Raw genomic sequence first — 69093 nt, 5'->3', positions numbered from 1 at the left:
ACGCAGGAACCCTTAGGAGCCCCCGGGATGAGGAATCTTGGAGGTGGGGGGGTGGGGGGGGAACCTACTGGCCCAGAATGAAGTCTGCGCTCTGGGACTCCCTCTAGCGGGCAGGTCATCTTCTTGCTACACTAGGGAGCATCCTGGCAATTTACCTTGGCAAACATCCCAGAGAGGAGAACCCTGTGGGACAGGGAGGGGCTAGATTGGCACTCTCTTATAGGGGCGGGACAAACATCTAACCTGCTGAGGAAAACCAGGTATCCACAGTACCAGGAGAAGCAAAACTAGGCATCTGCGGGTACCATGAGCGGCCGAGTCGGGGACCTGAGCTGCCAGCAACAGGAGGCGCTGGCCAAGGTGAGGAGCTTCTCGTGTGGGGAGGCTTGGGGAGGGGCCGAGCATCCCTGGCTGGAGCCCCTATTATACAGACAGGAAAAGGGAGCCTGGAGAGCGCCTGCAAGCAGTTGCTAAAGCGACTGTGTTCAGGACACAGATCAGGAGCCCCTCTCCTGGTAAATCCAGCTTTCCACTCCTGCCAGCTCCTGGCCATGGAGCCCTGGCCTTTGTTCCCTGGTTGTGGGGAGAAGGGGGTGGGTTGCGCTACCATCCAGCTTTTTGGCAGAGTTAGGCAGACATAGTCTCAGATCCTCTGTCAAGATTGCACCATTTCTGCGGAGATTGCAACTTTTGTTTGGTTTCTCTTTGTGGCTTTCTGACTCCTCAGGGTCCAAGCTTTCTCCCTATTGTCAATATTTTTATTAAAGGGGAATGAAGGCGTTTTGGGTGATATTAAGACAGTCCCGAAGGCCACATCTAGGAGTGTCACCGCCGTGAGGAAGGGGGATCATATCCAGGTCTTAGGTGCCACAGCATTAATTTGGTTTGCAGGGACTGGAAATTGTGACTCAGGCTGTGGGACAGGGCTAAGTCACAGCCCTGGCTCGCACTTTGGGCCTGTGAAAGGGCAGATTCCAACTTGTGGAGAATGATTTGTTTTGAGGCTCCTATCTTAGGGAAGATCTGAAGGTCCTCCAGGGAAGAATGAGGGACCCTGGTAAAGAAGGGGATCCTTGAGTGAATTCTTAGTGAAGGAGAAAAGGGTCCCAGGTGAACAATGGGGTCCCAGAGTGAATTCCCAGGAGATTCCAGAAGCAGAGGGCCTCCAAATGAAGGAGGGGTCCTCAGGTAAAGGAAAAAGGGTCTCTGGGGAACCCTCTCCTCCCCACTGGCAATGGCCTCAGAGAAGCCCCAGACAGTAGGCTCCTAAGAGGGACTGGACACCTGGCTTTTGCGGGGTGAATTATGATGGAGATGCCTGTGGGCCAAAGAGTTTAAACAACATAAAGAGAATTTATTCTTATTTTTACCATTACTTAAAGGAAATGAATGCTATTTTTTAAATTAGGGAAAAAGAGAAAAGTAGGAAGAAGCAGGAAAGGCCATCTAGGGTCCCAGAGGTCAAGACAGCCATGTCTGGGAACATTTCCTTCCAGCTCTTTCCTAAGCCTAGTCTTGACCACCTGGGGTTGCACTGCCAGATGCTACTTTCTCCACATGACATCATCATAAGTTTTTTCTCCAAGTTGCTCCAGACACTTCCTGGTACCTGCTTAGTGGCTTTCTTTCTTAGTTGCTTGAGCAGCCTTGAGATAGGAAGATACGGACTCCTCCTAGCCTTGCAGCTTTCTCACTCTGTCACTCTGTCCCTAGGGAAGAGTTTAGTAATCTGGAGGAGACGAGGAGTACAGAATTACTGTTTCTTGGGTAGTACTGGCCCTCTTCCCCCTCAAAAAATTCCTCAGGAACCCAGAGGCTACAGCTGTTCATTGCGCAAGAAGCTTCATTCCAGATGCCTGTCCCAAGTGGAGATTATTATAGAAGATGCCGTTGCTCACGTTGTTAATACTGGAGATATTTGAACTGATTATTCATTTTTAATTATGTGAGCAATACGTGAACACATCTTTATTTTAAATATCATCCATGAAGCTAAAGCTGGTTTGGTGGGTGGCCATCAAGGCAGCTTCCTATGGCTCTGCTGTCATCTGCATTCTAATTGCAAATTCTCAGTCACAGGTTTTCCTGCATACCCAGTACTCTAGGCCTCACCTTCAGCTCTCTTCATCCCCATGGAAGTGGGGTCTCCTCTTTTTGTCAGACTTGAGCCTCAGTTCCAAACTCAAACTTCCAGAGGCTTCCGCAAACTCTGCCAGTAGAAAAAAGCACCCCCAATGGGTTGGCCGCCCTCTTTTCCCTGTCCTGACCGTGCCCAGATAAGGCAGCCCTGGCTTCTCTTTCAGTCCCTCCCTGCTGACCTTTGCCTTGGGTTGTTTCCACAAAGACTCAACAGTCCAGGGCTCTGGGCAGTCTGTGTTTGCTGAGCGCCCACGTTTATGTGGCACCTGCTGCAAGCTAGTGCTTTGCCTGCACAAACTCATTTTTATCATTATTATTATATGATATGTCTTTGTTATATAAAACTCTAGTTTATCATTATTCCCACTTCACAGATGAAGAAACTGAGGCTCAAGCGCTTAAGTAACTCTCTTACAAATCTGGGCCCTCAAGATGCAGTATTGGGGTAATGTTCCCAAAATGCTCTGGTTGGCCTGCATCAAATTCACCAGAGATCTTTGCAAAAATAGTGATGCCAGGGCCCCACATCAGATCTATAGAATGAGGGTTTTGTTGGGCAGAGATCCTCTAAAGTTTGAGAAAGGAGCTCTTTCTGCCATGGTGGGCTGGAGGGGTGCCCCATCTCCAGGAGACAATGGCCCTGGCAGCTGCTGCTAACTACACAGTCTCTGCCTACAGGTCCCTGGACAGGGCTGATGGGCTGGCTGAGGGTGGGAAGGGTCAAGGATGGGGTTGGGGACTCGGGAGTTCTGGGAGTTCCTCTGATAATCGTATCCCCACCCCACCCCCAGTTCCGAGACAACCTCCAAGACCTGCTGCCCACCATGCCCAAAGCTGATGACTACTTCCTCCTGCGCTGGCTGCGAGGTGAGGCCGGTGGCATCGGCGGATCCCAGGAGAGGGTGTGGGAGGCTTTGGGGTACAGTTCACAGGGTGGTAAAGAACAGGGCTCTGGAATCAGCCTGCTTTGGGCTGGAATCTAAGCTCCCCTTCAAATTGGTATGGTACAAAAACTTAGCGGAGCCTCAGTTTCTTCATTTACAAAGTGGGGATGGGCCAACTCCCCCCAGGCTATTGTGAGTGTTAAATTAGAGGGTGTAGTGCCTGGCATCAGGTGGGTACAGGGTCAAGGTGAAGTTAGAGTCAACACCTGGGGAGCTCTCAGGATGACAGGCCTGGCCAGACCCTGACTCAGATATGGCTGAATGTGGACTTCAGGACCTGCTTTTGGATCTATCTCCAGTTCCTCGAAGATAAGGCTATGTCATCCCCATAGAGAATCTAGCACCAAGTCGGTGCCAGTGAACACTTCAAGTGGATGTAATTAAAGGTAGAGAAGGAGTGTCTTCTAGGAATTGCTGCAACAGTGTAAAATTGTTATAATAACAGAAACCAACCTAGGGCTTAAGGAAAAATTCATTTCAACTCAGCACATCCCATGGAATGGATTTTGAACTTGATAATCAAGGCAGAGTTGGTGGCCTTGGTGGTTTTTTTCTGGAGGTGGTTCATGATCAGGGCAGAAGAAGCCTAATAGCATCTCAGGCCCCTTCCACTTGAAAATCCCTGACCCTGGCTCTTATTGAAGGCCCATCACTGCACAAATTCCTCAGTGAACCGATAGTCTCGGAGGGCAACGGTCATGGCATTTCTAAAATAGAGCATCACGTTTTCATTTAAGTGCATTTATTTCTTCAAAATAAATAATAACAACAATGGCTACCACTTATTAAAAACTTACCGTGAGTCTACAGCCATGCCATCCTGAAGGTGTCCCCATTTTGTCTGATCTCGGAAGCTAAGGGTCGGGCCAGGTTAGTACTTGGATGGTTGGACTGCTTAGGAATACCAGGTTCTGTAGATGTTAAAAGAAAAATAAAAAAAGGAACTTACTGTGAGCCAGATAATGTGCCAAGCACTTAACATACTTTGTCTCATGTCATCCTTTGACTAATTCTGAAAAAAATGTTATTCTCATTTAACAGATTTAAAAACTAAGGCTCAAAGAAGGAAAGTGACTTACTCAAGGTTGCACAGCAAGTAAAAAGACAAAACTAGAATTCAAGCCCAAGTCTGCCTGACTCCAAAGCCCATGCTCCTCAATACCCTAACGCCGAGGGCTCTCTGCTCCCAGGGGGATGCCAAATATCACAATTTAGAGCAGCCTCGAAAACTAAGAGTTTGAAAAGGCCTAGAAACTGAAATCAAGAGCCCTCCAAAGTCATCTAGAGAATTAAAGATTATTGCATTTTACCAAACTTCCAGACACACAATGTATTCTTGAGTGTGTCAAGAAAAGTCTTGGGGAACCCCACTATTTCCTCATGAGCTTTCAAAGAATAGCTAGATCTCATTCTAGATCTGGCCTCAAGCCTCTTCTTAACCTCTACTCTTCTTACAGCTCAGAACTTTGACCTGAAAATATCTGAAAACATGCTCCGGAAGGTGAGGCCCATTCTCTTGAGTGTCCTGCCTCTCATGCACTGTACCCCAGGGATTAGTGACAAAAGGTGGGGACACTAGCTCTATCCCCTTGTCATGTTTCTTCTTCCGTCTTCTTTGGATCACTTTCTGCACCAGACCCGAATCCCCCACAATCCTCCTCCTGGCATCCCCATCCCTAGTTCTATGTCATTAGAGCCTGGGGATGCTCTGGCAGGATCTTGGTGGCTGTGGGCAGAGGCACCTGGCCTGATGCCCCCAAATGCCTTTGAGACAGGGAGTCTTCAGGTCCTGCTATGTCTCTACAGCACATGGAGTTCCGGAAACAACAGGACCTGGACAACATCCTCACATGGCAGCCCTCAGAGGTGAGCCCCATGCAGCATCCTCCAGGCCATCTGATACCCAGCCCCCCATCTCACTTTCCCACTCCAGCCATGTCCAGGCATCTGATGGAGGAGGGACATGACCTGATGGGCTGGTTTGAACCATAACCTCACCCCAGGTGATCCAGCTGTATGACACGGGTTGTCTCTGTGGCTATGACTATGAAGGCTGCCCGGTGTGGTTCGACTTGACTGGGACCCTTGACCCCAAAGGTCTCCTCCTGTCAGCCTCCAAGCAGGAGCTGATCCGGAGCCGCCTCAAGGTCTGCGAGCTGCTTTCACAGGAGTGTGAGCTGCAGAGTCAGAAGGTGAGTGACTGGGAAGTTGGGGGGCTTTGGTTGGGGAGTGTTAGGGGTGGGGGTGTGGGGAAGAGGGGCCTGTTGGGCCCAGTCTGTCTAAAGGACGGCACTAGGACAAGGGTAGGGAGTCATCTTTCCCCTGTTTCTTTGCAGCCCTCAGCACTCCAGGCTCTGGTGGGACGTGGTTTCTCCTATAGTCTCCTATCCACAAGCATCTGAGATGTGCATGGCACTCTTTGCTGGTGTGAGCCAAGGGTCACTAAAGGCCTTTCCCTTCTCCTCTGACCTTGAGTGAGATGCTGACCTTGGGTGCAGTGAATGCTTTAGTTCTTTTCCTTGGGAACCTTGGGAACAGTAGATGGTCAGCTTTGCTTATGAAAAAGGCCTCCCTGATTGTAAATTGCATAATCACCAGATGGGAGAGCCATCACTTTGGGTAACTCTAAGAGCAGTGACCCTGGAAACTGGGCACATCCTTTGTGGGTCCCTAGAAGCTACTATGGTATTGCAAAAAAAAAAAAAAAAAAAAAAGACCCTTCCCAGGTCCTGTGGGACATGAGTCTTCTAAGCCAAGAAGGACCCACTCCCGCCTTTGAAGATCTTCTCCTCACCCCTGACTCTGTTTCCTGTACCCAACAGAGTGAATCTAATGCCTTGTTGGTTTCTTGAGACTAAGTATCTAATGAGCCTAAAGAGAAGACCCCTAGAGGAAGCTGTTATGTCACTGTGGGATGATTTGGCGAATGGATTACTTCTTATGATGTGGACAGGGCTTATGTCCCCAGCATCTGGCACAGTGCTGGACAAAAAGGACCTCCACAGAGATTTGTGACAGGCATGAAAGAATTATAATGCGCTGTATTTAGTGCCTGATTTGAATAGACATGTGTCTCTCAAACAAGATGGCTGATGTTATAGGATCAAAGCAGTGTCTTCCACATAATGGACATTCTCAGTTGGAGCCAATGATTATGGTGATGATGAAACTACTAACAATATCGACTAATATTTACCAGGGACCAGCTATGGGCCAGACACTGGGCTCATTGAGTCCTCACAGCAATTCTAAAAGAGCCTGGAATTATCCCAATTTTACAAAAAGAAAAAAAAAAAAAAGGAAGGATCAAAGGTGTTAAAAACCCACCCAAGGCCACACAGCCTGCTAGCAGTGTAGCTCTGCCTTGCACACAGCTGTGGGACTGCAGATACTGGCTGACGTAGTATACTATTGTACATAAAGATGCCCACTGAACAACCAACCATGTCTTTTATTCCATGGTTAGCTAGCTCTAGGCACTAGCGTTGAACAAATAGTGTGATAAAGGCCACTGTGCTGGGACTCAAATGTGGCATCTTGTCAGACCTTAGACGGGTCCATATGTTTCAAAAATACTGTGGGAAGCCAGGGGTGGGGGTAGCAGGAAGGTGGAGTGGTGCCCAGGTCTCTTTCTAGCCAGGATCTCCTAGCTGGACCTGTTGTCTGACTTGTTCTGTCCTGTGTAGCTGGGTAGGAAGATTGAGACGATGCTGATGGTGTTTGACTTGGAGGGGCTGAGCCTGAAACACCTGTGGAAGCCAGCTGTGGAGGTCTACCAGCAGGTAAGGCAAGCAGCTAGCTCGAGGCCAATAGGGAGCCACTGCCCACACCAAATTCTGGTCCATGGAGGGGGATGCCTCCCAGGATCCCCATAGAGCAGATGATGAAGCTGGCCTGGGGTCTCTCCTCCAAAGAGAAAGAGGAGCAAGCATATCCCAGAGGCCAAAGTACATGTTCATGGGAAGGCCAGAGAGTAGGGGGAGTGGAAAGTTCATCTCAGCAACCTCAGGGGCCACCAAATCCAGGCAAGGATGTGGGAGCATGGCCTCCACCAGACTCTTCTTAACTCCACAGTATTTTGCCATCATGGAAGCAAATTATCCTGAAACGGTGAAGAATTTAATTGTCATTCGAGGTGAGGATGACTGAGGAGAATGAGTGGAGAATGCTGGGGGGGACAGTGTGTAAGCCATTGAGTTCAGGGCTCCTCAAACCATCTTTTGTGAAGAATGGTTTTTTGGTTCATTTGTTTTTAGCTCAGTCCTTCACAGACTGATATTTTTGGAATATACAAAAGCAGGTACAGCCATGTCACATAGATCATAAGTGTCTAAATCCTTACTATTATTTTCATTATTTATCTAGGTGTAAACTGGTAACAGAGAGTCCATGGACCACACAGGTTGGTGGGCACACTTTGAGTGAGAATGGACCATGTCTGTGATAAACATACAGTGAGGGGTCGCTGCATGTGCTTCCGGTCAGATGATCTGGCTTCCAATCTAGCTAGCTTTGTGACTCTGAGCAAGTCTATTGAACCTCACTGGGCCTCAGTTTTCCCAGTCTGTAAAATGGAGATGCAATGGCATCTTTCTCATAAGATAGCTGTGAGGTTAAATGAGACAGTTGTGGAGAAGGCGGAGTACAGAGCCTGGCCTACAGTAAGCTCCCAGGAAGCATGAGCAATTCAGATGGGACATGAGGGCTAATGCAGATGCCCCACCTACTTGCATCCAAGAAGATTCCAAGGCAACCTGGGAAAACCTTGAGAGTGGAAAGGAAGAGACACAATCAGGGAATCAACACTGCTGAAGCTCTATAGCTGAGCAAGGGAGGCAACTATATATTGAGAGCCAGTCACACAGCGTTTAATCTCCATTTGATAGTTAACAATATTAAGACTCAAAGAGGATGAGTAACAAGCTGAAGGTCACACCACCAGGAAGTGACAGAATCTAGATCTGTCTAACTTCTGTCTAGCCCATGTCTTTGGGTATGACTTTATATATCCAAGTCCTCTCTGGTCCAGTTTCCCAAGGGAGTTTTATGTGTTTCAGCCCCTAAGCTGTTCCCAGTGGTCTTCAACTTGGTCAAGTCATTCATTAGTGAGCAAACTCGAAGGAAGATAGTGATTCTAGGAGGTAAGTGACTTGGCCTGCTGTCTGTGCCCATCTCCCCATCTGCCTAGGAAGAGGAGGTCAGTGCTAAAGGCCCAGTTTTTCCTTGGCTCATCCTCTTTACCCAGGCACCGACTTTGGCCTGAACTGTGTTGGCCTTTGCATACTCAGGCAAGGCTTTGGACCCTGGACGCCCCCTGAGTGACCATGTAAAGCTCTTGGGTGCTCTCAGGAGTAAGTGCCCAGGGGAGTAAGCCAAGAACATATCAGTTCCCCTCCCAGGGCTTGGCCCCCTGTGCTCTCTGTCAGGCCTCCCTGAGCCCCCACAGAGCCCTCCTCTTCTCCCTACAGCCAACTGGAAGCAGGAGCTGCTAAAGTTTATCAGCCCCGACCAGCTGCCCATGGAGTTTGGGGGGACCATGACTGATCCTGATGGCAACCCTAAGTGCCTGACCAAGGTATAGGGTGCCCAGAGGTCAGGGAGGGAGGAGCTGTGGCCATAGTCTCACTCACCCACCCTCACCCACAGATCAAGTATGGAGGCGAGGTGCCCAAGAGCTACTACGTGCCCAACCAGGTGAAGGTACAGTATGAGCACACGGTGACTATAGGTCGTGGCTCCTCCCTGCAGCTGGAGAATGAGATCCTGTTTCCAGGCTGCGTGCTCAGGTAGGGACAGTGACCACTCACACCTGGGCACAGGTGGGAGGGGCCTGGAGAGCCCAAGCAGGTGGCTATCAGTAGGGCTCCGTTCCCTGCAGGTGGCAGTTCGCATCAGATAGGGCAGACATCAGCTTTGGGGTTTTTCTGAAGACCAAGAAGGGAAAGCAGCAGCAAGTAGGGGAGATGACGGCGGTGCTGCCCAGCCAGCGATACAATGCCCACCTGGTGCCTGAGGATGGGAGCCTCACCTGCCTCAAAGCAGGCGTCTGTAAGAGCTATAGGGTTCACTGGAGTTGTTTTCTTCCTCTTGGCAGAGTAGTGAGCTGATATGTGCGTTGCCATTCTGGCTTCTCTCTTCGCCCTCTACTTCCAGCTCTCAGGGAGGGTATGGGGGTCTATGCAAGCTTCTAGATCCCATGGGCGCCACAGGAATTGGCTTGGAGTGTTGGATCTGATGAGTGGCCAAAGGTGTGGGTACAAGGGCAGAGACTTATTGTGAAGAGCGGGAGTCACGGCCCAGGAGTGTGGACTCAGCTCCCGAGAAGCCCCTATACTGGGCTGGACAGGCTAAGGGACAGGTGGAAAACAGCCATGGGCTTAGCTTCAAGGTGCATGGACCTGACCAGGTGCATGGACCACCCTACTCTGGGCATCCCAAAGAAACGATTCTTCCAGGTGTTTATACTTCTTTCCCAGGCTGCCCAGACCAGATACAGTTTGGTCGGTTTTATGAGAAAGAGCACTTCTGGAAAATACTGTGAACCACCCACCTCTATGAGGAATGAGCTGGGAGAAGGGACACTCAAGCTTGATTTCCTCTGGAGAAGAAGAGCAAGTTATACTAGCACTTTAGTTAATACAATTAATGAGAAGAGTAGAGACAAACTGGATGACTCATCATGTCCCAGAGTCCATGTGGGACCTTGGCATTGAAGGATATGCCTTCTACGAAAAACATGGTGGTAAAGTGGATTATGGAGCTCAGCCCTCTCCTTTCAGCCCTTTCCTGCAGAAAACAGGCCTCTACTCTGAGTCGGAGGATCAGGATAAGGGATTCCCTGCCCTTCCCTTCCCTTGTTCTGTAACCAGTGGGAAGTCATATCAATCTCTCTAAGACTCAGTTTTCTCATTCATACAATGGGGATGATAGTACCTTCTATGGGGTTTCTTTGAGGATTCAGGGAGCTGTGAGTGCTGATGTAATGCCTGGCACCTAGAAGGGGCTGATGATGCTGCTGATTATTATTATTCCTTTAGTGAACACATGCATCATCCAAAGAGATGGCCATGAAGAATGGGCTGAGGGCTGGGCAGTGGCTCATCCTCCAGCCTCAACCACACTCCTGGGAGGCCCATTTCCAAGGGTACCAGGTATGCAGGTGGGCCAGACTCAGGTTGCCTGATTATCTCTCTGTCCTTGCAGATGTCTTGTACTTTGACAACACCTACAGCCTGATACACACCAAGAAGGTCAGCTACACAGTGGAGGTGTTGCTTCCTGACAAGGCCTCCGAGGAGAAGATTCAGAGTCTCGAGGCGACAAGACCGTCTTCAACTCAATGAAAACCCTGGCTGCTTCTGTGCTTGTGCTTTCCAAGCCCCTGAGCAGCCCATTCCCAGTTCCTTGCCATACCAGGGTGGTGTTGGAGGTGACCACAAAGAGCACTCACCCTGCATTGTTACTGGCACAGTGGCCAAGCAGTAAGAAGACACCCAGTGCACAAGCCACCCTGAAGATTTAGATGAGCATCTTCCTCCCTGTTCAAAGAGAATAAGAATGAGAATCCTGAGGATAAACCAGCATTCACTGAGGAAGGGTCCTGCCTGCAGAAGCTGCCCTGTATCCCTCCTGACAAAGTCCACCTGTCCCAGCACACATCCACTCCTGGCATCCTGGTTTAGGAGTATGTGCATGAGCCCTAGGCCTTGCAGGGAGCACAACTTCAGGGAGGCCATATTCTCTGCAAGTAGCTAGAGTGAAATGGAGCAGAGCACCCTGGTGTGTGGAGAGTGGAGCTTCCATCCCAGGATGCTCATCCTAGTCTCTGACTTTCCTCTTGGAGAAACATCCAGCTTTTCCTCCATCTTTGCGTCTCCTCAAGAGAACAGCTGAAAGTCGGCTGCCAACACCTGCCCCAACCATGCGACCCAGCAACTGGCCAGTGATAGCTCCTATTTCTTGAAACCTGGCTCTCCTTGTGGCCACAGCCCACAGTTAGGACGGCCACCTGCTCTGCTGGGTGACCTGCACTCAGCAGAGCAGAGCTTGCCTTGGAATTAGCCAAGTCAGCCACCAAGCTGGGTGTGGCTCTACAGGTTGATTTTAGGTGGCAATGAAGCCACTGAAGGGGTCTTGGGAGTCCAGGCTGTGCTATCCTGCCCCCTCCCCATCCTGCCCTTTGCCCTCTGGCTGGGCCAGGCCGTTATCTCTGAAGACCTAACTCTGCTGTGGCTTGGCCCTCAGCTCTGGATCCCTGCCCATGAGCTCCTTGTTCGTCCTTTGGTACTGTTGTCCCACAGGGCAAAGGAATGCTGTCTACCCAGTTGACGTTCCCAGGAATGAGTGGTCCAATGTCCCTATAAAAGGAATTCTCCCGAAAAGCATTAGTATCCTGGCTGCCAAGGTCCTTTCCCGGAGACTGGAAGCCTCAGCAGACATCACCTTCTAGGTGCTTTGCAAGCAAGAAGCCAGCCTCTGGCTCCTTCCCCACCCCCGCCCCCCACCTTGGATCCTGTGATTTAATTTTCTCCAGTTCATAGGAGGTTTCTTAGTTTCCCAGGGCCTATTTTGGGCAAGAAAACGATAAGACTTGGGAAAGTGGGTGTCTTCAAGTGAGCTTTGTGAAGTCCTTGGGGCCCCTAGCCCCTCCATCTGTGGCAGCTGTATCATTCATGGTTTAGTATACAGAGTATTAACAGGGGCTCTGATGCTATAAAAAGTAAACTAACTAAATGAAACAAAATGCCAAAGCCAGTGCCGTGAGGCCCACCTGGTCCGCAAGTGTGTTTGAGTAGTTTGGCAAGGAAAAAAAATAACTACTATGCCAGCATCAAGAAGACAGCCAGGGGCTATCAGGCAAAATTCACTGGACATCCCCTGTCTGAGGGCTGCTCCTGCATTCCAGATGTGTCAGGCTTTCCCACCACCCCTGTGACACTGCATGGTCACCTTTCATACAGTTTCCCTAGATGCAGCCCTCTGAGGCCCTGTAGCATCTCAGAGCCTTCTTCCCACTGCCCTTGGCAGGCTCTGGGGGGCATGGCCAACTGGGAAGATCCTATGCCAGGTTTTGCTGGGCCCACCTGCTGTCATGACAGAGGATCACATTGCCTCACTTCTGCCTTCATACCCTCAGCTAAGAACAAGGGATTCATGGACTTGAACCCTGACCCTGGTCTTTCTAATCATCCACAGCTGATTTTCCACCATCAGCACAGCCTTGTCTGGTTTCCTTGCAGATAGAAAGGGTCTCCCAAAGCTCTGATCACAGAGAATTTATACAAATATGGCTGTAACAAGTGGTCAGGTATGGATGGGCACCAGCGACTCTGAATCCCAGAGTACACCTTGTGTTAAGCAGTAAAGGTAGCAGTCACCTGTGATAGTGTAAACAGAATATCCTACCTGGCAAGGTGGGCAGGGACATTTTGGGAGCTGGACAAGGGGCATGTCTTCAACAACTGCCATCCTTGACTCTTAACACTGTCACTTAAAAAAATAAAATAAAAAGGAAGTAGCCCAGAGAGGGGCTGGCTTGCCTGAAATTTATTTGTTTGTTCAATATTTATTGAGTATGTCTGTTCAGCACCAGACATGGCAGGCCCTGGGGACACCAGAGGCCCTGGTCTGGCTGGACTCTTCTAGCAGGAAAGTTGCCTCTATAGAGAGAGGTAGAAGTGACTCTGACGATCCATTATTGAGTGGGAATGTCATTGCCATATATGCTTGGCAGGGCAGGAGCCAAATTTTGGGGACCATCCAGCAAAGAAACCTGATGAAGATTCATATGTTCTTTGCCCAAGGAAGGGACCCCTGAAAGAAGAACTGATGCATATGTGGGGTGAGTAGGTGTGAGCAAGCCTTTCAGACTGAGGAATGGGGTGAGAGTGGCTGTAGGGTGTTTGAGGCTGGTGGAAAAAGCCAGGAGGGCTCTTGAGCAACATTGGTAACTGCTAACTGGTATTTGCTATTTCCTTGTGAACAACTATGTACACTTGGTTGTTAATAAAACCGTTTTATAATGCAGGTTATGAAACAGTCTGTTGTTTATCAGGAAAGAATGGCAAAATCTTGGCAGGTATCCACAGATCAAAATTCTTGCTCAAAATGAGATGCTTAGAAATATCCAGTCCACCTGTTCAGCGGAATGGATCTTGGGCCTGCACTTCCTGGCCCATCTCCTCACCGGAAAGACTCCCGATCTTCCATGGGAGGCAGGGTAGGGTGATGGGGAAACCTATATGGGTGTTTTGAGGGCAGTTGAAAAGATTTCCCTGACCCCCAAATCTCCACACCAGTCTAGCTCACCTTCCAAAATCCCAGGACAGAGGGGAACACCACTGTGGGACAGTCCCAGCTGCCCAGAGCAGATCTTCACCAGGGCTTCATGGCACAGCACTCCACAGTTTGCATATCCCTTTTACATGCAACTTTGAAGCAGACAGGGATTATAGCCCCATATTTCAGGCCAGGAAACCAAGGCTCATGAGGGAGAGTGCCTTGGCCAAAGGCTCAGTGTCCAGTGGCAGAGGTGGAGGCAACACCCAGGTTACTACCAGCAATGTGCCTACCCTGCCTCTCAAGGAAAGAAGGCAAGTGGGCCCTGCCAGGGAAGGCCAGCCTGGGGCGTGGGGCTCACAGTGGGTTAGAGCAAGGTGCTGGGTTCCTAGGGTCCCAGAGTCTGGAGAAAGTTGCTCAGACATCTGTGCCTCTCAGTGGGATGTGACGGTGCCAGCTCGACTGCACATCTACTATGTGCCAAGCCTAAGCTGAAGCAGGAAGCATCATTCCATTCATAGATAAGGAGAGTGAGGTTCATTCACCTCAGGAAGTAACTTGTCACATCACATAACAAAGAGAAGGGTCTCAGAAATGAACCAGGGTCCCTCTATCCAGACAGCATGAGAGCTTAATGAGCACACTCAGTGGGCTTATTTCACATTTGGTGACTTCAGAGATGAGACAGAAAGGTGGCCCCTGTGTCGGGCCTGAGCTAAACAGCTCTCAGGTGACCTTCATCTTCAGCCACCAGGGAGCACTATTGGCCCAGCCATGCCCCTGTCCTCATGGAAACATAAACAAGGTCCCTCTGCATCCAGCCCCAGAAAGGCAGCTTTGTAGGTAGGTTGAGGCCCTGATAGGCCAAGTTCACCAGGTCCAGGCTATTTTGGGGCCGTCTGGTGTAGCAGAAAGAGGTGATTCAACTGGGATTCAGATCCAGGTTCTGCAGTTTACGAGCTTGCTTTCTAAATACCTCTGTACCCCATCTACCTCCCTGTGGCCACTGCCCCATCAGGGCCTCCGCCCTGGATTGTTAGAAAGGAGTCCGTGAGTCTCACGGTGCTCATTCTGACCCACTCCCGCCCTGACTCCACAGGGTAGCCAGAGAAATCTTTCTGAAATGAAAATCTGATCATGTCACTCCTTGCATAAGCTCTTCACTGGCTCCCCATTTCCCCCTGAGAAAGGTTAATCTCACTGGTGGCTTATAAGGTGCTCTGTGACCTGGCCACAATACCCCCATTCCAGCTTCACCCAACGACCTGAATTCACCAATTCATCAAACTCTTTCTTGCCTCCCTACCTTTGCTCATGCCATAACCCCACCCTAAGATTCTCTCCCCAGTCTTGTTCTGTGTACCCTTAAGGACCCTGGAGTCCTCTTCTAGGAGGCTTTCCCTAGGCCCCTTTCCCATCCAGCTCCCAGCAGAGTGAGAGTCCCTTCTGTAAGCTCTCAGAGCACAAACACCAGTGCTTACCACACAACGAGTCTTCATCTGCCTGTGTCTGTCTCCTACTCACTCCCAACCACCAGTCCAGGCTTCACTCTCAAGACGCTCAATAAAACCTTGCAGAAAATAATAGATACCATTTACTGAGCACTTACGCAGACCTGCTGCCCCTCCTAGAGTATCTTGTTGTATCTTCACGACACTGTGGACAAAAACAGGGTCACATACTAAACCTGACAAGCTCAGGGGAAACCTGCACGGTGGGCCTTATAAACTCAGAGACCAAAAGTAACCACATCAGATGGTCTGAACATAAACATTCCTAACGAAAAGCTAGTCAAGGCAGTAGTCACAGTAGTCACAGTAGTCACAGTAGTCACAGTAGTCACGTCTTAGGCCTGTAACTTCCTTGATGAAGGTCAATCTTTACCTTAAATGAGCCTGTCAATTGTCTTTCTGCATCTAAGATAACATACCTTTGAAATGTCAGGATAATCTCCTTTCTCAGACCCTTCAAGACACAACCTCCACACCAGAGCAGGAGACGACAGAAATCTTCATTGTAGTCTTGTTCCCCAAATACCATCTCTATGTGCTGTAAATTTTAATTTTGAACTATCCTGTACCCACCAATGTAAAAGAACTATGTGTCTCTTCAATTTACTTTTTATTCAATCTCAGAGATGTCCCCCCAACCCCACATCACTTTGCTTTCTCCCACCCCCTTAACTAACACCAGTGGATTTCACATAACCCTCTTAACATCTCCTCCTTTGATTCTAATGTATAAAATAAGATGCAAAATTGCCATTCTCTGGAGCATTTTCTCAATCTGTTGAGATTTTGCTTCCTGGCAATTGTCAGTTCGGCTCAAATAAAATCATAAAAATTCTCTACAGGTTTGGATGTTTCTTACATTGACAACAGCTTTGTGAAATAAATATAGTCATCCCTGTTTTATAGGGAAGGAAAGTTAGGCTCAGAGATAGTCATTTGCTCAGCCAGGGTTGGAATTCAGGGTGTCTGAATCCAGAGCTATGTGCCTCCTTAAAAAAAAAAAAAAAAAACTAAATATAAGAGCTAAAACCATTAAACTCTCAAAAGAAAACTTAGAGGTAAATCTTCGAGACGTTGGATTTGGCAATATTTTCCTAGATATGATACCAAAAGCACAAGCAACAGAAGAAAAAGTAGGCAAGATAGTCTTCATCAAAATTTAGAACTTTCCCCATCAAAGGACACTAAAGAAAGTGAAAAGATAGCCCACAGAATGGAAGAAAATGTTTGCAAATTATATATCTGATAAGGGATTAATATCCAGAATATATAAAGAATTTTTAGAAGTCAACAATAAAAAGCCAAAGAACCCAATTTCAAAATAAAGATATTTTAAAAAATTGAATAGACATTTCTCCAGAGAAGATGTACAAATGGCCAATAAGCACCTGAAAAGGTGTCTGACATCTTTAGTTATTAGAGAAATACAATTCAAAACCACAATGAGATACCACTGGACACCCACAAGGTTGGCTATAGTAATTTAAAAAAGGAAATGTAAAATAAATGTTGGTGACAATGTGAAGAAATTAGAATCCTCACGCATTGCTAGGGAGAATGTAAAATGGTATGGCCACTTTGGAAAACAATTTCTCAGTTCTTCAAAAGGATAAAAATAAAATGACTATATGATCTAGCAGTTCCACTCCTAAGGATATACACAAGAGAATTGAAAACATACATTTCTGCAAAAACTTGTACAAAAAATGTGTATCACAGCATTATTTATAGTAGCCAAAAAGTGGAAACACCCCAAATGTCTATCAACTGATGAATGGATAAAGAAAATGTGATATATTCATATAAGAGAATATTATTCGGCCATAAAAAGGAACGAAGTTCTGATACGTGCTACCACATGGATGGACCTCAAAAACATTATGCTGAGTGAAAGAAGCCAGATACAAAAGATTACACCCATATGATTCTCTTCATAAGAAATATCCAGAATAGGGAACTCTAAATCGAGATAGAAAGTAGATTAGTAGTTGCTGGAGACAACTTAGATGGTGGTGGTGGATGCACAACATTTGATTATACTAAAATCATTGAGTTGTACACTTTAAGAATGGTGAACTTATGGTATGTGAATTATATCACACAAAAAAATTTTAATGAAAAAAGAGAACTGAAACTGCCCAAGGGTAAAAGATAGAACACTGACTGTCCCAGGGTGCTACCCAGAGCACCACTGGGACTCTGGCGAATCACCCCTCCAATTCCCTTTCCATCTCCCCTCTTTAGGCAACACCCACCTCACCTTACTGTGGTCTGAACACCCCCTACACACACACACCCTTGCTTTTCTCAGCAAAGTTCCTGTACCCTCTGGGCCCCTATCTAGGGGCCAGCAGACAGGAATGTGCCTGACGTTGGGGCCGTAGGGGTAACCTTTTCACATTTCCTAGTAAACACCTAGAAGGAGCGGTTCCAAGATGTGGCGTGGCGTGGCATGTTTCACCCCTTGCCGTTGTTTGCTTATGCGGTTGTCACCATGGTCCCCTGAAAGCTTGCAAACTAGGAACTAAACACACTCTGGGGACTTACTTGGAGATGTGTACTGTGGGTGGGCATGGGGGTTCTCCTTTGCCAGAGCTTCTGTTTCAGGGGAGGGAAATTAATTCTGTTGGCCTCAAGATAATTTGCAGCCCTAGGGGACACATAATGATGACTTAGACCATTTATTGAACACTTATTATGTTCCAGGCACAATGTTAAGCCCTTTGAGAGAAGGCAAGGCTAGGCTATGGGTCCAGAGTCAGATTTGGGTTCAAATCCTGGCTCCCCATTTACTGGCTATGTGACCTCAGAAAAGTTTTTTAATCTCTCTGACTTTCCATTTCTTTAACTATAAAATAGGGATACACTTACCTGTTTCCAGACGGGGTTGATAATGGTTTACCGCTCTCAGCACAGAGGAAATGCTCAACAAATGGAAGACTGTGACCTCCATGTGGGCAGAGACCTAATCCATCTCGTTTACTGTCGTATCCCTAGCATTCCCTTCCCCATGCTTTTCACGTTCCCGCCTCCACCCCTTTGCCCACGCCATCCCCTCCACTTGGGATGCCCTGTCCTCTAATCTGATCTCCACTATCAGCATCTTCCCTTCCTTCAAGATTTGGCTCGAATGCCACCTGCGTCCTCTTGGGGTGACTTCCATGCCTGGGTCCCCTCCCTGATTAGAGTGGAAGCTCCTGTACATGAGACCAGAATAGCCTAACAACAGAACAGTTCATTGTATGGGCTTAACTCTGGATAAGTTGCTTAACTTCTCCATATCTCAGTTTGCTTGTCTATAAAATGGACTTCATAATGGTACCTACCCCCAGGGGTGTTCTGAGGTTTAAACGAGGTAATGCACTTAAAATGGGGCCTGGCATATAATAAGCCTTCAGTAAATGCGGTAGACCTGTGCTGTCCAATATGGTAGCCACAAACTATATGGGGCAATTTAAGTCAAATTAGTCAAAATTCAATTCAATTAAAACTGCAGTTCCTTAGTCTCACTAGCCTTATTTCACACATGATTAGTGGCTACCAAATTCGTCCAATAAGACAATTTCGATATAGAACATTTGCATCATCACAGAAAGTTCTATTGAATGGGGCTGCAGTTGATGATGATCTATGCACGCAGTAGGTACTCTGTGCCTATTTGTGGTCTGGGTCATGAAAAGCACTTGGGGTGTCTCTGAAAGATCACAGCTCTTGGGAAGACCCTTATACCCTCCTCCTGGCCCTCCCTGCTCAGCCTTTGATGTCCTCAGAAGTAACTGGGTGCCTCATATTAGAAGGATTAAGGAGAGAAAGGAGACTGGTGAGAAATAGGCAGGATTAGGGGCTAATGAGAAGGCAGTAGGGGAACCCAATCTCCGCAAGCTGCCGGCCTGGCAGGAAGAGGGTGTGGACAGTAGCCCAGGGTTTGCAGAAAGAGGCCGGAATGTGAAGTGGGGCGGGACTCAGGTGTGGAGTGTTATCTAACTGCTCTTGGGTGCGTGCAGAGGGCACCTCAGACAGAGAGAAATGGCCCCTGCTTCTCCTGGGCCCAACTCTGTCATGAGCCCAGAGCAAGGAAGGCTTCTGGCACTAATTGACATCAGGTGGCCTAAAGAGGCCCTGAGATAGCCCAGAGGTGGGGACCTAAGATGCCCTATGGATAGGGGACCTTGGGAGAGCCCTGGGCAGAGTGGCTTGGGCTAGCCCAGCTGTGAGGGTCGAGGCTAGCCTGGTGTAGTTTCAGCCCATGCACAACCCTCAAGGCCTGGAAGATTTGGCCACACGGACGTGCTGTGGTCTGAAGCTCATTCACTCTCGATGTCTTTATAGACAGTGGCTAACAATGTGGCTCCTGCCCTCTTGGCGCTTCTGACAGCTGGAGGGGAATAATCCCTTAGATGTACAAGACCCTTGACACATTGTATCTCATTAGATCTTGCCTTCCAACCACATAAGGGCAAGTGTTGACTGCTCCATTCCATAAATGAAGCAGGTGACACTCTGAGATGCCATCTTAATCGGGAGGCCTTATCGGAGAGTGAGGAGAAGGACCAGGCCTTGTAGGTACATCTAATGATGGAACCACAGGCAGCATGACAGAAATCAAAGAACAGGGGAAACTTCTGGCCTTTTCTCATCACCTTGCATAGTTGGTGGATGCCCCTCACTGATCAGGTGTTTAAAATCCCAAGAAACATCCTCAGCAATGACCAGAGAGGGCTGCAGGGTGTGGTGTGCTCAGCCTCTTCCCGTGTTGAAGGTGCAGGGCCAGCACTGCACAATAAAATTTGAAAGACAGCAGGAAAAGTCGCACTGGCCCTGTGGGAAAAAGAAACCTTCAGCAGGGACACTGGAATTGCATTTTTCTGCCCCAGCATGTCTCTTCTTGAATGCAAACACTTGTTGCAAAAGAATATGAGCCTCCTGCCTAAACAAAGTGAATGTTTACTAGACTGACCAAGTCCCTGACTCCTACCGGTCAGAGCTGGGTAGGGCCGTAGGTGTGGCATCTCTTTATTAGTGAGATGGGGAAACTGAGGCTCAGAGAGAAAGGGTGCCTGCAGGAAGCAGTCTTCACTCCCCCTAAAATCTCCCCTTCTCCGAGGCAGTGGCCTCTGGAGGCCTGGGAACACTGAAGGGGGTTCTATAGGCAGTCGGCCTGGGCCTCCACACCATGGGAGTCCAGCCTCACCCCCTCCCAACCTCCTCCACCTGCCTAGGAACCTCTGGCACTTTGTCCCATGCCCGCTTGCCCCAGACCTGTCCCAGAGCCAAATATGGGACAAACACTTAATCCCAATTATGTAATGAGCAATTCAACAGTTGGCCAAGGAGGAGGTGCCTCGAGCCACACCCAGGAGTGGGGCAAAAGGCCCTGCTGGGTCAGGGCCACAGGCAGGCTTGGCCTCTGTCTGCAGTAGCCCCCAGTCCTCCGCCTCACCCAGCACCATGAGCGGCCGAGTTGGAGACCTGAGCCCCAAGCAGGCAGAGACCCTGGCCAAGGTGAGAGGCCCTTTCCCTGCAGCCCCAAAGGAAAGGGCTGAGGGACGGAGGGGGTGGCAGTGGCAGCAACCTTGCCCCACTCTGTTGTTCATAGTGTCCGCGACATATCTCTTTACTGTCACATCTCCCAAGGTCAGGTCTCACAGTGACATCAGGCCTATCCAGGGAAGCAGTTGAGGGAATCACATCACTTCCAGTTAATAGTGTGGGTGCCAGATCAAGCCTGACTTCTTCTCATTCAGCAGTCAAACCTAAGAGCTTTTTCTGGCAGGTGCCCTCTCGCCCCAGTCCCAGGCCCCTTTGGTGGGAGCCAAGGATGCTGATGGTCTGCCCTCTGGCTCTGTCCCATCTCCCTCCCCAGGACTCTGAAAGGTGACTTGTCTGTAAGAGTCAGGGAGACAGAGTAGAGTGTGTCATCCCTATGGTCAACGGAGAAGAGGACACATGATCCTTAACCATGTTTTTGTAGAAAATAGAATGAAAAAAGGTAGAAGCCTTGGTGGGCTAACTAAGGAAAGATGGAAAGAGCTAAGACTATAGCACTGACATCACCCACTTATCCTCGGTTTCACTTTCAAGCTTTCGGGTACCTGCATCAACTGCGTTCTGAAAATATAAAATTAAAAATTCCAGAAATAAACAATTCACAAGTATTAAATTGCATGCCGTCCTGAGTAGCATCATGAAATCTCCCGCCTTCTTGATCTTTCTTAGCTGGGGCATGAATCATCCCTTTGTCCAGTGTATCCACATTGTATATGCTACTTGTTTGTTAGTCACTTAATAACCGTCTCGGTTATCACATCGATTATCAGAGAGAGAAAGAGAGAGGCCGCATTCACATAACTTTTGTTACAGTATATTATTATACTTGTTCTACTGTATTATTATTGTTGTTGATCTCTTACTGTGCCTAATTTATAAATTCAACTTTATCATAGGTATTATGTATAGGAGAAAACATAGTATAAATAGAGTTCAGTACAATCCATGGTTTCAGGTATCCACTGGGGGTCTTGGAAGGTATCCCCTGCAGATAAGGGGGGAATACCATACATCTATACTCCAACCCACTTATTCACCCACCCCTTTATTTTTATTTCCATGCATTCTCCCACCCTGACCCACCTATCTATTCATTCCTCCTTCTATTCATTCACCCATAAATCCCTCCTTCCTTCTATTCCCCCACCTGTCTCTCCTCTCTGTCTACCTGTTCATTTATTTCCCCTTCCTTTTTTTCCATTCACCCACCCACTTATCCATCCATTCTTCTTTCTATCCATTTATTCATCCATCTATTCTTTCTTCCATTCACCTACCCATTCATCCACCCACCCTTCCAATGACCTATTTCTCCTTCTACTCATCTGCTTGCCCATCCTTCCATCATTGTGGGCCAGATGCATGTGAAAGAGAAGGAATGAGGAAAACAATCACCGAGTCTGGAAACCAAGACAGTGTGAACAACACTTTAACCAGCATCTCTCTTCTTAGTTCCGAGAAAATGTCCAGGACGTGTTGCCCGCCCTCCCCAACCCCGATGACTATTTCCTTCTGCGCTGGCTCCGAGGTGAGGGCAGAGTTGAGGGAGCTCGGCCTGAGGGGACAATGAGAAGGGCCCGGTCCCAACTACTCCAGAATTTCATCTGGCTCTCAGGATCCAATCACACCATCTTGCTTCACACATTCAGGTCTAGGAGCGGGGCAGTCAGGGAAGAAAAGTCCCACCCTGGGGCCCTCCTTAGCTCCCACTGCTCTGGGACCAGGACCAGGACAAGGTGACTGGAAGGCAGCCTCTTTCCCGCCTCACTTCTTCCTTCCATCTTCCCACAGCTCGGAACTTTGACCTGCAGAAATCAGAGGCCATGCTCCGCAAGGTGAGACCCGTCCCTACTGGAGATTAGGGGAGGGGCTTTGTGGGGACAATCTATGCCTTGAGCCCCTGCTCCATCGCCTCCCAAAGAGTGCTAGGAGCTCAATGGGGCCTCACTATTCATCTCCCTTTCAGTACATGGAGTTCCGGAAGACCATGGATATTGACCACATCTTTGACTGGCAGCCCCCAGAGGTGAGCCAACCCCCCACCCTGCCCCAGTCTTTCACAGACATACCACCCAAGCAGCCTCTAGGTCACTGGAGACCATGGGTGAAAGGCAGCCAGTGGAACCCCCTAAGTCTGCATGTACCTTTCCCGTAATAATTTTGAGCATTTCCTGGGGGCTTATGAGGTCCAGGCCTGGGTTAAGACTTTACCTTCATGAGCTTATTTAATCATCACGACCCTATGAGGTGGGTACTATTCTCATTTTACAGATGAAGACACCGAGGCCCAGCAAAGGTTACCCAAAGTCCCACAGCCCCAAGGTGGGGCTGGGATTTGAGTTCAGGCCTGTCTGTCCCCTAAACACGGGCCCTATACCACCATACTGAGCCTGTGTCTCTGTGCCCTCACCCCTAGGGCCTTGCACAAAGCATCCTGCCTGGGTGGAAAGGAAACTTAGCCTACCAAGGCATTGAGGAGGATAGTCCCACCACTGGTGTCCTAGTAAGCAATGGTCGTAGCCTCGTTTGTAGAGCATGAGCTCTGGGCTAAGCACGATTTGCCAACATGATCTTGGGGACTTTCCCCAACAGTCCTGTGAGGAAAGAATTATCCAAACCATTTTACAGAAGAAGAGATGGAATGGGGCTCAGAGAGATGGTGTCACTTGCTCAAGGATGCACAGCAGGGAAGTGGTAGTATCTGCATTTGAATCAGGTCTGTTGTCCTTCAGAATCCATGTTTTCTGTCATTAAGCCTAACTCCTCTCCATGGAAAGGGACTTAGGAGACATCGAGGGCAGAACTAGGGCACTCAGAGACCTCAGGCCAGAACTGACTGAGGCTTGGCTTTGCTGTGTACCTGCTGTGAACAAGGCCCTCCCCTGAAAGCTCCTCAGTTTTCTCACCTGGACAATAGTGCCACCCTCCATAGGAGGGACAATGCTTTACCACAGTATGTGTAGGCTGAGGCCACCCTAGCCAGCCTGATCTGGGGGTCTCTGGGGAGGTGCATCATGCCATGTTCCATTTATCTTTCCATGCATAGGTGATCCAGAAGTACATGCCTGGGGGCCTGTGTGGCTATGACCGTGATGGCTGCCCTGTGTGGTATGACATCATTGGGCCTCTCGATCCCAAGGGCCTGCTTTTCTCAGTCACAAAGCAAGACCTGCTCAAGACCAAGATGAGGGACTGCGAGCGCATCCTGCATGAGTGTGACCTGCAGACGGAGCGGGTGAGGCCCAGGCTGAGTGTGTGTGTGTGGGGCAGGGAGCAGGTGACTGGGGCAGGCGAGGCCACCCTCTACTGTTACGGTCAGAGGGCTCTGAGATCAAACACCGGCTCTGCCACTTCCCAGCTGTGCAGACTTGGAAAGTCACTTCACCTCTCTGAGCCTGTTTCTTCACCTACAAAACAGGGATAATAAATAACGGTTGCAAAAGTTAGATGAAATAGTGCAAGTATATGGCCTAGCACACAGGGCCTAATATATTTCTCAACAATGCTAGTTATTGTTATTCCTATTGAGTCTTTGCCCAGCTGTTCCTTCTTTCTGGATAAACCTATCCATAGCACACACACCTACCTTCCATCTATCTCCTATTTCTGCTTCAGGTCTCAAATTTAGATGTCACCTTCTCTGAGGCCCCTATCTGGGTTAATATGTGTTCCCACAGCTCCTGTACTATGAAGGTCTTGAGGACAAGAAGTATGGATCGTTGAGAATTTTGTTATAATGTCAGTACCTGGCACAAAATAGGTGCTCGATAAATATCAGTTGGACGAATAGAGGGATGAATGAATGAATGAATGAATGAATGAATGAATGGCAGTATGAATAGATGGATGGGTAAATGGATGGGTCAATTAATGGATAGGTGGTTGGATGGATGGATGGATGGATGGATGAACAGATGGATGGATGGATGATATATGGATAATAGATGATGAATGGATGGTGGATGGGTGGTGTGTTCACTGTTTTGTCCACTCAGTCCTCTGAGGACAGAGTAGGGGGCTTTAAGAAGCCCTTAGGGGTCATGTGCTGAGTCATCATGGCTTAAGTTCTGAGCCTACGCCCTTATCCTTGCTCTCATCCTCACAGCTGGGGAGGAAGATTGAAACCATTGTGATGATATTTGACTGCGAAGGCCTAGGATTGAAACACTTCTGGAAACCGCTGGTGGAAGTGTACCAGGAGGTGAGGAGAAAGCCCCAGAGCACCCCCTGCTTGTTTTAACAACAGTTTGGCATGCTGTGACCTAGCTGCTCACTCACAGACAAGATTTGGTACAAGGTGATGGCCTTCCTGGACCCTGTCACTGTGACTCAGGACCCAAAGATATGTTTCCTACAAGATCCCATAAAACAGGACTTAGGGACAACATATGTTGAGACCATAGGGATCAGCTTCCACTGAACCTTTCCCAGGGTCATTCCTAACTCTATGACTTGAACAAGTTATTGGGATACAAATAGTCTGCATTTGAAAGGGATATAGAGATACTTTAGTGAGTTGATATGTAAAATGCATACACAGTTCATGACAAATAATGAACATTTAATAAACAGAAGTCATTATTATTACTATACTATCATTACTATAATACTTACTCTAAAAATGATTATTATGTAATTATTATTAGGGTGAGATTGCAATAGTCTGAGGTGAGAAGGTCCCCTCCAGGGGACAGTGGAGGTGATGGAAGGAAGGGAAACCCTCCACAGACCTCTGAATGCTCTAAAAGGAAGACTGTAAAGGCGATGGGGGTAAGAGAAGATGAGGTGTGGGCTCTAATGGAGTATTTCTTGGTTCCACAGTTCTTTGGCCTCCTTGAAGAGAATTATCCTGAGACCCTGAAGTTTATGCTCATTGTGAAAGGTGTGCAGCAAGTGACTTCACTTTCTTTTGCCTCCGTTTCTTCATCTGTGACCTGGGGATAATAGTGCCTTCTTCCCTGGGCTATAGTGAGGCAGATTGGTTGCTTGACTGTATGCAAATCTCTTAGAGTGTCAGGAAAAGTAAGTGCTTCATAAATGATAACTTCTATGGTTGGCCTTACTACAAGAGGAGGCAGCTCCAACTCCAGCTCTTCCAGGAATCTCCCGGCACTTCTCCTGCCACATTGATCTCTCCCTCCCCAAATTGCCTCTGGCACTGGCGACTGGTGCAGCCCAGACTGGTCTTTTCTGTCTACTGCCTTCTGAGGGACCACCAATTATCTTGTATGTGTTCATCCTATTTTCCTCGTTGAGTTGTCCACTCCTTGAAACCAGGGCCTCTGATTCTCCACTTCTGTTATATTCCTCACAGGCTTGGGGTTTGGTGGATGTTCAATGAGTATTTGGATGGTTGTTGTTTGAGTGGGTGGGTAGGTGGATGAAGGGATGGATGTATGTTTGATGGTTAGCTGGTTGATTGGTTGATTAGTTGTTTAGTTGGCTGTCTAGTTGACTAGCCAATTGATGCCAGGCTAGTTGACTGGCTGGTGGTTGGTTAGATAGTTGATTGGTTGGGTGGGTGGTTGCTTGGTTGACTGATTGAGTGACTAGTTGGCATTTTGGTTGGGTGAGTAGGTAAGTTGGCAGATTGGTTAGTTGGCTGGCTGGTTTGTTGTTTGGCTAGATCTAGTATGGTTGGCTGTTGATTGTTTGAAAAGCTGACTGATTGGTTGTTTGAATGGTTGGCTGGGTGGAGAGAGCAGTTAGTTGGGCAGTTAGCTGATTATATAGTTAGCTGATTGGTTTACTGATTGCCTGATTTGTTGATTAATTGTTTTACTATTTGGTAGGTTGGCTGATTGGTTGGTTGGCTGTTTGGTGGGCTGGTTAGAAGATGAATTAATTGACTATTTGTTGACTGTTTGGTTAGTAGATTAGATTTGAGTGAATGGCTGTTTTGTTGGTTTCTTGTTAGTTGGTTGACCAGTTGGTTGGATAGTTTGTCAGGTGCAGGGCACTGAAATTGTTAAGGTAATTTATGATTCCTCCATATCATTGGCTATGACTGTTATGGAAAGAGTGGCCCAATGGAATTATTTTCTCTCCATTATTGTTGTTTATATCTCTCCAGCCACTAAACTGTTCCCTGTGGGCTACAACCTCATGAAGCCATTCCTGAGTGAGGATACTCGTAGAAAAATTATGGTGCTGGGAAGTAAGTGATTCTAATTCCATCCCCCGACCTCTGTAGATGGGTTTTGGAGTAAGGCTGGTTCATCACTCCGTCCAGAGATCCTCATATCACCTAGACTCAGAGGTTCCTCCTCAAAAGTGAGGTGGATCTTACATTGTATAATCTATGCAGTTTCCTCTGCCTTATTCCCTGCCTTTGGTGGCTAAGTCTTCCACATTTTCCTCCTTATTGGTTTCAGTTGGTTGCTAGTCAACCTCTGGGCAATGAACCTCAGTTTCCTTTCAACACTCATCATCTCAGTGCTTCTAAAGGCAATTTGGGCTGAGGAGGATGAGGAAGAAGAGCAGCAAAAAGAGACATGATTCAGAGAAGGGAGGCTCAAAAAGAAGGGACTGGATAAGTAAATAATGGATCCATTTGGTGAATTATTGGGCAGCCATGAAAAACGATTTCATATCATGAGAAATGTCATTAGTTTTTACTTTTTAAAGTAGATTATAAAGAGGTGTGAACAATAGGATCTTATTTTTGTGAAAACAAAAATAAAAAACAACTACAACAAAATGTTAATTTGTGGAGACAAGAAATTTGGTAGTTTTTAATTTTTGGTCTTTTCTATATTTTCTAAATTTTATGATAACATGTATTACTTTTATAAGTAGAAAATGTTGTTATTATTTTAAATGACAGAGAAAGAGAAAGAAATAGAGAAGAGAAATAGTTTCTTAAACTCAAACCAATGACCCTGAGCTTGGAAAATAACTTCTCACAAGCAGAATGGTCATATCCTCAAATCAGGGGATCTGAGAATCTGGGGCTGAGGGAGGAATAGCTTACAAATCCCTGCTTTTTCTCCCTTCCTGATACTTGAGTCTCTGCCTCTGCCCAATACCACTGGGACAGGGATCTGGGTGAATCACAAGGTAGCCCCCCAAATCTTGGAGTAGTATGTGTAGCTACTACATTCCAGATCCAAATCCAGACCTCTTACCCAGTTGGTGGCACACAGGGCTCTGTGTATTTGGCCCTGATGTACCAGACATTGTAGTCTTCACCTTCATCCCTGTGGTGGCAAAGAGTCTCCCATGGTCATATTGGGGTGAGGGAGATAGCCTGGGTTGGTCACAGGACTCTATGGTGACACCACAGGACTAAAAACTCTAAGAGCTTTGCATAAGCACAAAGAATAGTAACAAACATGATGATTGTGGTTATTAAACAGTGGAGTGGGGAGATGTTTTCCAAAGACCCGAGGCTGTCTCTCCCTCACCAAGATGCCTGACCACTTAAACACTGTGTGGCCCCTAACAAGTTCCCTGACCCCACTGGGCTTTAGAGTCACCTAGAGATGACTAGACAACTCTTATCTTCGCTACTCATGACTGAGAGATCCTCCCTCCAACACCCATCAGCCAGAGGGAAACATGTTTCCATAGCAACGTGATGCTTAAAGACACTTCCTATAGCCTGAGGCATGGGAAGCTGGAGAATTAGCCTTGGTAACCTAGCTTCTATATGGTTTCTCCTCAAGCTCATATCCTCCTGGCGGGAATGGGGGAATGACAAGTCCTCTCCATGCCCAATAACCACCCTTCAACCCCTCTGCTCCCAGGCAACTGGAAAGAAGATTTGCTGAAACTCATCAGTCCTGAGGAACTGCCTGCCCAGTTTGGGGGGACCCTGACTGACCCAGATGGGAATCCCAAATGTTTAACTAAGGTACAAAGGGCCCCAGGACAGGGGAGGGAAGTGGAGTAGAGCTGGGTTCCTTTCTCACCCATCCATTCCACAAATGTCTATGGAGAGACCCCTGTGAGCTAAGTGTTGAGTAAAACAGCCACAGCCCTGCCCTCACAGAGCCCTCAACAGCTGTGCAGGCAAACAAGAAATGAGAAAAATTTTGACCCAGAGGGATGAGCTGGAAAAGGAAGTTCCCAGAGGAGACTCTGACCCAGCTTGGAGAGTCAGGGAAGACTTCCTGAGGGGTAGGGGAAGACAAAATGAGTAGGATACTTCCAGGAGATGGTGAAAGTGTCTCAGGTAGGAGAAACAGCATGAAATGGCATGAACAACACAGTACCCAGAATAGGAGAGCAAGCCCATTCTGTCCTGTGTCTGCAGATCAACTATGGTGGAGAGATCCCCAAGTCCATGTATGTGCGGGACCAGGTGAAGACTAAGTATGAGCACTCGGTGCAAATCAGCCGTGGCTCCTCACACCAAGTGGAGTACGAGATTCTGTTCCCAGGCTGTGTCCTCAGGTAAGGACAGGCCACTGACACCTATCTGGGCCCTAGTCTCTCAGGGACCCATCAGACAGAGCAATAATCTGTCCCCTTCCCCCCATCCACACACAGGTGGCAGTTTTCATCTGATGGTTCAGACATTGGCTTCGGGGTTTTCCTGAAGACCAAGATGGGGGAGCGGCAGCGAGCAGGGGATATGACAGAGGTGCTACCCACCCAGCGCTACAATGCCCACATGGTGCCAGAGGATGGGAGCCTCACCTGTGCAGAAGTTGGTGTCTGTAAGTCTGTCCCAGCTGGGCCCCAGCTCCAGAGGGCTAAAGTCATCTGTCCCATGGTTTAGGGGAGGAAACAGAAGGGAAGTGACCCCCCAGGGACACAAGACCTAGGTTAGTGCCATTCATTCACACAACCACTCATTTGGTTCACATCCATGGGTACCTATTGTGCATTAAGAGCCAGAGACCCTGAAGGGGTCGAAAGCCCTTGGGCCACAGGACATAGGCAAGGGACAAGAAGGCAGATGTAACTCTCCCCAGGAGGAAACTTAGGAAACTCTGAGAAGTAAATCAGCTTGTCCAGAGCCACATATTTGAGTGTGGTGCCAAGGTCCCACCTCAGCCTTGTAGTAGCTGTGTAGCCCTCGGCGAAATCTTACCAATCTGGGCTTTTGGTTTGCTTACCTGTGAAACAGAGATTAAAACCCCTGCCTCTCAGAGTGTCTGTGAAGAGACAGAAAGCATGTGCAGGCCTGGCTCAGCACCCCACTTCATCTAAGGGGGCTCAGAGGTCTCTGACATTCCCGACTGCTCCCTTGAACTCCTGTTATGCAAGTGTGCAGGTGTGGAGACAATGGGATGCAGTGGCCATTGTTCTCATTGCCAGTTTGTGCAACTAAAGCCAGTCTGTAAATGTGCCAGGGGGAGGTCAGTGTCTATTTACAAGTTCTGCTCAGGGTGGCAATTCCCATGGGGAAGGGAACAGGAGTGGTGGGAACTTGACCCAGCTTGGCAAACACAACAGGTAGAAACACAGCCTGTCCTTCCCTATGGCTGGGGCAGAGACACAGGGAATGTAAAGCCAGCCCCAAATACATTTCCACTCATCTGTTCCTCCAGACGTCCTGCGCTTCGACAACACCTACAGCTTTGTCCACACCAAGAAGGTCAGCTTCACAGTGGAGGTACTGCTCCCGGACGAGGGCATGCAGAAATACGACAAGGAACTCACACCTGTCTAGGCAACTTCCTCACTTCTCAGAGACCCCTAATCTTCTGCTTTCTCTCTACATATCCTACCCTTCCCCCAGAAACTGATCATTAGTTCTCCTGGCTCTAACATTAGTGAGTAGAGAAAGAGCTACTGTGGGGAAGACTCATATGCTGTGGTCAGATCAGGAGAGGTATGAGAGGCATAGCCTTGGAGGATACCAAGGTTGCAGAAGAGGAAGAAGCAAGGGTAAAAGCAAGAAGCGGATGTCACTGAAACCCAAGAAATAGTAAAGTAAATCTCCTTGCCTTTGCCATGACTTCTAAGGCATTTATATGTACTTGAATTCCTTCGTTATGAGCTATAAGCAACTTGGGTTGGAGCTGTATCTAAATTATTTTTACTTTTGCTTCTCATAGAGTAGACGCTCAGTGTAGCCTTGTAAAGTTAGAAGGAGGTAGGGAGCAGGTGATTCATGGATGTGCATGACAAGACAGAACATACCCGGGAAGATTTCAGCACCTTGGACAGGAACAAGGCCAGGAAAGGGATGAACTTTCTTAAAGATTCAATCAGGTTCCAGATTTCTGGCAGAGGCTGCCCCCTTGGGTAGGTAGGAGATGCTTATATAAGGCTCTATCTGAATTGGGGCACACAGTTTCCCCCACCCATCACTCCCACCCTCATCTCTTTTCCTTGGAATGCACAGCTTATGTTTTAAGCAATTTAAGAAAGTTTCCTGGAAGCAAAGTAGGTCACATCTGACTCTAGTTGCTGCCCAGTGATAATAATTAAAAAATCATAGCTATCATTCAGTGAGTGCTCTTTATGTACCACACACAGTGCCAAGTACTTTATGAGTTTAGCTGACTTCACTCTCACACCTCCTCCAAGACTGCTTTTCGTGTCCACCTTATGAGTAAGGAAACTAAGGTTCAGAGAGGTGAAGTCATTCACCCAATATCACACAGCTCTTAAGTAGCAGATCCAAAACCCAAGGGTGTTTTGTTTTTTTTTCTTTACTCCAAAGACATGGCTCTTAATTACTCCATAATATCTCCAGCTGGGCCTGGGGCATTGCCCTCTCCTCATCCTCTTCCACATCATCCTTGAACATGAGGCCTCCATGCTGAACTACAGCATCTCACTATCCTGCTGAGACCCAGGACCAGACCTGGAGATCACTGAGAGGTACCTGGGGGACAATCAAGGGGACAGAGGGACTCATCAGCTTAGAGTGTACCTGAAGCAAGTTTCCTAGGAAGCCATGGAGAGGCTCACAATATGGGAGCTCATTGCTCCTTAAAGCCACATTAAAGGACATCTGCCCCATTACTAGAGTTTAAGGACAGACGTTTAGCCTGAGAAAAGGACAGAAGTTTTAAAGTTAGCCATAAGCGACAAGACTCTAAAGCCACTGAAGCCACCCTGTCTGGGAAGGGTAGCCCAAGTACACAGGTTCAGACCCAGGTAAGTTCAGACCAGACACAAAAAAAGGATTGGTTACTAATGACCAAGTACAACAAGATAGACCTTTACACACAATTATACCAGTAGTCTAGCTAAGCAAGACCCCAGGGTAAGGATGAGCCCTCTGCCCTCCCTCCCCCTCCATCAGCAGCCCCACAGACCCTAGTCGAAGATGAGGGTGTCCTCTGGGAGCAGTTCAGGTACTGGCTCTGGGAGCCCACACACTCAACCACATAGAGTTTCATGACCCAGTTTAACACAGGCTGGATGCAGGCTTTAGAGTAAGCCACAAGCCTTCCACATGGGCAGGTGGCAAGGCATCTGAGGGAAGAGAAGGAAGAGGGTTATTCTTGGTATGTAGTTATGGCCACCTTCTAACAGATATATACTTCATGCCTGGTAGGTCACAGCCATAATTCCATTTATTCCTGAATTTTCCTAAAAGTGTTTGTTATTCCCATTTTATAGATAGGGTGATGGAGGCTCAGAGAGGTGGTTGAATGTCACTTCTCTTACCCTGGCCTTATCTATCAAATGGGTGCACACCTGTCCCACCAAGGATGGAAGACTGGCCAGAAACAGGATGGTGCATGTGGCCCACATTTTCCCTTAATCCTTGGGCAATCCTCAGGGGTCCACACTCCATCCCCTTCTATACACACCAGCCCAAGATGCACCATACAGGACCTGGAGGGCTCCTTGAGAGGGGTTCTTTAGAGGGCCAGACAGGGCCCATTATGGGCTGGCTGCAGAAGAGCTGTTCACCTCCTACCCAAGGAGCAGCCTGGGTTGGGTGGCTGCAGAGAAAGAGGCACCACAGGTCAAGGGCACCCAGTGAGTCCCCACAGTAAGACTGGAGGGCAAAGCCCTAGGTAAGTTTTCTCAGCAGGAGGTAGTAGAAGTTGGAGAGCTGAAGGGAAGCTGCTCAAATAAGCTTGACAAGCACTGAGTACCATCATAGCCACCACTAGGGGATGTTCCACACCTTTTGTGAACCGCATAACCGCTTCTATTAAAATTTTTTTTTTAATTTTCCAATTACCATTGGCATACTGATATTATATTAGTTTCAGGTGTGCAACATGGTGATTAGACATTTATGTAGCTTATGAAGTAATTGTCCTGATAAATCTAGTACCCATCTAACATCATACATAGTTATCACAACATTATTGACTATATTCCTTATGCTATACTTTATATCCCCATGACTATTTTGTAACTACCACTTTGCACTTCTTAATCCCTTCACCTTCTTACAACCACCACCCCAATCCCACTTTCATCTGGCTGGCAATCATCACAATGTTCTCTGGATCTATGAGTTTGTTTCTGTTTTGTTTGTTTATTTTGTTCTTTAGATTCCACATGTAAGTGAAATCATATGGCAGTTGTCTTTCTCTGTCAGACTTACTCCACTCAGTTCAGTACCCTCTAGGTCCATCCGTGTTGTTGCAGATGGCAAGGTTTTGTTCTTTTTTATGACTGAGTAATATTCCATTGCACATATATACCACCTTTTCTTTATCCATTCATCCATTGATGAACACCAGGTTGCCTCCATACCTTGACTATTGTAAATAATGCTGCAATAAATGGAGTCACATGTCTCTGGAGTACTGTTTTGGGTTTCTTCAGATAAATACTTAGAAGTGGGATTACTGGGTCCTTCTTTGTCTCTTGTTATAGCCTTTGTTTTAAGGTCTATTTTATCTGGTATGAGTATTGCTACCCCAGCTTTTTGTTTGTTTGGTTCCACTTTCATGAAATATCTTTTTTCATCTCTTCACTTTGAGTCTATGTGGGTCTTTTGGATCTGAAGTGAGTCTCTTGTAGGCAGCATATGTAAGGGTCTTGTTTTCTTATCTATTCAGCCACCTTAGGTCTTTTGATTAAAGCATTTGGTGCATTTATATATAAAGTAATTATTGATAGATATGTAGTTATTGCCATTTTATTATTCATATTTATTTATATTATTTCTTCTTCTTCTTCTTAAAGAAGTCCCTCTAACGTTTCTTGGAATACTGTTTTGGTGTTGATGAATACCTTTAGCTTTTTCTTGTCTGGGAAGCTCTTTATCGTCCTTTGATTCTAAATGGCAACTTTGCTGGGTAGAATAATCTTGGTTATAGGTCCTTGCTTTTCATCACTTTGAATATTTCCTGCCAACCCCTTCAAGCCTGTAAAGTTTCTTTGGAAAAATCAGCTGACAGTCTTATGGAAATTCCTTTGTAGGTAACTAATTGCTCTTTTCTTGATGCTTTTAAGATTCTCTTTGTCTTTAAACTTTGTCATTTTAATTGTGATGTGTCTTGGTGTGGGCCTCTTTGGGTCCATTTTGTTTGGGACTCTCTGTGCTTCTTAGACTTGCATGTCTATTTTCTTCACCAGGTTAGAGAAGTTTTCTGTCATTGGTTCTTAAAGTAGGTTTTCAATTCCTTGATCTCTCTCTTCTCCTTCTGGTACCCCTATGATGCGAATGTTGGTGCACTTGATGTTATCCCAGAGGCTCCTTAAACTATCTCCATTTTGGGGGATTATTTTTTTCTTATTGCTGTTCTGATTCAGTGTTTTCTGCTACCTTATCTTCTAAATCACTGATTCAATCCTCTGCTTCATCTAATTTTCTGTTGATTCCTCCTAAGGTATTCTTCATTTCAGTTATTGTATCCCTCATTTCTGACTGGTTCTTTTTTATGTTTTCTACTTCTGTCTTTATGTGTTCTCTTTGTTAAAGTTCTCATTGAGTTCCTCTACTCTTCCTTTAAGTTCATTGAGCATTCTTATAACGAGTATTTTGCACTCTGCATCTAGTAGATTGCTTGTCTCCATTTTGTTTCATTCTTTTTCTGTAGCTTTGCTCTGTTCTGCCAGCAATTCTGTCTAGGAGAAGGATACCCCTCCAACCCTTACCCTGAAACCAAACAACTCATTTCCCCTCCGTATATACCATATGTTTCTTTGTTTTCTCATTTTGGCTGCCTCTTTATATGTTTGTTTCTATGTATTATGTAGGGCTGCTATGTCTCCCAGTCTTGGTAGAGTAGCCTTATGTAGTAGATGTCCTGTGGGGCCCAGTGGCACAGTCTTCCTTGGTCACCTGAACTGGGTGCTTCAGGTCTGTCCCTTGTTTGAGTTGTGTGTACCCTTCTATTATAGTTGAGCCTTCGTTGCTGTTTGCACATCATTGGGAGGGACTGACCTTGGGTTGATTGGTTGTGAGGACTGGCTAGTGAGGGGGTGACTCTACAGAACAGAATTGGCTTTAGCAGTGATCTGGTGCCTGCCCAGTCTGCCCTTTGGTTGTGTCGTCCTCAGACGTGGCCCCAGCTGAAGGCTGGGTCAGAAGATTTCCATGGGGATTGCTGGCCCCAGAGCCTCCTGGGAGGGTCCTCACTGCAGGCCAAGTTCAGCTGCAGCCTGTGCCCTGTCCAGGGTCACCTGGCAAGAGCCGCCAAGCAATCCACAGATGGCTGCCACCCATGCTGGGCTTAGAGGTGCCTTGAGAGGCCACGCCTCAAACTGAGGCCAGCTGCTGCTAGTATCAGACTTTGGGCTATTCAGCAAGAGGTATGGGGCATGCCAAGTCCAGATGCTGCTTGTTTGGGTTTTGTAAACTTTTGAGAGATTTTACGAAAGTTCATAGCATGAGCCAAGAGAGGCCATTTGTATGGGAAAGCCACTAAAAGTGGCTTGGGTGGGCCCGCAAGTTAGATGGGGCAGGAAATCACCAGGGTGGGGCAGCAAGTGTTAGCCAGGTTGACGGAGACTCAGATATGACAGCCGCCTGCATCTGCACGCTGGGAAGGGGGACAGCTCAACAAAGAAACAATGGATTCTGCTAGCAGTTCTGTCTAGGCAAAAGCTGCCCTTCCATCCCTTGCTCTGAAGCCCAACAACTCAGTTCCTCTCCATATGTACCTGGCACCTTTCAATCTGCTGCTCCAGTGCTGGAGCTCAGAGCAAGTGAGTCCGTCAGTGAGTAAGTCTCACGTGGGCTCCTTAAGAGTTATATCTGCAACTCCAGCAGCCCTCTGTCTCACTTAGCCACAATTTTTGCTGGTTTTGCTGGTTGCCAGAAGTTATGAGGACTTCTCTTTGTGTCATTGGAACCCTGGGCTGGGGAGCCTGGTGTGGGGCCCCTTACTCCCTAGGGGGGTACCACTAGAGCTAGACCTTGAAGGCTGAGAACACAGGGAAATGGAGATGGAGAGGGAATTCTTGGCAGATGGCATAGCCTGAGCAAAGGCACAGGGGCTAGATGTGCAGGGCATATCCAGCAATGTCAAGGGATCAATGGAGGTAAGAACATAAGTGTAAGAATATATCAGAGGTGAGCCTGGTGTGAGGCCAGGACCCCTCACTGCCAAGGCCTAGAGACTTTAAATGCCAGGCTGAGGTATTCAGATTGGATCCTGGGGGCTGCTGGGAGTCACGGAAGTTATCAGAACAGAGGAGGCACTTGGGGAGATTCAGCCACTGGCATGATCAGATCAAAAGAATGTTCCTTTATGCATTGGGCATTTTGGTTCATACAAAGGAGTTCCCATGATTTTAGTTCATACAAATAAGACCATGATGATCACCCTCAGGTGCACATCTAATAATCATCCAATTATTTCTTCTGAATAAAATCTTAGGAGTCTAATCCCTAACTATAATTGGCGTACTTTATATCTGAGTTAGTCATCATTTGCCCTTGAAGTGCTCTTGCCAAATTAATAATGCTCAATATTTGTGGAGGCTTCCTCTGTGAGCTCCCTGGCCAAAGGCTTTGTGAGCCATTTCTCCTGTAATCCTAGCAGCAGCTTCAAGAGGTCATTACAGAGAATTGTACAGTGAGAAAACCAAGGCTCAGAGAGGGTAGGTAACTTGCCCATGGTTATACAGCTTTTGAGTCAGCTCTGCCCCTGACTGTGTAGAGAGACACTGTCTGGAAGGCAGTAGGCAGGAAATGAGCTGAGGGGAGCAGGGGAAGGTGGTGGGAAGGTCAAGGGATATGGGGAGAGGGGTCTGTATGAGCTGATCCAGTGACTCTAACTCAAGGAAACAAGGACCTAACCATGATGTGGTTGTAAGAAGTAAACAAGCCACATCACAGAAAGTGCTCAGCACAGGACCTTGCACACACTGGGAGCATTCACTAACAGATAGTGTTCTCAATAATCCAGGAGGCAGTTTGAACCAGTAAACATGGGTACATTAGGAGATGCTGACTCCTTGTGGTCATGCTGAGCATTGCATGACGGTGGCCACTAGAGGACCCGACTCCCAGAATGCTCCAGGACAAAGCCCTAGGGATGGGAAAAGACACTACCCTCCCAGCCCAGCAGGAGTCTGCTGCATCCTCCCAGGCGGTGTTGGAAGGTGCAGGAAGTGTCCGGGTTGAAGGGACTCCAGAGAAGTCTCTCAAGCCAGCCCTCAGGGGTCAAAGGCTACCTTGAGGGGGTGAACTGAAGGAGGAGTGGGCTATAGTCAGGCGACGGTGGGTGTGCTTGCAGGAAGGGGTTGGGAAAAGGCTAGAAGGGAGTGTCCCCATTAGAGGGAGCGTGTATGAGAAAGCTCAATCAAGAAAAAGGCCAGACCCAAGGAACCAGAAAGGATAGAATGGCTGAAATAAAATGGAGTGAATGGGGACAGGAGAGGGGGGGTTGGGTGGGGGAGAAGAGTGGGGTTGTCCAAATCATACAGGGCTCTGAGAGTCATTGTAAGGAGTATGGACTCTGGGCTTGGTTCTGAACATTTTAAGAAGTGGCTGGCAATTAAGTGAGGTGATATACATCAAATACTGGTTACAGGGTAGGGTATACAATATACCTTCAGTGAATGTGGCTTACCTGTTTGTGTTCCTGTGGAAGGAACAAGCCTTCTTGGTAGCATCAGATGGGACCTTTGGGTCCCAGACCAGCAGTTTACAGTGGACCTAAACCTGCGGTGGGGATAGAGATCTAGGCTGAGGAATCTTTGGAAGGTGGCGGGGTGAGAGGACCCAGACACTGAGAGCACCTGCTTCCATTCACATTAGGAGTATTGATAAAACCAAAGGCCCAAAAGGAAAGCTTCAGTCTCTTGGGAACCTCTGAGGGCAGGAAGTGGAAACAAGTGTACTTGCCATCCTCCAGGCACCTGGAAGGCCTAGGCCAGAAGATTAGCAGGATCGAGAGAACAACCCTGAGCTGGGGTCTGGTCCCAGCCCTGCTTCAACACCACCACACACCTTCATTTGTTGAGAATTCTGCATGCCAGGCGCTGAGCTAAGTACTACCCCATTCAATCTACACAATAGTGCTTTGAAGCCTCTGATACTATCCGCATTTTATAGAGGGGTTTCAGAGATTAGGAGCCAGTAAACAGTTCTTGCTCCCTGACCTAGAGAGGACAACCCAACAACTCCCAGGGGATACCATCTGGTCCCGGAAGTGTTCTCAGCCCCTGTCCTTCCCCAGACACCACCTATTGAATAGTATTCTTCCTATTCTGTCCCCTTCCCTAGGTCCAGTACCCATGATTCCTGACGAGGCTATAGTGCACAGGGTCCACTTCCAGATCCTAGCTGGAGCTGGTTACAACTTGTCCACATATAGCTGTAAGGACTAATGGGAACTGCCGACCACAGAAAATTCCACAAGTAGCTCAGAGCCCAGGGAAATGGTGCTGGTGTTGACTGGGTCTGGAGCCTTCAGCATGGCCCCATCCTGGGCTGGGAAAAAACCCAAATGGGGATGATATGAGGCCAAGATACTGAAAGGCTAGCCCAAGGCCACGCAGCAAGAGGGTAAAGCAGGCAAACCAGGACCATGTTACTTGAAGTCCAGTGCTCTTCTGACCTACCACCATGCCCTTTCTCTCTTCCTGCTCTCATAAGAAGTGGTCTAGCTCAGAATAGGCACAGGAGCCCCTGAGCTTGAGCTTCTTCCCCTTGGGTTATTGACTCTGCTCAGCTGATGTCCCCCAACTGTAGGAAGGGGTGGACCAAGTCAAAGTCACACACTGAAGTCCAGATGTCTAACCCCAGCCAGGGAGCCAGTCACCAAGGAAGCCAGGCACAAGGTGGGGACTTCTAGGCTGGCTGAAAAGCAAATAGGGGTTAATGCAAGTCTGGCACATGAGAGGCCCTAGAAAACCAACACAGAAGGCCCATGACAAGTTCCCCAGGGCAGCACAGGCAGGCATGAGAACAGAAGAGAAGGGGTCAGGACAATCCAAGGATTCCAAATTCAGGTTCCCAGGTGAACACACTCAGCTCTGCTTCAGTATCACAACCAAGGGGCTCATGAGTTCAGTGCCTGCTGCCCAGCTTTGTGGAGAGGCAGCCCCCACCCAGCCCACTCTTCCTCCTCCTGTGAGACCTCCAGGTGGCAGGCCAAAGGTAGGCTAAAGAACACTGGGCAGTGCTCACAGCCTGACTATACAGCTGACTCAATGGCAGAAGGCAGCAATGGGGGCACTGCTCAAATTGTCTAAGTAGGGGTGCATAGACCAGATCAGAAAAGAATTCCACCATCTTCCTGGAGATCTGGGGGAACACTAGCTCCCTAAGATGATGCAGGAAGTCAGGATAGGTACATCCCCAGCTTGATCTTGGCCTGATTGTCACTTGCCATTTCTGGGACTTTTTCCTGTCTAGGTCCTGTTTAAGGTCACTTGTCTTGCTCAAAAACCTGTTTTGCTTTAGAAAAATGATGTGCTAAGTTGCATCAGTGGTAGACAATGTGGCAGTGGGGGAGGGGGGGTCCCTCCTTTGAACCTGTTTCATTGTCTGGAAAATGGGGATGTTAGTTCTACCTCCTCATGGGACTGTTGAGGATGCAAGCAACAACACAAGTCAAGGGTACATGTAAACACACAGATGATAAACGGTGAGTCTATACCATACTCAATTCTGTAGCAATCCAAGCCTCTGCTTCTTTAAGAGAAAGGAGTTGAGGTTTGAGAGGCTGTGACTTGTCTAACGCCACAGAGTCAGTATGATCTGATTCTAACCCTTTCTCCAGCCCAGACACCCCAGCTCTGCCTCGCTTCCCCCAGAATCTCCCAGGTACCGCCAGCTCCTGGCAGTGCTGTCCTCATGAGCCTCATCAGCTGGATGAAGCCACAAGCTTTGACTAAAGCAACAAAACCACGGAGCCACACATGAGAGAGACCAAGGAGGGCATGCAGGTGCCAAGGCGTAGGTGGTGGGCATAGAGCCGGGGCTCCCTCCTCCCTGCCAGGAGGATGTCCATCTAATTATATTCCTGCAGGAGCCCATCCCCTGGCAGTCCAACCCAGAAAATGGTCCCAGAAACCTCCCTCAGTGTGTTCCCCCACCAACTACTGCATCTCCCTAATGGAGCAGGCAGTGGGGGTAAGGTGTGTCTTTGGGGTAGGCAGGGGTAGTCTCTCCCCACCTCAGACAGGCTGTCCACAGATTTTATTCCCACCAGTCTGGCCTGAGAATTCCTGCAAGTCCTTAGTATGAGCACCTACTATGTGCTAGACATCTGCACACTTACACCCCAGTAGTTCTTTATAAAGCAGGGCCATCAGTGGGGCACCCAAGGCCAGAGGAGGCCCATCGTAGGGTAGAGCTGAGGGGGCAACAACTGGGGCTGATTTTGAAGAAAGCTCAGGGTTGGCCAAGAAAAGGATTTCCAGCTGAGGAAAGTGGGGGTGGGGAGGCTCTGAGGGCAGGTGATGGGAAGGTACACAAAGCTGGGGCAGGGCTGAGAGCTAGACTGTGCCCAAGAGCACAGAAGCCTGTCTCTGGCCTGGATAGCTCCCAGCTTTAGGGAGACTCTAGCGGGTAGAAGGTAGAGATGTGAGCAAGGAACTGGTGGCAGAACCCAGATGTCACAGGGATGCAGGTGTGGGTGTGGCCCTGGGGAAAGATGGTGCTGGATTGGAGAGTGTGGGAAGAGGCAGAGGGAGGGCTAGGGAGTAAGGGGAAGGGATCAAAGCATTTAAGGCAGTTGGAGGGCAGCAGGAAACTGGGCAGAGGAGGTTATGGAGGCTTGGGAAAAGGACCCTGCCCGTGCGGGATGAGAAAGTGGGCAGAGATAGGCCCGCCATGTCCCGTCAGGGACTCCAGCTCTGGGGCAAGTCACCAGACTCCCCCTGCAGCTGCAGACACTCCAAAAACAGAAGCCACAACCCCAGAGCCCCTATCCTGTCTCACCAGCAGTCCTACAACCCCACAGCCCCCCACCCAGGTGCAAGTAGTTTCTTGGCGAGGAGGTGTCAACCCACTGGGCTGCACCTGAGCTGTGAGGGCGGAGCGAGAGTATTGGCCCAAACCGATTTGTGGCTCAGAGCAGGGCTGAGTGTGAAGGTCCAAGTCCTGATTCTGCTTGGGTCACACCTTCAAGGGAGGGGTGAGTTGGATGGGGGACAGCCCCTGGCCTGAAGAGTCAGCCTCCATCTCTGAGGGCCCCTAGCCTTGCTCTCTACCACCTCATCCCTGCTTGTCACCAACAGAAAAGGAGACGATAACTCAGCTTCTCAAGGATTTATTGGACTGGGGCTGTCCTGCCTTCCAGCCAGGCCCCAGCAGCCCCTGCCCCAAGGACGGGCTAGCTAGAGGATCGGCCCTCAGGGTACCCGCTACTGCACTCCTGCATTTCTCCTAGTGCCTGCTGCTCCTCCAGCCAGCCATGCTGCCATGGGGTAACTCAGCAGAGCCACTGGGATGCCTGGGTTCCCAGCTTGCCAAGTGATCTTGGCCATATTTCTTGCCCTCAGTCCCCTTATCCTCCATGGGAGGATGTTACTTTCCTGTCAAAAGACAGGGCTGGGCCCATCCAGGGTCCATTCCCACTCAGTATCATGAATTCCATGGAAGCAGACAGGGTTCAGGTCCTGCCCATCTGTGAGTTGCTATAGCTGCTGTTTCTTGATGCCTTTGTCTCTCAGTTTCCATGCAGCTCAAACTCACTCAGGTGCCAGGGCCTCGGACCCTAGGGAGCCAGGCATCATATCCCCTGGCAGGAGGAGGCAGCTAAAACAGAGCAGGGAATGCGCCAACCCCTAGGCCAGGTACCGGGATGGAGTCAAGAGGAGCTGGGCTTCTCCACTGAGGGGTAGAGCTTGCGCAGGCTGGAATCCAGGAGGAAGTCCACAGACCTGTGGGGTGGTGGAAGTTGATGAGCAGGCAACCAAGGGGTGCTAATATGGGAATGGGAGGTAGAAGGTAAGGGTTTGGGAAGGGACTCCTGGACTCAGGGCACAAGTGCCATCCAAGTGGCAGTCATTACCCTCTTCTTTATTCATTTTTGGAAAATGAGGCACAGAGAGAGTAAAAGACTCACTCAGGGCCTCCAAGTAAGCTATGTTCCCTTAGTGAAAGACTCCTCCTCCCACTCTGTGTTGGTCTGGCCCCACCTCTGGTTCTAAGAGCAGTCACATGACCCAAGCCTGGCAAATCAGAAAAGGGAAACTGGCTCAGGGGTGGGCACCCAGTCTAAGATGGACCAGTGATAGCCTTCCTTAGGATTTTTGCTCTCACTATTAAGAAGATTTCCATGGGGCTTGCTAAGCCGATGAGATAGAAGCTGGAAGGTGCTGGGGCCAGCTCTGCTCCCATGAGGGGAAAGTGAGTGAAGCCAGCATGGGGTGGGGTGGGGAAAAGGGCAGCAGGATGAGGAGATCCAGACCCCTAATGGCATCATTCGGGTGACTAGATCCAGCCATGCCTGAAAGCAGCATAACTGGACTTTTCAATTTCATGAAACAATACCTACCTAACCCAGTTTTAGTTGAGCTTCTGTCACCAAAACCTCCTCAAACCCATCCCCTCCAGGGTGCACCTGTTCCTTCTTGCCTCTGGCTGTTTTGTAACACTAAGTTGTTTTTTTTTCCTGATAATTCATTTGTCCTGTGTTCCGTATCCTCCAGGCACATACTCTTTACCACCAAAGTACCTGCCAGATCATATGACAAGAGCATAGACTGCCCTTTCTACCTCCAGTTGCCAGCCCTGCCTCTGCTGCTATTGTTCTGTGCAAAATGGATACACTCTATGCCTCTCAGGGCTTATCTCTACCTGCAGAGTAGATGATCTCTGAGACTGGGAGCAGCACCCACCTGTCGATGGGGTGGATGATGATGGGGATGGCCAGCAGTCCCAGTGCGGTGGTGGTCCACTTTCGAACAGCCAGAGGCCAGCGGGTGGCAGTGCCAAGGACGTAGAGAGAGGCAGCACACACACGATTGATAGTGAAGCCTGGGATTGCCACAGAGGCCAGAGCCTGCCACACAAAGGTGTCTACCACAGCCACAGCCACCCTGGTGCTGCGGCCTGCTTCAGGGCTTGGTACCTGGTAGGCACAAGAGACATTTAATCCAGTAGGAGCAAGGGCAGGAAACCCTGTGAACAAGGGTCATGAGACTGCACCAAGGAGCAGGAAGTGGTGGCCAGGCACAGACCACACTAGTGGTTCTGGACTGTACCATATTTAGGGCTGTGGTAGACTCATCCACATCCAGGGCTGGGGTATAAACTATGCCATACACAGGGCAGGAAGCGGAGTGTGCTATCCTACAAACAGGACTGGGGTAGGGACTGCACCTGGCAAGGCTGTGGGGATTGGACTGTCCCACGTGCTTTACCGCAGTGACTTTATCGCATGTAAGGCTGTGGACTGAACCAAGGGGAGTAAACTGGGATAGGGGGGTTGAGGGGCAGTCTAGCACTCACGTCTCCTGCCTTCTTGCCTTTGTCAATGGCATCAGCCAGTACATAGGAGCTGGACACACCATAGCTCAGCCACACCACAGCTGCTGGCACCATGGAACGGAAGGCTTCCCCCACCTCATTGGCGTAGCCTGGTCAGGAAAGGACATTTAATTCAGGGGCCCATAGATCATTCCACAAGGGGCACTCGAAGTGAGCTGGTTCTAATCCCAGCCTGGTCAGCAGTAGCTTGGATGACCTTAGACAATGATTTTACCTCTCGGAGTCTGTTTCCAGGCCTATAAAATGGCACCCATGATGCCCACCTCCACTCCATTGTGGGAGAGCTGAGTACAGTCACCATTATCACCCACTCACTTGCCTTCCCAGTCTGGGTTATAGAAGCATCTGTGTTAATTAGGGAATAGGCAGCAAAAGAGACTGACCAAAAGTAGCTCCACTAACCAGGCACTCACCATGTGGCAGGCCTTTCTGTGCCTTATTTCATTCTACCCTGACAACTAGCACCCGATGAGAGAGGCCCTGTGTTCATCCTATTTTGCTGAGGAGGAAACAGACTCAGACAGAGATAGTGAGGAGGTAAGAAAGGAGTCCAGGTTCCGGCTCCACAGCAAGTGCCCGGGGCATGCCAGAAAGGGAAGCCCGCTCACCCTGTTCTTCCTAGCAAGGTCTCAGCTTCCACCTGGGAGACTGGACCAGCAGAGACCCCAAGGGCAGGGCTAGGTCGGCCAGAGCTGTGTGACCTTGGGCAAGTCCCTAGTCCTCCCTTTCTGAGCCCAGTCTCTGGCCCTGGCAGAATGAGAACTAAGATCCTCCCACCTTCTTCAAACCACGGACTGGCGTCTGGCGACCCCTGTTTCCTCACCTACATGGTGGAGGAGTAGCCACGCCCCTCGCCCCGCTCTTACCCAGGTACCGCACCCACGTGTCCCGGTAAAGGTCGCGCTCAGCACACCGCGGGGGCAATTCGGACATGGCGCTTTTGCCCGCGGCTCGGTGCAGCCGGTCCTGCCTCCGCTGCCGCCTCAGCTTCCACTAGCGCTCGGGTCCAAAGCCGCGGGACCGACCGAAGGTCCCAGACTGAAGGACAGACAGGTCGTGCTGTCCCCGGAAGCAGGGAGTGTCTGTAAATTCACCCGCGTATCTAAGCCCCTCTCCCGGGCTTCGGTTTTACAAATTTTCTTCACATTGAGCGATTGGCACGATCCTCTCCCAGGACTGACTGTAGTTTGGGAGCCAAAGAGACCGGGATTCAAACAGAGTATACTTCCTAGCTGTGTGATCTCGGGTAAGAGTCTATACTTCTCTGAGCCTCGTTTTATTCATTTGTTAAATGGAGAACACGACAACATTCACTCCTGGGAGGAGGATTAATTGTAAGTCATCGATAAGTGCGTTTACACTGGCCAGACTCCTGGCCAAATACTAAGGGCCAAAGACTTGACCGGCTAAAGACTCTAGACAGATTACTTCCTTAAACCCTCCCTCCAACCTGTGATCCCCCCTCCCATTTTACAGATGAGGAAATAGAGGCACAAAAAAGATGGGTCACTTTCCCTGGTCATACTGCTAAGTGGTGAAGCTGGGACTGGCTTCAGATCCTGTGTTCTTAAGATGAGCTCAGTAAATGAGGCTGAGGGAGTGAACAGCGAACCCCCTGGCGAGGTGGGTGCTTGGACGCGAGTCCCTTGCAGGCAGGTGCCATGTTCATCTATCAAGCACTGGGGTCTAACTGGGGTGGTATGCCCCTGGACAGAGTCTCCGGAGAGCAAGACCTGAATGAATGAATGAATGAATGAAGCCAAGGAAACAGGGTTGGGGTATAAGACTTCAGGGAAATGAGCAGAACAGAATGAGGAGACTTGGTAGTGAGCGATTACAAAGGGGGGAACTCTTCACCTGCTGGACCTTAGTCTACCTATGTAAGCAACGTGTGAAGCTCTGTGAATTCTTTGGGGGTTATCATCGAGCAGTCACAGCCATTAAAGACATACAATCCGGAGCTCAAATCCCGGATTGTGCCGCCTATTAGCAGTTAGTCACCTCTGTAAAAAATTAGTAGCCAGAATTTACTGAGCGCTCATTTGTACCAGGCTCTCTTCTAAGCGCTTTGCGCGTATTATTTTCTTGCAACGATCCAAGGCGATAAGCACAGACGATAAGCTCAGGAGACGCCTATTAAAGAATTGGCTTTATTGTCATCAAATAAAAATGGGAAAAATGATGACCACTGACTCGCTATTGAGAGCCCCGTTTTCATTCCTGGGCGTCGCTGTCTCTGTAGAGTCGTGTAGGGAAGCCCGGACAGCGGTGACCTCTCAGGAAACGGCTCCGGGCTCAAAGCGATCCCCAGCCCCTGAAATACTGGTAGTACTAGCGCAGAATTAGGAGACAGTCCCTAACACCACGTGATCGTCACTCCCCCGCCTCCGTCCCACTCAGGGCACGCAGCAGAGACTGCGCGCGCTCACCAAATCCGCACATGTCAGGGCGCACGAACTACCCAGCACGCACTGAGAAGCCTGAGTGGGGCGGGGCCTCCTCCCGGACCGTGAAAGTGGCCAGGAGCACCCATAGTACCCTTAGCAAAGATGGCGGAAGACAGCCCACCGGCTGGGCCAATCAGGAAGCAAGCTGGCCGTTGGGCCCCCATGGGAAAGTGCATGCCGGAGCAGAGTAGCGGGTGGTTTCTGCGCATGTGCTCCGCCTACAGGCGGTTAGGTGTTGCTGAAGCTGAAGTTTGGGTCTTTGAGCGATGGGCACGGAGGAGTGCGGCGTTAGGCATTTACTTCCCCTTGCTGTGAACTGAACGTTACTTTATTCATTGGTTAATTTTCCTAACAGAGTATTGTAAACTAAGGTCAAGATGTCCTCCTCAGGGTTCTGGCTTTGGCCCTTGCGACCTCAGGGCCCTCCCGCCCACGCCAGCCCTGCTCCTCCTCATACTCCCTCCTCTTTACCAGAGCAGCAACCCAGGCTGGGCCGCCTTCCCATGTTGTGTGCAGCCCAGGACTTAGTGTGCGTTTGCAGGACGTGGGATTGGGATAAATGCTGTGGGTTGCCCGTGAGGTCCGTGCTCTCCAGCTCCTGGTCGCTGAGCGCCCCCATGGCCATCCCTGCTTGTCACCGTGGATGAAGGAGCCGACACTATTTGTGGCTGCTTCCAGCCCCTGGATCTGCCAGATGTTTGGCCCTCCTGCCCGGGCAGCCTCCCTGCCAGGCACTAGGAACCCACGGCGCCCACAGAAATGGGACTGCCAAGGTCTTGCTCAAGTCAGTCAGGAAGCGGGTTGGCGGGCACCATGGGAGACTCGGAATGGCAAAATGCCCTCACTGAGTTCTAGTGTCTGGATCCCACGTGTCATTTTTGTGTGAGATGCTCAAATGGAAGGTTACTTGATGGGAGGCTGGGACACTGAAAAGGGAAGTGGAAGCCTCGGGACTAATATCCATCCACAGCCTCCCTCCTCTACCCTTCCCAGAGCTGGGATCCCTGGAGGTAATTTCCCAGTGCTTTGTTTGCATTGGAGGACAGTGGCTGGGTACCAAAGCTCACTATCCCAGGAAGTTCTGAATCAATGACAATCAGTTATTAAAGAGGCACCCAGGGGGACCCAGGAGTTGATGAAGTTCTCAAGGTGAGGGAAAGGCCTGTCTGTCTATCCCAGAGTGGGAAGATCTGTGCTGACTCTGGGCCATCTCCTGAGACCTGAGAAAAGTCAAAAGATCCCAGCCTCGGTGATAGAAAGGTTAGAAGAACCTCTGATCCCCACCATAACTCTAGAAACTGGCTACCTTGCTACTCATTATGATCTAGGCTTACAGATTCATTTGGTTACAAGTTCCTCCCCTGCTACTGGCTTCCCTGAAATCCTGTCTCAATTTTTCCCCCTTTTTCTATTTTCTTTCCTGCTGCCACCCCATGGTACTCCCTTCCTGTCTCAGCTGTCACAGGTAGGTGATGTTGGCACAGCTTATAGGACCTATCATAGTGCCAGCCCCTGGGAACTCCTCAGTAACTTGAAAGGCAAGGAGACCCACTGGCCTGCTTCTCTCTCTTCCTGTTTCTGAAATGAATGCTCCCAGATTCAGCTGAGGTCTTCTAGCCCAGTTTCTTTGGGCCTCAGGGTGCTGGGAAAATGACTGCTACAAGAGATAGAAACTGACAGGGAGACACTGAGGGAGCCAGGCCTGCTGTGGGAAGAGGCATTACTTTGAGGTGGCTGCCCCCAGATGTTTTATCTTCTCTTCTGAAGCTTTGTCTGGAAGCAGGACCTCCACAGTGAAACTGACCTTCTTGGCATGAATGAAGCTGTAGGTGTTGTCAAACCGCAGGACATCTGAGGGGAGGCAGAAAACCAGACATTCAGGCAATTCTGACAAAGGGCTTGGGGACGGTGATTTTGTTCACTGAGCACAGCAGCGTGGTAGGTAATGAGGATGAAGGCGGCATAAGCAACGATTCTTCACCTTCTGCAACTGACTCTAGTAGGATTGACAAGATGTTTATGGAGACAAGAAAAATATGACAGAACATGCCAAGTACCGGATGAGTGAGAGAGAGAACCATGTCTGGAATGACAACAAAAGGCTTTTTAGAAGAGTTAGAGCTTGAGCTGTGTCTTAAAAAGGAGGATTAGAATTTGTAACAGCAGTAGTTGTTACAATGATACTGGTAATGGTAACAATGGCTATTTATGTGTCTCAGCACTGGGTTGGTAATATGTATATGTTATTTCATTGTTCCTCAAAATAACTTTGAGTTCAGCATTAGTCCTGTTTTATATCCTATATAAAAGGGGGTCACTGTGTCACACAGAAAGGGAGTGGTAGAGCTAGAATTTCCTTCTAGTCTGCATTGCTGCCTGACTTGGGCCCTGGAAAGCCTTGCACGGTTCAGCTTCTGACAAAAGGTAAATTGTACAAACTTTTTGAACCGGGAATTTATCCCACAGAAATATAAATGAAAAAAGATACTCACCGCACACCTGTTTGTAAGACTAAAAGCTTGGGAAAAGTTAAATGTTCAAAGAATTGCTTAAAAAGTTTATATTGCAATTCATAAAAATGAAATATTGTTTCAATATAAAAAAGAAAGGTTAGCATAAGAAGTGACTGGGGAAACTGTCCACAATGTATCCTTAGGCCAAAAAAGTAAGTTGCAGAACAATTTGTAAATAGTTTCTAATATTTTTGTCAATATAGGTATAAAAAAAATTTTGGGCTTTGCTACTTGGTCTACCTACATACCCAGCTTCTCTTTGATGATACCACTTAGGTGCTTGTTCTAAAAGTAACAGTTTCTCAAATCCTGTGACGAGTTTTATAGTTCTAAACTCCTTCGAACATACATTGAATGACAGATATAATTCCTATGAATGTATATGGATGTGTACATGTCCTGTCTATTATGGCAACATGTAATGCTTCTAAAGTGATAGGAAATAAAAATAATTTAAAAAAAAATAGACTAGACAAGGGGTGGCTTCCTCTGGGGAGAGAAAATGGGCATGAAGTTGGCAGGGAAGGATCTCCAGCCTTGGCCAAAGAACAGACTACTTTTAATCTAACCTTTCTTTTGTTTTTTGGATTTTGTTTGTTTGTTTTTGATTTTTTTTTTTTTTAGAAGTTGTTCCATTTCAGTCAAACATCCCTTCAAGAGAACAGATTGTGAAAAAAACACTAGCTCTGCCCCTTCCCTCTCCTGGTCTTCTCACTTTTCTTAATCAAACTCCCCAAAAATGTGTATTTAATCCTGAAACAACCTTTCCTCTTTCCTGTCCCTGGATAAAATGCATAGTTTAGACCAAGGGTAGACACACCACCCACCCTTTCTACATGGTGTGAAGTTAGTATTAGCACTGATTTTCTCTCTGTATCAGAGGTCTTTCAAGATCTATAGTCCCTCTGGAAAGAGGGAAGTTTCCTCACTGCTCTGAATGACAGAGCCTTAGCAACCGGCGTCAGTTGTGCTGAGAGTCTTTCAGCCCCTTGGACCAAGCACCAGGATCAAGATAGCTCTGTCTAGTATGATATTTTGCCCTCAGAAACAAGGAAGGGGCTGTTCTGAGGCTCAAGCCTCGGGGGAGTGGAGTTTATGAACTGCATGGTTCCTTTTGATACCAACCATATATTCACAGTTTCGTAGAGACCCTAGAGATCCTCCAGGCTAGGGCTCCCTAACTTTTGTTGGGGAACTGACCCCCTTGAGAATCTGATGCTTTCATCATCAGATGAAATTTTCACACAATTTCAGATGCCCTGGAGTCCATCATGGACCCTCTGGGGCAGTGGTTCCCGTGGGAAAGGTGCCATTCTGAAAAGAGGGGGTGTGTGAGCGTAATCGTGCCCTCTCATTTATGTGTTGAAAAAATACATATATTCTAAATAAGCTCCCTTTTATTTCTCCAGATAGGAGATGATATTAAATTTTTAATGATCCGTGTCAGTGGGTTATATTATCTATGAATCTCATTTCAAAATAGTAAAGGGGACATTAGACAGTATTTGTTATAAAAGAGAAGTGTTTTGTGTTTAAGATGTACAATCACTGTTCTGGAGAGTCCATGAACCCCAGATTAAGATCTCATGCTCTAACCCACTCCCCTCATTTTTAAGGAGAAGGAAACCAAAACCTAATTATTTGGAGACGTTTGCTCAGAACACTCGGAGTTAGGGGCAAAGCTGGACTCAGAAACCAGGCCTCTTGGTGTCCAACTGGGCCCTTTTCACCCCAGCACTGCCTGGCACTACTATTTAACCTTCATTGAGTGTTTCAGGTTTTCTAGGTCACATTGCACACTCCTGGCAGACAAAGTCTAGATCTTTTTTTCTGAATCTTTTTCTTTCCTAGTAGAGTATTCTATACTCAGGACTTCAGGATGGCCTGGGGAGGGTTAATGTACTCTTGCTATTGGAGGCAGTCACTGAGTTTTCACTTCTCCACTGGGTGATTATGTTCTACTTTGCAGGGGGCTGCCTGATTCTCTACAGGCATTGCCCTCCCTCAGATGAGCTTGTAACCTAACACTGGGTTCTCTCTGGGCGCAGGTCTAACCTGAGCCATGTGCCCAGACAACAGCTGATCCCCCTTATTCTCTTTACACCTGAGAAGCTGGCGCAGCCGCTGTGGCCTACCTCTGCTCCTCCTGGGACTAGAAAACAAGCAGCCCCCACTCAAGGCTCCTGCAGGCGGATAAATGCTTTATTTGGGAATGTATCCAAGAGGAACTAAAATAAATTTGGGATTTGCAAACCTAAGCCTGCTTACATTAAAAGCTTCATAGTCCTTCCTCAGGCGGTGTCCTTCAGATACTGTAGAGGAGTAATGGGCAGTGCTGGAGAATGGGTTGGGCTCTGCTACTGGCTACATGATCTTGAGTAAATTACTTTCCTGGCCTGGGACTCGGCTCTCTCCTCTGTCACATCGGAGGTGAACCTGATCATCTCTAGTCTACTGCCAAGAGATCCTGGACCAGGATCCTAGGATTCTCTGGTGTCTTCGGTCTTTTGGTGTCTACACAAGCTATTTTGCGTGAAAGAGAACATCCTTCTCTATACCTCAGCTTCCCTGTCCATTAAAAAAAGGAAATTCAAGCTTTTATGTAGAAAATGCTTTATGCTCTGTGGATGACAGTATCTGGGCTGGTGCTAAGCCTTGTTATTGTTGAAGCACACAGTACACACCTTATCCTCCAGCACCCGGCTGTTCGCTAACAAGAATACTTCTCTTTCCTGGGGAGCCATACCTCAGAGCATCTGTGAGGAGGGGGTGGTAGTGACTGAAGGTTGCTTGGGATGTGGGGTTGGGGTAATGGTGTGGACAAGTACTGAGGCTAGTTTAAATCTCCTGGAGGTACTACTGTAGAAATGGGACACAGGGCTGGCCTTCTCTCCAGCACTATCTCCAAGATGGCCCTTCTCCCCCAGGTCTTGCCTTAATAATAATGGTGGCTACAGTGTGTTAAGTGCTTGCTGTATGCTAGGCATTATGCTAAGCGCTGCGCAGACCTTATCATATTTAATCATCGTGTATCCCTATGAGGTAGAGAATTCGATCCCCATTGTAGCAATCAGGAAGCCGAAGCTCAGGTAGGCTAAGTCACTTGCTTCAGGACTAGTCAGTAGTCAGGTCCAACTCAACTTGATAATAGAGCCCTTGCTCTCGTTGATTTTCCACACCTGGCCCCTTAGCCCTTACAGGAAAAAAAACCTGGAGATTTGATGGGACTTGTGTGTGTGTATGTGGTTTTTCTGCTTATAAATATAGTATGTGGTCATTGCAAAATAAATTGTATTTGCAGAACCACAGTAAGTACTCAACATCATCAATAGGTTCTGCGACTTTAAGCAAAACGACACATAATGAAACCAGTTTTACCATAGATTAATTGATATAAACAAGAGTTAAGTTCCTACAGCATATTTCTGGTCATAAAAACATCACCGAACTCCTAATAAAGACCCATACATTTCTAATATTAAACATTGAAATAAATGTGAGCAATACATACACTTAAGAAGGATTAATAAAAACAAGTAAGATAGTGATTTTCCAACCTGCTTATCCCAGGTCAGGGTTGTAGGTGGCCAGAACCTCTCCCAGCAGCTCAGAGTGCAAGGCGGGAACCCACCCTGGACAGGACGCCATTCCATCAAAGGGCACACTCACTCACGCACACACACACACACACACACACACTCATTCATACTGGGACGATGTAGACATGCCAGTTTACCTCACATGCGCATCTCTGGAATGTGGGAGGAAACTATAGTACCTGGACAAAACCCATGTGGACATGGGGAGAGTGTGCAAACTCGACACTGACAGTGGCCCTGGCCAGATATCAATTATTTTTTCTCATCAACATAATGAAACAACATTGAACAAAATAAGGTTATTTGAGGACCTGCTGTAGTATAAAAACTGAAAGCCCTCTCTATAAGCTCCTTACTATCACAGAGATAACCACCATTAGAGTTAGCATAGATTTCCCAGAATACTTTTCTATATACACACTTTATTAACCAAAGTGAGTGTATACCACATGTACTATGTTTCATACTTTATTTTTTTAAACAAGTATCAGACATCTTAAATGTCAGCTTATTCTCTTTAGTGGATATAGTGTACTCCATTGAATGGATGGACCATAATTTACTTAACAAGACCTTATTAAGGCCATTTAGTTTATTGCCAGTTTCCAGGCCTGCTAGAAACATTCTAGTACCTTTATCTTTGTGTCTCTGTGTAAATATTTCTGTAGGCTAAATTTCCATAAGTAGAATTGCTGTGTCAACATGAATTTTAATCGATATTGCAAAGTTGAGTGAGGTCAAAAACCTTTTCAAATGCCTATCTGCCATTCTTATTTAACCTTCTCTCGGGTTAAATTTCCTGTTCACATTCTATGCCCATTTTTTGATCAACCTGGAGATGAGTGAAGCTCAGGAGTCAAGGCTGGGCTTTTCAGGACCTTGCTCAGGCTATGATCTCTACATCCACCCAGACAGTTCTGCCTCTCTGATATGTGGGGAAGAATTCCCAAGAGATGTCTGGTCACAGTTATCTGGGTCACAGACCCAGTTAGATCTAGACCAGAGAGCAAACATTTGACCTCTAACACTGTGACTCATCTCTGCCTAGTTGGATCAGGTCAGAGTCCCACCCTGACCTGACCAGCTGGCTCACCTTGAGCAAGTCATCTCACTTCCCCAAGCCTAAGTTTCTGCACCTGTTCAAGGAGAAGGTTGCACTGATAGAGCTCCACTTCTAGTCCTAACAGGTTGGAGAAAGAGGGACCTCACCGGCAGACAGCTAGGGCAGGGGCTTCAAGCCAAGACAGATACTTACAGATGCCAGGATCATTGCAGGTGAGGGTCCCATCCTCAGGCACCAGGTGAGCATTGTACCTCTGGTTGGGCAGTACCTCTGTCATCTCTCCTGCCTTCTGCCGTTCTCCCATCTTGGTCTTCAGAAAAATCCCAAAACCGATGTCTGAGCCATCTGACATGAACTGCCACCTACAGGAGACATCCATCCATTCAGAAATGATTCCAGCTATATGTGTTCTCTCTAGGGTTCTGCCACCAGGGCTTCTCCCCTCCCAGCCCAACCACTGGCACCTGCGGCTAAAAGGCTCAGGGCTCCTGGAAGGGTTCAGAACCCTACCTGAGGACACAGCCAGGGAAGAGGATCTCATACTCCACTTGGTGGGAGGAGCCACGGGAAATCTGCACAGTGTGCTCATACTGCTGCTTCACCTGGTCTCGCACATAGTACTTCTTGGGGATATCACCCCCGTAATTGATCTAGAAGCAAAGCATGAAATGAGCTGGAATGTGCATTTGAACCAGGCTTCCTTGATCTCCTCCAGCCCCCGGTGGCCCATACCTTGGATTTGCACTTGGGGTTTCCATCAGGGTCAGTCATGGTGCCCCCATACTCCGCAGGCAACTGGTCAGGACTGATATATTTCAGTAAAACCTCCTTCCAGTTTGCTGGCAGGAGAGGTAAGGAAGGAGAAAGAAGGGTCACCACCAGGCAAGATTTCATCACAGCCCTGGCAGTCGAGACAAAAGCAGCAGAAATCAACTCTACCCACTTCTGCACACAAAACGGGCATTAGGAGCATTTGATGTGTGCCTAGCACTGCAAGGGGCTCAGGAGGAGCCATCACCCAGAGACTTGCCCTGCCCTGGGCCAGAATTCAGGAACCTAGGATCCTGTCCCCACTGCCTCTGGCCAGCTGAGTGACCTTGGGCAAACCACTTCATTCTGAGCCTAGATCCTCCTGCCCTGCCAGATTATGGTGGGAGTGAGATGACTCAAGTACTTGAGATGGTGTTGGAAACTGTAAAGTGCCTACACGTCTTAAGAAATGTACCATCACTCCCAGGAAGGTGATACAAACATTTGAAGTACAAGCAGGAGGAAACAAAGAAGGGAAGGACATTCTGTGCAAAGGGAACAACACGTGCAGCAGGTGTGAGGGCTCGAATCAAGATCTGTCTTGATTAGGCGACTCTGTGCTCAATGGTGACCTAATGAAGGCACCGCTATTTAAGAGTAACCCCATAAATAGGTTCCCTTCGCTTTACCCCAACCATGATTTCATTTCCGTCTCTCTTTTTTAGGCTGTTTAGCTGCCAGCGATTTGCTATTTTTTTGTTTTATAACCAAGCCCTTTCTTGACCAGGAGAGTTTGACTCTAGTGCCACCGATGCTGTGAACCGCTTCTCCATCATTCCAAATTCCTCAACAAATATCAGCCAATTACAATATTTTGATACTGGAAACCTTTCCATGCTGATTCTGGAAACCATCTATAGGCAGAAGCTCCAAATCATGGGGTACAGTTGAGTGTCCGCTGCCACTGGTACTGGCTGGAAACCCACAAAGACTTTCCAGGGTTTCCCAGCCCTCAGATTTCAGGGACCTGAGACCATGCGACTCCTGGAACGCAGCATCTGTGGTCTTGGGGTGATTTAATCTGTGCTGCTAAGCTCCAGCAACCAGCCCCGAGTGAATTTATTCCCTCCTCTGTTGAAGATCCTGTACCTTCTCAGCCTAAGGCGAGTTTGGTTGAAAGAATTTCAGGTGTGGGTGGGAGAACAGACCGAACCTCCTCCACAACTCTGCTGCCAAACAACCTAATTGCCTCACGATCACGGTGGGTGGTATCAGCAGAGAAGCCAAAACCATCAGAGCCTTGCTCGGATTTTGTATTTCTTCCCCTTGCTCAGCCGGAGAGTTTGAATAAGGCCAGGTGGATTCTTCCCATCTTACAGACAGAGTCACTGAGGCAACAAGCAGCAGAATTTGTTGTGCCAGAGCTGGGATGAGAACCCAGAAGTCCTAGACTTTGCAGATTGCCTCACTCCAGTTTTAAAACTCACCAGCACACATTTGGAAAATCTCCACTTTCCATGTGTTGCCTAAAGGTGAACAATCAGAATCCATCAGAATCCCTATTACCTACCCCCAAGTTCAACTGCAGAGGTGGCCTCAAGCCTTCGGTGATTTACCTAGTCCCAACCTACCTTTCTAGCCTTTCCCCTTACCACTCCACTTAATGCTCCAACAAAACTGACTCCTGTCTGTCCCTGGCTGGCTTGATTCCTGGCATCTTCCTCGATGGCCTCCCTTGTGCCTTGCTGTTCTCCCCACTCCCTTGCATACCCAATCCCTGCCCACCTGCTTCTCTGCCAGCCTTCTCAATCACTTCTCAGTCTCCCTGGTGGGCTCCGCCTCCTCTGTCTGCCTTAGAGCTTGGATATTCCCCAGGGCTCAGCCTCTGTTCTTTTGTGGGCAGTCTTATCTACGCTCAAGGTCTTAGCTGCTGCCTATATTTGATAACTCCCAAATCTCCAGGCTGGAGTTCTCACCTAAGCTTCAGGCTCAAGTATCCCCAACATCTGTATAGCTCCCACTCCTTAACTTCAAGCTTATTCTTCTACTCGTATTCCTTAGTTGAATTAATTGCATCAGAGTGACTGCAATACTCAGTGATTCATGCTAGACATTATGGAGTCATTCGAGATTTCTCTTCCTCCCCTCCTATATCCAGTCAATTGAGTTCTGCTGTTTTACTTCCTAAATAGTCCTAAATCCATCCTCTCCTCTCTATCCCTACTGCTGCTGCCTTGGCTCAAGCTTGTAAAACCTGTTGCATGGACTATGGTCACAGTGGACAAACTGGTATCTGTCTTTCATGATCTTGCCAAGAAGGTGTGTCTCAATTTAAAATCTGACCCTTGTACTCCCCTGCTCAGAACTCTCCTCTGGTTCCCAGTGGCCTATAGAGTCATGTCTCAGTGTCTCAGCATAGTGCCCTGGGTTCTCTGTGATCTGCTCCTGGCTCCCTCTCCATCTTGCCACCTGCCTGTGCCATAGTGTATAAGGTCTTTGCTCAGTGCTGTTCCAGGAAGCAAGCTTCCTGTCTTGTTTCATCTGGTTGCCTCTTACTCATTCCATTGCACTTGGCTTAGGTAGGCATCACCTCCTCCCTAGGTCAAATGGGGTTCGTGTCTTCCCCAAGAGGCTGAGAGCTCTTCAAGAGACTCTTCTCTAATTCAACTGTAGCCTCGGCACCTAGTCCAGGGCCTAACAAAGAGTAGGTACTCATCAAGTGAAGTCACTCCTACTTGCCCTCAACTGAAAGGAACCTCTACTCTTGTGACCCCATGGCATCTTCTCTAGGCCATTCCTAGTACCTTTTCTAGTTTTCATTAGAGCTTCCTCTCTACAGTGCTGAGCTCAGTACTTTCTTCAAGAATATGGAAACAGACAGGAAGACCCTAGCCCAGCCCCAGCTTGCTCCTGGGTCCCACCACTACCAAACCAGTGGAGGGAACCTTTGCCCTGGTAGCTGTGGCCATACCTCTAAAGCCATCTCAACTTGGACTACAGACCATTCTGTGGAGTTGAGAAGAATCTGGGCTACTCACCCCCTAGGACCATGATCTTCTTACGCGTATCCTCACTCAGGAAGGGTTTGACCAGGTTATATGCCACAGGAAACAACTTAGGGGCTGGAACAGAGACCAGATGATGTGAGACTGGGAGCAGTGCCCACTCTGTCCCTAACAGTGTTATCTACAGGCCCCTGTGTCAGGCCATACATTCCCTAGTGCTGTGGAGCCCACGCAGGTAGCCTAGGGTGTGAGGCTCAGCATGGGTATCTCTTCGAGTTCTGGTTTCCCCATCTGTATAATGGGTATAGTGAAATGGGTATCGTCTTCCTGTCTCACTGGGCTGGGTAGCTCGAAGGTAGTAATAGATTCTAGAAGCTCCATGAATTGTAAAGCAGTCTACATCAAAGGTTCTCAGATCCCTTCCTTTGGCTCACTTCATTTTACTCTCCCAAATCTCTCCCAGTAACATTTTTGGCCCCTCTTTCCCATTTGGCTTCCTCATAGGAAGTTCTCAACTTACCTTTAATAACTAAAAGACGCTTCAGTGTTTCGGGATAATTATCTTCAACCATGCAGAGAAACTGTGGAAAAAAAGCATTGAGAATAGTGGGCTCAGAACTCTGTGCCAGGGTGAAAGGCCCTGCCTCCTCCAGGCTGGACTCTGTCCCCATCGCCTCAACCATCCCGTAGGACATCCTTGCAGAGGGGCCCAACTCTCCCCTTCTCTGCCTTCCCCAGTCCTGCCTCTCACCTCTCCATAGACCTCCACAGCAGGCTTCCAGAGATGCTTGAGGCCAAGCCCCTCACAGTCATAAATCAGGGTTATGTTCTCTACCTTCTTCCCCATCTGCAGGGGACAGAGGAGCAGAAAGTCACAGCAGGCTGCCCACTCAGTTCAGGGCAAATGTTGATTGCATCATGTGCCCATATTGCAACCAGATCTGGGCGGGGCAGTACCTAGGGTTTTCCAAAGGGAGATAATTACCCCAGGCTGGAACTGTGGCCCAGACAAGTCACCCTTCCTGCCTAGGGCTCCATGTTCTCATCTAGTACCATTGGGTGGGTCTAGATTACATCTGAGGTCTCTTCTGCAGTTTGACCTGGAAGCCTCCCTCTTCCTCCGTGTGTAGCACCGTGTAGTGCTCTGTCCACAGGGCCTTGTGCAGCCATTTATATAGTGCTCAGGCACAGATGCTCTGTGCAGCCTAAGGGTGCATTCCTGTCTAACACTTCTTTGCCTCCTTGGCCTGTAAGGTCTCTGTAGACACTAGGCTCTCAGTGAATGTTTGTGGATGACAGTGTTGAAATGGTCCCGAACTTATCACATCATTTCACTGGATGTTTACATCTGATGAAGGGGAAGGAAGGAGAAAAGATTATGGTAGCAGCTCTAACATGCTCTTCAAGCTTTTTCAGAGTAAGGAAATCAACTGTCCTTTCTTTGTTTAAAAATACAGAGTTAGAGAAACACAGAATCTGAGCTCATCCACACCAGTGATACCCAAATACTTGTCAGAATAGGGTGGTCCATGACAAAGATCTCACCAGTGCCCAGATAAATGAGAAAAATAGCAATAATATAGTGAGTTCTTTATGAAGCTAAATGTATTGCATTTAAAGGATTGACCTTTATTCTGAGATTTTGCCATTCCTACAGTTTTGGAGGTTAATTATGGTAATAAGTAGCTGGCAAATTTTTGTCCTTACTTAGAAAACTAAAAATTTGGCAACATATGTCAGTCCCTAAAACTTTGAAATTTCACTAGTCTATGAAATTCAGACGTCTGGGCCTCCGCCCTGAAGCTGTGTTTTTCAGTCCCTTTGTGACATCCTTTCTTTTGCTTGAACACCTCTACCGTGATTAACTCAGTCCACTCGCCTTTTCGGACTGGCGGTTACACTCTTGCCGAAGCAGCTCGCAGTCCCGCATCTTGGTCTTCAGCAAGTCCTGTTTGGTGGCTGAGAGGAGCAGACCTCTGGCATCCAGAGGTCCAATGATGTCATACCAGATGGGAGAGCCTTCCATGTCGTAGCCACACATGCCCCCTGAAAGATACAGTTGGACCACCTGGGCAAAGACACAGAGAAGGTACCTGGTCAGCAGGCCCAGGGCAGCCATACTCTCCCTGTATCCTGGGGCCTTCTTCTGGGCTTATCAGTTTCTCTCTCCACAGCCTTCCCCTGGGTGCCATGGACACCCCTCCTGGGAACCATTAGGGCCCACTTGGTATTGTCAGACCTTCCCTCTAAGGGTCCCAGTCCCATGGACCCAGGACACAGATTGTGAGATTGTGGGTCTAATAACCTAACAGAAAAGTGGGCAAGGATCATCCGTCCTCACCTCTGGAGGCTGCCAGCTTATGACGTTGTCAGTGTCCTTTTGCTTTCGGAACTCCACATGCTGCAAACACACAATCGGGGCTTTAAAAAAGTGAGGGTGGAGAAGGGAGGACCCCTTAATAGGCATCTAGCAATAGGTGACAGCATGAACAGACCACCAGATCACAGGTAAGTCATGAGAAGGCAACTGGCAGGAATGCAAAAGAAGGCACTGCTTATTTTAGAGGTCTCAGCAGGACACTGTAATCCTCGGCTGGCTTAGACCTATGAAAGCTCTGTGTGTCCAGGAAAGAGAATGAATGTACTTTGTCCAGAAGAATAAGGCAGTAATGGTCAGTTAATGCTCAGATATGTCACACGAGCTACAGGCCATCATGGGAGTGGGTGGGGTGGGCAAAAACTGTTCATGCACAGTGTGATTCTGACGGGCAGGAATGGTGGCAACCATGGGACTTGGAAGCAGATGGACCTCACCTTCCGGAGCATGGCCTCGGACTTCTGCAGGTCAAAGCTTCTTGCTGTAAAAAGGGATACGTGGTCAGGGTTAGGCCAGCAGACTGGGTGTCCAGGGACAAGATTTCCCTATCAGGGCCAGCTCCTCTCTGTCAATGTCCCGGCTGACTCCCACATCACTCCACATGTAGAAGCTAGTATGAGGACCTTCACTGAGGGCTTCTGGAGTACCACAACCCCTGAAAAGCAGGTCAAAGTGAAGGGCAGGTGGGGGCAGTATCACAACTTCAGGGTCAAGAGAGTTTTACCCTAGTGGATACAATCGGGTGAAAGGTCTTATTTCCTATCAGGGAAAGGGAACACTGGACTCCCTTATCATTTCCCCTTTCCCGTACACAAAGTGAATAATCTCACAGTCTAACATCCCAAACTGAAAACTTGACCCACAGTTCAAAGATGAACATAGCTGCCCCACAATCTAAGACCAAGCTGGCAGAAAATCCCAGTAGGATGGAGGGGTTGATGAGCTTCCAGTCAATTTTGTCATGTCCTCAAAGGACTCACAAATACCCCTATGGGACACAGAGGGCCCTCCCTCCTCCAAGGGTGTCTGGAAAGTGTCAGAATCGAAGTTCACCTGGGCCAACTCTATGTTATGTATGAGCTCCAACGAGTTGTCCTGCTCAAGTTGAAAACAAAGATCTCACTGCCCCGCAAAGCCATCTGTTCCTAGATCGTTTGAGTTGCCATTTGCACTCAGTCATTGTTATACTGTTATACAGAGACACTTAGAGAGTGTGGTCACTTCCTCACCACATGACAAACTTCCCAATACTTAGAAATTCTGTGCTGCCACTTGGGTTTCCCTCTGCTATTATGCTGCCCATCTGTGGACTCTTTCACCATTTCTCAAAGTGTGGTTTCGAGTTCACCCAAATAACTTCCCTTTGGGTGTTTTCCAGTTTGCCATCATCCCTCTTTAAATGTGTTGTCCAGAGCTGAGCACAGTACCAGGTGTTGTCTACCCTTCTCCAATAAAGCCTAAAAACTTTCTTGGCAATGGTCATGCCCTTAACTCAGGTGGAACTTACAGTCAACTGAAACTCCTAAATCCTTTTCAGCTATACTGCTGCTAAGCCTCCATCCCATACATTGTGAGGTGGTTTTCTGGCTTCATCCCTGTCAGATTTCATCTTGTTACACTCAGCTTCATTTCATCCTTTAAAGAGATTTTAAGATCCAGGTTCCGATCAATTTTGCCATCTGACCTATGAGCATTGCCTCCCAGCTCTATGTCCTCTGTGGATTTGACTGACATCAATATCTGCTTGACAGTCCTGAAACCTGGACCAGATAAGCTGTCCTCTGGACTGTCACCAGTCCCTTAATCATTGCTCCCCAGGAGTGGCCAAGCACATCCCCCGACTCTGCTATCATGAAATCCAGTCTACTCGTGATGTATTCAAAGGGTGCATTGAGAGGTTTGACCAGTGCCGCGCCAGTCACTAGAGCTGGACACGCATTTGCAGAACTGAACAGCCTTCGCTCTTGGGAAGTTCCTCCTGACTGCCCTTTATGTGCCATCATGGCAGCAGGCGGCAGCTTTTAGAGGAATGTAATCTGGGTTTGCATCTCTGCACTTCCGCCTCCCTGTTTGACCTTAGATAAGATACTCCGCATCTCTGTTCAAATTATCTAATGAGCTAGAAACACTTGGAAGATGCAAGGCAACATGCTATTATGATGGGAGTGCCTGGCTGGATTGTGAAAGTGGGGCTCCTCCATAGGAGGGACATCCCTAACTATGAGGAGAGACCTTATCTTCCCAGGGAATAGGAGTGATGGTGAACTGTGAGCCCCTTTATCTCGGGGTGGTTCTCCAGTTAATTCTTATCTGCCAGAGTCCAACATCCAGGGTCTTCTTCAAGGGCCCTCCCTGAGTTGCCACTTGTCCCTGGCAGCACCTGGCCTGGTCCCTTCCCAGAGCTCAGCCGAAGTCAAGAGGAGGCAGTGGAGATTTGTGAGCCGCTCTCAAGACCTGGGACCAGCAGAAAACTGAGCCCACCCGGGGGGAAAGAGGAAAGAGTAGAACCCCAGCTCACATCTAGTTTAGAAAAGGACATTCTGCTGGCATGCCCCTTGCAGATGTTTCCTTTAGAATCAAAGAAAGAAAGAGAAAATGTTTCTTACAAAAAAGAAGACAACAGAAACCTTAATTCAAATTCATAGTAGAGTCTGACCAAGCCTGAGCTTCTACCCAGGAAACGTGAGGCACAAATAAAGTGCAGAGGACACACTTCCTCTGTTTGAAGAGGCACAGCTTGGCGTCACGAAGTAGCTGTGGCTTACTGGAGAAGATGCTGGCTGGGGAATCTGTGGCCCTAGGTTTCTGCCCTGGCTCTGTTTCACATTATCTATGTGCCTTCAGGGAAGTGCCCTCCCCTCTCTGAGCCTCAGTTTTCTCATCTGGCAAATGAGGATGACCACTCTCTTCAGTGTCCCTGCAAAGAGATGGGTTATCCCAGGACCGGGGAGTTAGGGGTGCCTGGGAAACCAGCTGCAAGGCCCCAGGCTGGCCTCCTCTTAGATAAAAGAGAGCTGTATTGTTGTTCACAGCTCTCTGAAACCACATTTCTCCACCTAGCAGCAGTTCAGTAGTTTGTTTGATGATCTTACAGCTGGCCCTTTAAGGCAGCACTGGCTTCCCACTCTTTCCACCCACCCAGTTCTAGCTACAGCATTTCAGCAAACTGCTGGGCCAGAATAGCCCTGGACTGACTCCACTGCCACCCCCACACTGCCCCTCCACCCTCTCTGCGTGGGCTGGGGGCATGGGTTTGCAGCTTTTGGGGGGAAAATGGCAAGTGGCACTTCCAGAGGCACACAGAGCCCCATGTGGCTCTCCTGGCTGTGCCTGCCCTGGAGTGCCTGCTAGTAGTCTCTCAGAGCATGCCAGCTGTATTCAACTTCAGCACAGAAAGGGAAAATCCAGCTCTTCACCTGTCCCAAGACCCCTAGTGTGTGTGTGTGTGTGTGTGTGTGTATGTGTGTGTGTGTGTGTGTGTGTGTGTGTGTGTGTGTGGTGTCTATTCTATAAATAATCAGGTAACTTTTTAATTTTCGAACTCTGATTCCATATCACAACTTAATCTAAGCTAATCTAAGAAAGCGGAATTTATTCTCTATTATGTCTATGTCTGGTAATAAAGTTTCTATAAAGAAAAAAAATGTGTGTCACAAGAATCAGAGAGGGTGGCACGTGACTTGAATCACAGGAGAGGAGAATAGGGAAAAGAATAGAAAGATTTCAGGAGTTGGGCACGGGGTGGAGTTTGACCTTGATTCTAATATAAACATGTACATTGCCTCACCGTACCTAGAGCTCTGTTCTGTCATATCTTGCAATAAGCAGGGCACCCTGTCTCGTCCCACTCTCCCAGAGTGCAGATGTTTGTCCCTGGCCCAAGTACCACAGCCAGGCTGGGGCAGAGTTAGAACCAGAACTTGGGGCTCTGGAGTCTGGTGGTGGCTCGAGGGGAGTCTTGTCAACATAGTTTAGGCCGAGCCCTCCACGTTTCCCCTATACTCTACCCCTCCTTCAAGCTGCCTAAATGGCTGGCAGCAGGTGACCTGCCATCCCGACAGGCCACAGAGGACCCAGCCTCTCCCAGGAGCCAGGACTTTGGTTCCAAACTTGACTGTGCCTCCGACGTCCCACATGGCTGGGGCTTTTCTTGGCTTTTCCCCAATCTGTTTCCCCAAGTCCATCAGCAGAACAGAAAGGAAAGGCACTGGATTCTAGTCCTCTCTCTGCCTGCAGCTCGAGCACTTGTGTGACTTGGGGCAAGTTACTTCACCTCTCTGAGCCTCAGTGTCATCTATCCAGTAGGAGGGTTGAGGTTATGTAATTGCCAATGGCCCTTTTAGTTCTAAAAGTTAAATGTTGCAGATTCTCAGGTTGCCAGGGCCAGGGTTCCCAGAGGGTACCATTCCGTTACCCAGAACAAGCCCCTGTCCCAGCATCCCCCAGGCCCTCTTCCCTCACCTCGGAGCCAGCGCAGGAGAAAATAGTCATCTGGATTCGGCAGAGTGGGCAGCACATCCTGGACATTCTCCCGAAACTGTAGGGAAAGGCAGCTAGGTGAGTGACAGGTCTCACCCTGACCACCCTCTGCCCAGGATTCTCCATAAGGACTTTGCTGGACCCCTTTTCAACACTGGCTGAGCACTTGGGCTACATGGGGCGCTCTGTCTGTCATGCTGGTGGAAGCCAAGTAGCAGAAGGAGGTGGGGGTGGGGGGGGCGGGCGGTAAGACACTGCCTTGCCTGGCTGTGTGCACTCTCTAATGTGGCTGGCGGGCAGACATATTCTCAGCTAACCGTGATAGTAGACATTTGAAACATCCCATGGTAAAAGCTGTCAGTTTACCAACATTCTCCATGTGCCCAGCACTGAACTTGGCACTTATCTTATTCCTGCCTCATTTAGAGTCTCTAGAGGTATTACTGTCTTCATTTTACAGATGAAGAAATTGGAGCTCAGGGAGGCTAAGTAACATGACCAAGATCAAACAGCTAATAATCAGCAGAGCTGAGATGTAAACCTGGGTCTGTCCAAGGCCAGAGCATACACTCTTTTGTAGTCTTCTGCCCCCTTAGTAATGGAATGCTGAGCAATGTGCTTGGCAGAGCAGAGGGAAGGAAGGGTTCGATTCTGACTGGGGCCAAGAAGAGGGCGATCTCATATGACTTCATTTTAAAAAATGGCATTTAAGCTGGGCTTGAACGACATCAAAGGCAGTGAAAGGAGGCAGGAGGGCTATCCAGGTGGAGGGAACAGTTCCAGCAGGAAGCCATGAAGGGGGAAAATGCAGGGAGTGCTGAACAAGAAAGGCTGGACAAGTGACCCCAGGACAGCCACGCCTACTTCCAACTGTTCACTACTGTAAGTGAGCACACCCACTGCCCGTGCCCTCCCCACGCCTCCTCCTCCCAGCCACTCATCTTTCCCTAGTCACCGACATACAGGACAGCCTCAGAGGGGACCAGTGAGGACCAGCCACCTCTGCCCTTTGCCTAGGTCAGCCAGGGACTCAGACCATCTCATCCCCCAAACAGTTCCCAGACCCCCAGGTACACTGCTCATCCAGGGCCCAGGCATGAAGCCACGCCTTCCCAAGGACCCTAACCAGCCCCTGGTTTCCAGTTTAATCACTGCCTAATCCCTCCCTGCCTGACTTCCCCTGCAGGTCAGCAGTAAAATCTGAAACCTCCCTATCCAGCCTCCCTGGGGCGGGGGAGGCCCAGCCTGGGCAAAGCCTTCATGGGGCTGGTTCCTCAGCATCTCTGCCACAGCAGGGGCCATCTCTCCCCCTACCCTTTTCCAGCAATGAAAAACTGCCCGGCTGTGGAGCCTCCAAACCTCGAGACTGGACCCAATCGGTTCTGGCTCCTAGAACAGCCAACCTTCCCTCTCCCCAAGGGTGACAGAGAAGAGATTTAGGTAGCAGAGAGAGGGTCCAGTCCTAGAACTGTTACCCCCTCTTCTGCCCAGGTGCCAAAGCAAAGCCACGCTTACCTCCTTGCCTTCTGAAGAGCATCAGCCCAAGTCCCTAGCCATGGAGGACAGAGCAGGGCTGGTTTCAGCTCAGACAAGCCCTACACCTACTGAGTCACTGGAAGGATCCCAGACTTCACACAGGAAAGTGCTCTCTTCCATATCATCTCCCCATCAAGGAACAGATAGATGAAGGATGGGTTTTGCCCAAGGTCGCAGAGCAACTCAGGACCAGAGCAGAGGCTATCCAAGTCTCCTAAGGAGCTGTCCAGGGCCCCTTCCATCGCGCCACTGCCCCTGCAAGAGGAAAACCTCCCCGAAATGGGAGGAAACCTGGGGCCTTGTCCCTGCCCCCAGAGCCTGGCTGCCAGTTCCAAGCATGAATGTCGCCTTTGTGCCCTGAGCTACCTCTCAGGGCTTCCAAGCAACCACTTCTTCCTGGGTGGAGTCTGCAGGGGCTCGCTCCGGGCTAGGGCCAGGATGACCGAACTTCCCCAGGGCCTCCTCGGCGGGTGGAGGGAGGAGGGGCGGCCCCGAGGAGCACGGGATGCCAGGTACAGCCCGCTGCTGCTCCCGCCACCACCTCCGGCCTGCCCTCCAAGGACCATCGCTAGTCCCCAAACCAGCGCCTTCCCGGCGGCTGCTGCCGCAGGGCGAGGGCTGGAACCCGGCGCGGGGCCTGGGCCAGGATGAGGGCCCACCTTGGCCAGCGCCTCCTCCTGGTTGGGGCTCAGGTCGCCGACTCTGCCGCTCATCGTGTCTCAGGCTGGGGCGCAGCGCTTGCGGCAGCTGATGGAGCTCAGACGGTTCTCTGCCGCCTGAGTAAAGTCCCAGCCTTTTGCCCGGGCCTCGGGGCTGACAATCAAGCCCCGCCTTTTAAAGGATCCGAGACACAGAGTAGGCAGATGCGCTGGGCGGAGGAACCTCAGAAGTGTCCCCTCTCCCCTCCTGATGTGGAAACCTGGGCAGGTGTCAAGCAGAAGTGTCCAACCCAGGCCAAGGCCAAGGCCAGAGGGCATCAGAAGAGCAAGAAGTCTGGATTCTAGTCCCAGATTTGCTCTTAGCTCACAGTGTAACCTTGAATGAGACATCTGAGCTCTCCGGGCCTCAGTTTCCCCATCTAGGTACTGTTTAATGAGCTCTTCTAAGTAAGATCAGGCCCCCATAGCACAGGACCTCCCTACCCAGAATGGTAGAGAGCTTGCCTGGTGCTCCTAAGCCTAGCCATTGCCCTGACTCTGGGAACTGTGGTATTGGCCATTTCTCTCTGGAGCCCTTGTCCTTCTGTTCTGCCACTGATTTTGGACAACTGCTGCCAACCCAGCTTGAGGCCTCCCAGTGTTGACAACCTGTGGGGTGGACAGGCTGAGGGAGACAAGGAAGCACAGACCTGGTCTCTCTACCCAGGACCCTGTCTGCCCTCTTCCCAGCTCTTTGGGAGCTCTTCTTTTAAGTTGCTCACACCCTCAGCCGGCATGGAAGAGTACTTCAAAGACCTGGGTTTGAGTTCTAAATCCTCCACTTGTATGAGACTTCTGCACATGACTTCAGCTCGCTGAATCCAAGCTTCTTCATTCACTCAGTGGAGGGAGATGATCTGGATTTCAAGTCAGCATGAGAAGATAAAGTGAGTTAATGTGCATAATTCACTGAGTGCAGTGCCTAGCACAGGCACTGTGACCACTCTCCCTAGATTGCCCTGCACAGCCTCCCTTTTCTGCCTGCCTGGCCAGGCTTCAGCTCCTGGATGGAGGAAGCCGCAGAGAAAGCCATGGCCCAATGAAAGCAGGCTGGCTATCAGCTTATCTGCTTGACTTTTCCTGCTCGAGCCTGGGGGCCAGAGCTGTAGATTTTTGTGTTGTACAAGTCTGACTGTCCTGCCATGCCCCAGCCACAGCATGGCAGGACAGTCAGACTTGTACAACACACAAAAATGAGCCATTTCCTCCTTTCAGAACTCCACAGCCCTCCCCCTCTGCCTAGGTCCCCTCCTCTCCATGCTAATCCTACCTCTACTGTCACATGCCTGGGCCATTCTTTTCTCCTCCTGTATGCCAGGCCCTAAGCACTGTTCTGGGAACTGTGAAATGAATCAGACAACATCCTGCCCTCCCGAAAAAAAGACACAGGCACCACCAACTAGAATATAAGAATGAGATCTATGTCACAAGGAGAGGCAGAAAGTGCCTGGGAGGTAGCTTAAAAGAGGGATAATTTGTTTGGAGTTGGAAGAATTGTAGAAGGCTTCACGGATGGAGTGGCACTGGAGCTGGGCCTTAAAATGTGGAGTGGGAAGGAAATGGAAAAGAGGTTCATTTCATGGCGGCACAATGGCATGAGAAAAAATTCTGGTGGTTGATAGGAAGCATGGCCACAACCAAAGAGGAGCGGAGAGAAGGGGTAGGCGGGGAGGATTGGCAGAACCTTGATGTGGCCCTGCTTAGTAGCATTTGCCCTGCTAGACCACGAGGTCTTGGACCATAGGGCCCTGTTTTATTCGCCTCTGAAAGCCCACAAGCCCTCTGCCCTCAGCAGAGCATCTTGCACGGGGGCTATTCAATAAATGTGTGGTGAATGAACGAATGCAAGAAATGCTCCAATAGGCACAGAGCCAGGTGCTGGGGGAGCCCTGGGAAGGAGATATAAACATAGATCATTCAGGGATCAGGAAGCTCACCTCACTTAACAGCTGTGGAAGCTGGGGCCCAAAGAGGGATGACTTGCCCAAAATCACTAGTGGTGTGATAGATGTGGAGAGCTTTGCCTGGTGCTCGTCATGTGGAATGTGCCTAATCACACCCTTCCTTCCTGCCTAGAATTCATGGCAGAGTTTTAAGCCCAGGAGGCTCTGGGCACCCAGCCTTAGAGTGGGCCCCTGCCACCTCCATATTCAAATCTCCAAGAGAGTAGAAAGCAAAACACTCCCAGGCTTTCTGGCAGAAGCAGGCTATAGCAGGCCCATTAAAGACACTTGGAAGGCCTTTACTCTCCCCCTGGCGTGGCTCCCACCACAGAGGTCTCCTGCAGGGCACTGCAGAGTGAGAGTCTCAGGTCTAACCCTGTGGCTGGGAGCCCCTATCCCACCTCTGTGAAGTGTTTTCAGGCAGTCCCAGCAGTCCTGCCCTGCTTAAAAATCATCAGCTTCTGACCTAGGGCAGGGCATGGCCACCTTCCTTGCTGGATATGTGGCTGAGATCTGTATTTAAGACCCTTCCAGGGGCAAGATGTTCATTTCAGGGCTTAATCAGGGGAAAATAGAACAACCTTTATATTGGTTCAGCATTTTATACTTTACGAGGCACTTCAGATCTGGCTTTCATTTAAGCCCATGGTGAGAAGGTCAGGTGATTTATTGAGGAACCTAAGGATAAGAGTGCATGCAGAGCTGCGTCTTGAACTCAGGTTCCTGGCTTCTGGGGCATATGCTGCCAGGTGCCCGTGGGTCAGGGTATGGACTCACCTGGGAGCTGCCTTCGGAGGCTGCCTGGGAAAGCACAAGGAAAACATTCACCCAGCAGAAAACAGTCCCCAGCTCCAGCTAACCTCCAATAACCTCCTCCCCCAAGAATCTGGAGTTACCCGCTACGAAGGTCTAAGTAAAGTACCCTTCCTCCAGTCTGCCCTTCCCAGGTCCTGTGGCTGCCTGCTTCTCCTTCCACCACTGAAACTTACCTATCTCCAGTCCACTATGGAACAGCTAGTTAATCTGATAATATAAATCCTAGAATAATAATCTGGTAAACTCCTCCGAGCAGGTTACTAAGAGAGAGTCCCCCTCCTCATCCTCACCTGTTCTCTATTCCCCAACCAACCCCTGCCTGGCAATTCTCGCTCCCTGCTAGGTATGTTGCTCCCCTGTTCAAGAATCTACAATGGCTCCCTTGTTCCTTGACTTGCATTCAAGGCCTACCCTCATCTCATCCCAGCATCCTTTGTGGCCTCAACTGCCGTCCGTCCCCTTCACACTTTTATTTCAGTAAGAGAAGCTCAGTGTCGTCCCTCAGATACACCACTGCTTTCCTGCCTCTGTCAGAGTTGCTGTCCTCTCCTGTTTCCTCCTGTCAGATCCTCCCTAGCTTTCAAAACCCTGATCTAATACTGCTTCCAGAAACCTCTCCCTGATCTACCGAACCCAACATGACCTCTGCCAACTCGAACTTGATACTGACT

The 69093-nt window shown here is 48.8% G+C and overlaps 4 protein-coding genes across 5 annotated transcripts; 2 read left to right on the top strand and 2 right to left on the bottom strand.

The window, feature by feature from the left end:
* Window positions 1–212: 212 nt before the first annotated feature.
* On the top strand, window positions 213–13325 carry LOC120601907 (SEC14-like protein 4). Its single transcript, XM_039861829.1, has 12 exons — window positions 213–360; window positions 2931–3006; window positions 4541–4584; window positions 4890–4949; window positions 5087–5275; window positions 6770–6865; window positions 7158–7218; window positions 8141–8224; window positions 8552–8658; window positions 8730–8869; window positions 8962–9131; window positions 10287–13325. The coding sequence occupies exons 1-12, from the start codon at window positions 307–309 to the stop codon at window positions 10424–10426; spliced, it is 1221 nt and encodes a 406-aa protein (XP_039717763.1). The 5' UTR covers window positions 213–306; the 3' UTR covers window positions 10427–13325.
* Window positions 13326–20240: 6915 nt separating this feature from the next.
* Window positions 20241–32517, top strand: SEC14L3 (SEC14 like lipid binding 3). Its single transcript, XM_039861828.1, has 12 exons — window positions 20241–20374; window positions 21872–21947; window positions 22211–22254; window positions 22386–22445; window positions 23466–23654; window positions 24525–24620; window positions 25241–25301; window positions 26493–26576; window positions 28168–28274; window positions 28677–28816; window positions 28913–29082; window positions 29920–32517. The coding sequence occupies exons 1-12, from the start codon at window positions 20321–20323 to the stop codon at window positions 30039–30041; spliced, it is 1203 nt and encodes a 400-aa protein (XP_039717762.1). The 5' UTR covers window positions 20241–20320; the 3' UTR covers window positions 30042–32517.
* An 8438-nt stretch (window positions 32518–40955) lies between these two features.
* On the bottom strand, window positions 40956–44370 carry MTFP1 (mitochondrial fission process 1). Its single transcript, XM_039861793.1, has 4 exons — window positions 44063–44370; window positions 43158–43285; window positions 42545–42777; window positions 40956–41584 (listed from the first exon to the last, which is right to left on the bottom strand). The coding sequence occupies exons 1-4, from the start codon at window positions 44127–44129 to the stop codon at window positions 41512–41514; spliced, it is 501 nt and encodes a 166-aa protein (XP_039717727.1). The 5' UTR covers window positions 44130–44370; the 3' UTR covers window positions 40956–41511.
* Window positions 44371–45332: 962 nt separating this feature from the next.
* Window positions 45333–65784, bottom strand: SEC14L2 (SEC14 like lipid binding 2). Of its 2 annotated transcripts, none has more exons than XM_039861791.1 (12): window positions 65625–65784; window positions 63412–63487; window positions 59388–59431; window positions 58915–58974; window positions 58453–58641; window positions 57325–57420; window positions 57094–57154; window positions 56607–56690; window positions 53551–53657; window positions 53329–53468; window positions 53011–53180; window positions 45333–47494 (listed from the first exon to the last, which is right to left on the bottom strand). In XM_039861791.1, exons 1-12 carry the CDS (start codon window positions 65676–65678, stop codon window positions 47364–47366), a joined length of 1212 nt encoding a protein of 403 aa, XP_039717725.1. In that variant the 5' UTR covers window positions 65679–65784; the 3' UTR covers window positions 45333–47363. The 2 variants fall into 2 exon arrangements, with proteins under 2 accessions (XP_039717725.1, XP_039717726.1); XM_039861792.1 differs by lacking the exon at window positions 65625–65784 and adding an exon at window positions 64945–65569.
* Between the last annotated feature and the right edge of the window lie 3309 nt (window positions 65785–69093).

Source organism: Pteropus medius, unplaced genomic scaffold, assembly GCF_902729225.1.
Source record: "Pteropus medius unplaced genomic scaffold, Ma_sr-lr_union100, whole genome shotgun sequence".
Classification (NCBI taxonomy): Eukaryota; Metazoa; Chordata; class Mammalia; order Chiroptera; family Pteropodidae; genus Pteropus; species Pteropus medius.
Note: the sequence above shows the minus strand (reverse complement) of the source record. Positions and strands in the feature narration are given on the sequence as shown.

Bases quoted from the DNA above. Each gene is read 5' to 3' on its own strand.
- LOC120601907 (XM_039861829.1), top strand. From the start codon at position 307: ATGAGCGGCCGAGTCGGGGACCTGAGCTGCCAGCAACAGGAGGCGCTG. The intron at 4,585-4,889 runs GTGAGGCCCATT...ATGTCTCTACAG, and splicing joins CTGAAAACATGCTCCGGAAG to CACATGGAGTTCCGGAAACA. The intron at 6,866-7,157 runs GTAAGGCAAGCA...TTAACTCCACAG, and splicing joins CTGTGGAGGTCTACCAGCAG to TATTTTGCCATCATGGAAGC.
- SEC14L3 (XM_039861828.1), top strand. From the start codon at position 20,321: ATGAGCGGCCGAGTTGGAGACCTGAGCCCCAAGCAGGCAGAGACCCTG. The intron at 21,948-22,210 runs GTGAGGGCAGAG...ATCTTCCCACAG, and splicing joins CCTTCTGCGCTGGCTCCGAG to CTCGGAACTTTGACCTGCAG. The intron at 26,577-28,167 runs GTAAGTGATTCT...CTCTGCTCCCAG, and splicing joins AAAAATTATGGTGCTGGGAA to GCAACTGGAAAGAAGATTTG.
- MTFP1 (XM_039861793.1), bottom strand. From the start codon at position 44,129: ATGTCCGAATTGCCCCCGCGGTGTGCTGAGCGCGACCTTTACCGGGAC. The intron at 42,778-43,157 runs GTGAGTGCTAGA...TGTGCCTACCAG, and splicing joins AAGGCAAGAAGGCAGGAGAC to GTACCAAGCCCTGAAGCAGG. The intron at 41,585-42,544 runs GTGGGTGCTGCT...ACCACCCCACAG, and splicing joins ATCATCCACCCCATCGACAG to GTCTGTGGACTTCCTCCTGG.
- SEC14L2 (XM_039861791.1), bottom strand. From the start codon at position 65,678: ATGAGCGGCAGAGTCGGCGACCTGAGCCCCAACCAGGAGGAGGCGCTG. The intron at 58,642-58,914 runs GTGAGGACGGAT...GTCTTTGCCCAG, and splicing joins TAAGCTGGCAGCCTCCAGAG to GTGGTCCAACTGTATCTTTC. The intron at 56,691-57,093 runs GTAAGTTGAGAA...TCTCTGTTCCAG, and splicing joins GCGTCTTTTAGTTATTAAAG to CCCCTAAGTTGTTTCCTGTG.